The sequence below is a fragment of the Rhinopithecus roxellana genome, chromosome 1, assembly GCF_007565055.1.
Source record: "Rhinopithecus roxellana isolate Shanxi Qingling chromosome 1, ASM756505v1, whole genome shotgun sequence".
NCBI lineage: Eukaryota > Metazoa > Chordata > Mammalia > Primates > Cercopithecidae > Rhinopithecus > Rhinopithecus roxellana.
The window spans coordinates 125,689,005-125,757,919 of NC_044549.1; the positions used below are offsets into that span (position 1 = coordinate 125,689,005).

Below are 68,915 nucleotides of genomic sequence, written 5' to 3' on the forward strand. Positions count from 1 at the left end.
GAGAAAAAATGTTATTAAGAAAATCATAAAGAAGATAAAATATCTTTACTGTTCATTAAGTGGGTCATCATGTGAGCAGGCTGATGAGTAAGAAGAGGAGGGGTAGTCTTGCTGTCTCAGGGGTGGCGGGGAAGGAAGAAAATCTGTATGTAAGTGGCCCTATGCAGTTGAAGGCCGTGTTGTTCAAGAGTCACCAATTTAGCTTCACTTACCATCCCTCGGATCAGAATTACCCAGATTTCCCTGTCTTCAAAGAGACGCAAGGAAATTATGCCAAATGGTGAATATATAGGGTGGAAGTTAAATGAGAGAAGGTTGTATGTGTCATTGATCTCAGCTATGGCATTTGCTGCTGATATAGAACATGCTGTGTATATATCTATAAATACATACACGTGAACACATTGCATGTATATAAAAATTGTTCACACTTTTAGTGGTGCTTACTGGGTATTGGTAAAGGATTGAGTAGGCACACTGTGATGAAACTTCACAAAGCAGATGGAAAAGATGCATTAATAGCCACAGGGGGCAGGGTAAGGGAGCAATTCAGGAAAATGGAGAGGCTTAGCTAAAATTCGTCAGTCAGTAATTCTGGCATTTGAGACTTGTTTTCATACTATGTATATGTAATAGACAAACCATTTTGTAGTAACAGTGTTAGAACAGCCAGGTGCCTGAAGGCAAGCGACACAATTCACTGAAGTGCGTACTACAGATGTAGTATCTGGATATCAAGTTTCCCCACTTAAAAAATGAGTGCGATCAAAGGAAAAGCAAGTAATGGGAAGGAGAGAGCAAGTGTGAAAGGTGGCAAACTATTGACAACAATTACAAGGCTGAGACTAAGGCCAATTTAGGGAACAGGCTGTTAGACTCGGAACAGGGGCGAGTTCAGAGGGAGGGGCAGGGGCAGAATGTTGGCAGCACTTCTGTGACGTGAGACCCTCCTCCCGCAGAGTAAAACCCTGGCACTTCGCCACCTCTGAGGCTGAACCAAGATGGCGCGCAGCCTCAAAGCGGCGCTCTCGTCACGTGCCGGGACCGGAGGCGCTTGGGGGCGGGAGGCGTGGCCTCGGGCGCGGCAGCCCGGCCCCGCCTAGGGGGCGGAGCCCGGGGGGGGTTGTCCACGGAGGAAGGGGGCGGGGCTTCGCGGCCGGGCGCTTGGGCGGCGGAGGTTGCAGTTACCTCGGCGCCGGCTGGGTTCTAGGACGTGTGGGTCTGCACCGGTCGGGGGCGGCTCCCTGCTGCCTCCGAGCCTAGCTGCCTGGTCTTCGGCATTTGCAGGCAGGTGAGCGCCCAGAGCTTGGACTGGGGTAGGATGCGTCTTTTCCCCACCTCCAACTCCCTTCGACAGTTTGGGGAGGGGTCTCATCTATCGTGCCTCGGGAAACAGCCCTTTTTGACTCCCCATGTGCTGTCTCCGGCAGGCGTCGGTACGGCTCCCCCGGCCGCCCCTCGCCAGCCTTTGCGGTGCCCTGTGCCCTTGGGGGTGAGGATGGGGGCGATGCCCGATCTGCGGGGAGGGCGTGGGGTGCGCCCTCTGCTCCATCGGCTTCGGGGGAGGGGACCGAGTTGGCGAGTCTCCCGGTGGGAACGGAGCAGACTGCGCCCCCATTTCCCCTCCAGGAGAGTCAGAAAAAGCGCCTCTCGGCTCCGAGGCTAACCCCACTCCTTTGGGGACGCGCTTCTGAGGAGCTGAGGTCTTCACTCTTTGCGGGGGTCTTAATCCTTCCCGCGTTCCTCATAGCACCCCTGTTCCTGTTGCTAGCTCTCCATTCCTCGAACTGCCAGCCTCAGTCTGTGCCAGAGATGCCCCCATCTCCGCAGTGCCGGGGCGGTGGGGTGGAAGGAGTGGCCAACCCGAGGCCTGGTGGGGGTGGGGACAGGGGTGGGTGCAACAGGAAAAGAGGGCTGGAATAGAGGTGCCTGAACTGGGAGGGTGGGAGTGGGGTGCTGGCTTACGTCCACGCAGTAGGGATGTTTTCTAGCACAGATTTTGAGGTTTTGATGGTGGGAGGGAAGAGAGAGGTCGGGTTGGAGGACTTGGAGACATGGTGTAGGTGGTTTTCTTTGAGGAGGAGGAGGGATCCAGGACAAGGTGCCACTAGGCGCTGATGTCACCTTTGAGGAGAGGTGTGCTGGTAGTTTCCATCAGAGGAGCGGGAGAGTTGAGGCCGTTCTGTGTGGAGAGCAAGTGGTTAAGGAGCCTTTGCTTAGCAGGGAGATCCCCTCCTGGTGTGCGCTTAAGGGTCCTCTCCAGGAGCCAGGTTCCGGGGATTTCCCATAGTCCTTTCCAGAGTTGTTGGATCTGGTACCTAGTACTTTGTTCAACATCCAGCAAACATTTATTGGACACCTACTATCTGCCGGATACTGTGCTCGGTGCTAGGTCTTCTGAATTTACAGCCACGGAGCAGCTGAAACGTACATATAGTAGGCACACATAGTAGGTATTCTGTTAACACCTCCCTCACCCCCCACCCCCATTCTGTTACATTGCTGTTGGATTAGAAAAAGAAAGAACTGTGTCCACGTACTTTCAAGCAGCTGTCTGAACTAGACTGCAGCCTACACACCCCCTACCACTATTAACTGGCCAGGTAGTCCCAGGGAAGCTGCCTAAGCAAAAGGGCAGCTTGAATGATTTTCCTTGGTTATTTTCTCAGATTTTGTCCTGAGGTTTGAGGAGGCTTCCTGGGATAAATGGTAGCTCAAAGTAAGGAGATAATGAATGACAAAATGGTTATTGGGGGCCAAGAATGTCCTAGACACTCTGTGTCGTGGGAGACGCCATCTCTGGAAGATGGAAGAGTGTGGGGGAGGAGGGCGTGGAAGGGAATTCTCATCCAGTGGGGTTGGGGTTTGTGCTGCTGAGCATGTCATGATGTCAGAACTGTGCAGTGCATGAGGTCTGGCTGCTGGGCTGTAAAGGAGGGCTGGAGGGGCAGGGCATGGCAGGCAGCCAGGCTCCTGGGTCTCGTCTCTGAGTTGATTGCTGGAGTCTTAGAGTTGGAAAGAGTTGTCAGGGATGGCTTGTAATTCCTCATGGAACCTCCGAGGATGGCAGAGCTAGAGCTAGGCAAGAGAATGAGTAGTCAGGCTGTGGTGGTGATGAGGTGGGGATGAAGGCTCAGCAGGGCCGAGGAGCTGGGTGCTAAGGGGGCACCGTTTTAAGAGACGGGCAGTTAGCCGAGGCCTTCGAATGCCAAGGACATTCTCCCCTGGGCTTTAGGCCCTACTGTGTTGACTCCATAGGTGAGTTGCTGTAGAAACAAGGCATGGCAATTGAGTGGTATGGAGGGGTGTGTGTGCGTGTGTGTGCGCACGTGCATGTGTGTGCACACGCGTGAGTGTGCTTGTGCTTGTGTTGGAGAGGAGGAATGGTGAGGAGCAGGGAGGATTGAGGGAGTGAAAACTGCCTCAAAGTCTGGGTCCCACGTAGGGAATTGAGAGAAATGGAGGGGAGGGAGTGGGGTCAGAGGGAGGGACAAGTGTGTATTGCAGCCACATGAAGTCACCATCTGTCCCCCTCTGGCCTGGTAGCTCACTGACCTATAATTAGCTCTGGAGGGCATACGGTGCTGGCTCACAGGAATGTGGCACTTCGGGTGGCCAGCAGAGTGGAGGATTCAGAGGGACCATGGTCCTTGATGTACTGTGGAAGGGGCTGCTTCTAGGGGACCCTCTGCATTTGCTGTACTGGGAGGGGCCTGAGGCAACTGAGAATGTCACAGGGACAGGGTTGGTGGGGTAAACAGCAGTGGGGGAAGGAGCTCTAAGTGAGGATGGCAGGAGACTCCAGGGCTGGGCTGAGCCTGAGGCCTCCCCGCTTGTTGCCTGGCTGCTGGCATAAGAAGCACGATTGCTGCCCAGCTCATTGCTCTGCTTTCAGAGAGGCTCGGGTGCTGCAACCTCAGGGCCTCCTTCAGGTATCTCCGTCCCCCGAGGTGAAGTCAGCTCTAGCATGTAGTAGCCACCTGCCTTTCACTTGGTGATTGAGAGGCCTTGGCTAGGGCTGCTTTGTTTTGAGAGAGCTGGAGGAGAAGCTGCCACCAGTTAATTCAGTTGGTCAAACTCCAAGTGGTGTTCAGCACTGACCCCCTGACTGTGCCAGAGAGTGAGTGTTTGGTCACGTGCTTCTCTGTACTGCTGTCCAGTGATTACATGTGTATCTGTGTTCTCTCAAGTAGCCTGTGGACTTTCTGTCTTACATGTCTTTTGCTTTCGTAACAGTATCGGATGCATGGAAATCACTCAGTAAGTGATTGTTGGATTGAATTGAAGAGGTCTGTCTTCTGATCCCGAGTTCCATGAAGCAGGGCCTCCTTGCCACTGGAGATATTTAACCTGGAGCAGCGAAACCTCTGGGGACCCAGGACACTGGTGTTACATCCCTGTGGGGGCATTAGATGCTGTGGGCAGTAGATGAAGTGAAAACTCCCCAGTCTCTCATAAAGCATGGCATATGGGTTTATAACCCTGAACAGTAATATGAATGTATAGTATGGTATATATGTATTTTATATTATGTAAATATATACTGTATATACTACTGTACAGTGATTTTACAAAGAGTACATATGCACAATATGATTTTGTAGTAAAGTGTCAGATGACATAGCCGATTTGATTTTAGAGGCCTTTATTGCTTATTTCACCCAGCTGTTAGAGTTGAATGCTCATAAGTTAGATATCTACTTGATTTGCCTTCATGGCCACTGTCTTCAGATAGATAACTGTCATTTCAAAGAGAGATGGGTTTTCCATTCAATGGAAGAAAAAGCTTCCTTAGAACGATGAAGCCTTCCTCATTTGATAGTGAGCTCTTTGTTCCTGAAGGATAATCAGGTCAAGACTGGGCTGCCAGGGATGTTGTGAAAGGAACTCCCACACAGGGTAGGAGGTGGCCTTTGTGACCTCCAAGAGCCCTTCTGAGTCCAGCTGTGGGGTGAGGCTGGATGGGAGAGGGCCTCGGCAGCTTCTTCAGAAGATGGCTCTCCTTTGGCCTAGAGGAGCGCTGCTGGGACTAGAGCCCTGGGGAGTGGGGTCGGGCCTGGAGCTTTGTCTGAGCTGTTCCGTGAGGAGTGAGCATTTTAGGACATGCAGCGGGGCGACCCCAGCAATCTCATGGACATGGAGGCCTGGGCTTGGGAGATGGTGCAGTGCATCCCCGATGGGTGGGGGTAGGTAGAAAGTTGGGGTGGCCCCAGTTCCATGACTTCAGCTCAAACTAGGCTAGTGGTGGAGCGCCCCAAATTTTTGGTCCCACTTTGGTGCAGAGCACCTGGAGCTAGTGGAGCTTTCATTCTTTCAGTATCACCCCATCCCTCCCTCCTCTCTCGCTCATACCTTCTCACACAGGTTCAAGGCCACACATGGACTTACACTGTCTCATGACCACCAATACACTTTCATGATCACACACACATACTGGCACAAGCTCTCACAGCCCCCATGTGCTCCTGTGAGCATGTGTGATGTTATAAATCCCAGATGCTTGTGCATGTATGACCATACACATTTACTGTCATGGCTGTGTACCCACACATGTGTTCTCATGACCACAATTATATGCAGTCATGAGCCCTGATGTACTTATGACCACACATATCTACATATTGTCATGAGTCTATACACCTACTTGCTCTCATGCTTATGCTCTCAGGACACCGTACTTATGACCATAACTTTATACACAGACATACACACAACATACACACTCTCTCTCTCTGCCCCTTTCCCCTTCTCTCTCCCTATTGCCAACACTGGAGTGCAGTGGCATGATCATGGCTCACTGCAACCTCAGCCTCCTGTGTTCAAGTGATCCTCCCACCTCAGCCTCCCTATTAGCTGGGACTACAGGTGCATGCCACTATGCCCAGCTAGTTTTCGTATTTTCAGTAGAGATGGGGTTTTGCCATGTTGCCCAGGCTGGTTTCAAAGTCCTGAGCTTAAGCAATCTCCCTGCCTTGGCCTTCCAAAGTGCTACTGCGCCCGGGGCTTATGCCCGAGGTATGAACTACTACTGTGCTGGCTTCTCTTCCTTTTTCATGGCCATACATATATACCATGAGTTCTCACGATGACACACACATTCTGTTGCATGAAGACACATGACACCCCCCCCATTCTCTTTTCATACTGCCCTCCACTTCTGTGACTACGTACAAATGCACATTTTGTATGATGCCTGCGTTCCTCCCTGCAGTTCTGTACTCTGGACTTTTTACACCTGGTGCCTATTAGCACTCTGGACCGTCCTCTTCTCTGCTCTGCGATGGCTCCCTAATCTGATTGGTTGTTCTACGAATGCAGTGACTTTGAGGACCGTGTTTAATATTTGTCCCACATGGATCCCTAGTTTTGAAATATTTTTATTCTCCAAATTTGCTATGCTTATTACTTTGTTTCTTCTTCTGCAAACATTATTTGAGGACATTTGTGTTGATTAATGGCTCTGATTAGCAGAAGATGCCTAGAGTTTTCTCTGGGAATGTACTTAATGATGTAAGTTTAGCAAAGGCTGTGTCTGTGTTCGGTGGTGCAGACTCGTATTTTGGCTTGGTAACTATATGATCTCTATTAGACATTTGGAGTGTGGAAAATAGTTGGTTGGCTCCTGGTGTTACTTGTGTAGCATTCCCAGGGTTGTCATTGTTGCACTGATGTACAGCCTTTCTGAGAACGTTTTTTTTTTTTTTTTTATTTTAAGCAGGGGCCTTCTGTAGACAATATTTAAACTAGGGATTTTCTAACCTCTTCATGGACTTGGAATCCTTTTATACGATTGAAACCTTAATCAGATGTCCCATAAAACGGACAGATTTGGAGTTGATGGGATTAAAGTAAGAAAAGGGAATTTAGAGTCTTTTGAATTTGTCACACCTCTTCACCCTCCTTTTGGCCCTGGACTGCCCCTCAAGGTACTTTGTCATAAAGCTTAGCTTGCAAACCCCAGTCTTAAGTTAAAGAGGTAGGTGTGATGTCTATAATTTTGGGTATTTCAGAAGAGGAACTATTTGTGGGTGGGAGCTCAGAGGCTTGTAGTTCTCCCTTACCCGCTGTTTTTTTTTTTGTTGTTGTTGTTTTTGAAATAGGGTCTTACTCTGTCACCCAGGCTGGAGTAAGCAGTGTGATCTTGGCTTACTGCAGCCTCCATCTCCTAGGCTTAAGTGATCCTCCCACTTCAGCCTCCTGAGTAGCTGGGACTACAGATGCATGCCGCTGTGCCCAGCTAATTTTTTTTTTTTTTTGTAGAGAGGATGTCTCACCACGTTGCCTAGGCTGGTCTTGAACTCCTGGGCTCAAGCAATCTCTCACCTCATCCTCCCAAAGTGCTGGGATTAGAGGCATGAGCCACCATGCCCGGCCTTCCCCATTAATTTTGACATTAGTCCTCCTAGGGTGGCAATGGCAAGGGTGACCATATGGCCAGGTGAAGCCTGTGTTCTGGTGTGATTGTTAACAGTGGTTTACTGTCTAAACTATGACCCTCTAAACCAAGAGGGTCCTGGTTTAGACAGTAAGTTCTGTGCTCACTCAAGTGATAGGCCATGTCTTGGGAAGAAGTGGCCCATATCTAACTCCTGGGGAGCAGCTGGAGAGCTGGGCTTCACAGACTCGGGCCCAGGGGAGCCTGTCTGAACAGATGCTTCCTTCCATGTCCCCTGAATGAGCCTGGCATTAGGAGGCTGAGTGTATTCAGAAGCTGGTGCTAACCTGTGCTTGGGCGGCATTTTATACTTCTCAGAACTGTTTCATGTCTGTTACCTCTTTGACAACCTGTGAGAGCACTAGAGTGTATTGTGTGTTACAATGTTCATTTTCCAGACTTGGGAACGTGAAGCACAGGGGTAAAGTCTCACTACTAGTCGTGTCAGGGGCCCAGAGAACTGGATGCTTTTGAAGTGATCTGTGGCTAGCAGTGGAAACTCTTAAGTAGGGCTCTTCTGAGAGTTTTTTCGCTGGGAATGGTCAGTTCCATGTGTGTTAGGGCCCTGTGTTAGAGTACTCAGAGATGGGTCTACAGATGAGATGATGTAAAGTAAGAGAAGTCCCACGAACAGAGGTATAACTAGAGGGCAGCGCTGGCTCAACGGAAGGCAGATCTCACACATTGGAGGGATCAGAAGAGACTCCATGGAGGAAGTGGTGTTTGAGATGAGCTTAGCAGGGTGATCTAAGCTCACTAAACCAACATGGAAAGGGAGATGAGAGGCAGGCCAGTGAGGAGCTGGATGAACAGGAGCTATAGGTGGGCCCTGGGAACAGGCCTCAGTGAGCAGGGCTAGGGAAGGGCTAGGGAGCAGCAGGAGAGGAGGTGGGGCTGGATTTCTGGAGGAGAGGATGAATGAGGGCCAGACTTCTGGGGGTACAGAGCTGGACAGGGAAGAAGGAGAAGCTTCTGGGCAGCCTGAGGCATGGGCAGCTGGGCTGCAGGCCCACGGCGGGGAGAATGTCTGAGAGTCCCAAGGATGAGGGCTCCCCAGAGTGTCTGTTTCTGCAGTGCCTATGGGAGTGGGGGGCAGTGGGGGGGAACTCAGGGAAGCTGCCTACAACTTGGTGTGGAACCAGCTTGGGGCTGAGAGCAGAGATTTGGGTGCATGGAGGACGGGGCCTTCCAGGGGCGCCTTTCAGTCACCCATGGCCTCATGACCATCTTGGCCGCTCTGCGGAGGCCTTCCCCCAGGCTGGAGGAGGAGAGGGACAGGGAAGGCCAACGGGAGCTGTCCTCCAGCTGCCATCACCCTGATGAGGGTGGGGAAGGTTTGTTGGAGGAGACATGCAGTCTGAAGGGGTTGTCTTTACCCTCTCTCTTCCTCCTTCTTCTACCCTTCTTTGGCATGAGACAGACGAATTGAATCCTGGTTCTTCATTTCACTAGCTGCGTAGACTTGGTTACATGACATTGCATCTCAGTTCTCACTTCTGTGAAATGGGAAGAAAAATTACATCTTCCTTGCAAATAATTATGAGGATTAAAATAGTTCATACCACTTGGAAGCACAGTGCTGGGCACATGGTAAATGTGAGTGACTCATAGCAGCTCTGGCGACTGTTATTTTTCTGGAAGACCCCCGCCCTCCCCATTTCCTCAGATCCTCCCCCGACCTCCAGTCGGACAGGTGTCTGACCCTCCCCTTTTCCCTGGTAGCTGCCACCTGGAGGCTCCATTTTTGCCGAGCTGAATAGCCCCTCAGACACTCCTAGCAGCCTTGCCCCGGGCTGTGGTCTCCGCAGGGGCTGGCAGCCTTGCCCTTGTGCAGCTCTCTCCGTGGCCGGGCCTGCCATCTGGTAGGCAGGAGGGAGCCAGGCCTGTGTGTGGGGCCAGCCAGAGCAACAGACCCAAGTGCCCATCCCTCCTGTGTGTTAGAAAAAGGTGGGGGTGACTTTTGGGATGCCAAAGAGGCCCCCAAGTTGCCTCTTCTGTGTTTCTAAAGGCCCAAGGCCTACTTTTTGTCCAATCCCCCACTCCCCACACGGACACTCACACCCACTCACTCTTGAGCCCTCTTCTGCTGTTTCACAGCCTGCCCACACTCCTCCCCGGCGAAGCCCCTTGCAAATGCTTGCTTTGGGGACTGGCAGCTTTCGCCTCTGAATCAGGACCTGTGAGTGTTACTTAGAAATTGTGCGGGAGTTGAGGAGGCTTCTGTTAGGCCGAGATGATAATTGCGCTATTTAAAGATGGCCCTGGAGCCAGAAGGAGCCGGAAGGAGCCAGATGCCCCACGTGGCTGTCCTGGGGCCCCCTTCTGCTCACTGTGCCTGTGTAGCAGACAGGACAGGGGCAGGAGGTCTTGGACAGTTATCTCAGGGGCATCTGCCTGGCAGTCCTCTCTGGGCTATCTCCAGACCAGCTCTACATGATGCCGTTTGGCCAGGGGAGGTGGAGTTGCTCCCTGGCACCTGGTTTAGAGGGAGGCCAGGAAAGGGCTAGTGAGAAGAGAAGCAACCAAAGCCAGCCTCTCAGTTGCTAAAATGACCAGGAGGATTTGGGGAGGCCAGGTTGGACCAGATAGCCAGTACCTCACAGTGGGCAGCCTGAGGTTCTGTTCTGCCTTCCTGAGAACTTCTGCAGCCCCTTTCCTTTAAGAAGCTTTAAAAACCCCACCCACAGGTGGCCAGCACTAAGGTAATTCACACTTCCATGCAATCACAGGGTGCTTTCTACTCTTCATTTACTGCCCAGCCATGATCTCATCCCTCTAAGGTAGGCAAAACCAGGGTTGTGGGTTTTGTCTTATAGCCAAAGCCTCAGTAGGTGGTAACAAGCCTGAGGTCACCCAGCTGGTCTGTGGCAGGACTGTACCCTAGTCTCCTGAGTCCCTGCTCTGGGCTTCTTCCTTTATGCTACGCTGCAGGCTGCCTGGGGATCTGCTGGGCTGGGGTCATTCCTGGGGTACCTAAACTCCTTCCTGGCACACTACAGTCTTCTCCAAAGTTAGTCTTTGCCACAAGGAGCCACTTCCCCAGCCTAGTCTTCTCTTTTGGCCTCTCATGGCATCTTGGTGTGTGTGGAGAGGGGGGAGATGGGGGGGCAGTGTGCCTGGATGTGGATGAACTTGGGGAGGTAGGCTGGGGCCATATGGCCTTTCAGTCTCAGGGCTGGAGCATTCAGGGTGGAGGGGCCTGGGCATGGTGGGTGGGAGAATTGGGGGAACGGCTGTTATCAGCCTCAGGGAGACAGCAGCTCTGGACAGACTGGGGCAGCAGCCCCTCCTCTCCACTCAACAGCTGCTCTGAGGGGCAGGGAGGTGCAAGTAGGCTGCCCTGGGAGCAGCAGTATTGGGGAAAGGAGAGGGCAGACCAAGCTTCTACTTTTTACTTCTGTAGCCTTCTGGGACCCTGCCCTCCGCAGTGGCTGTCTGGCTTGGGGAAGGATCCCCTTGACCAGAGTTTGTGTCCAGTTTCTATGCATGGGAGTGTGTTTGTGGCCACGTGTGTATCTGTTCTAGGTCTCCGTGTTTCTGTCTCAGTGCATGTGTGTGTGCATGCCCACATACCTGCTTGCACTTCTGAGCCCCGCTGGGAAGGGCTGCGAGTGTGAGCTCTGAATTTTCAAGCTGGTGCACTAACTTTCCTTGGATCTAGACCCTGTGTTGCTCCCCAGTCTCCCTCTTCCTTTCCCCTATTTCTGCCTAGAGCATTAGTACTCTGGGGAGGGGGTCCAGGTAGGAGAGGCCAGCCATTCCCCTGCTGGGTTCAGTCCTGCCACAGGCCTGTGCAGTGTCTGACCTCTCACCTCACACTGGATCCTGATGCTTCCTGTCCATCCTGACCCTCCTAGTCTGCCTGTTATTCTCACCCTGAGGGTGGACAGAAGGCTTTCCTTGTGTCTCCCATAAGATAAAAGATAAGGAAAGGAGGGAAAATGTCATTTTTGGGCCACCTCCAGTGTGCCCATTGCTGTGCTGGGGGCTTCACACCCCTTCTCTCCTTCTACTGGGGCCTCTGAAGACAGTCCTCCCTGAAAAACGACTCAGGTAGTAGCTTTCTGATGTGGACAGGGAGGTTGGAATCTGATTGTAGGCAGAGAAATCCCCAGCTGCACGCGGCCTTTCTCGTTACTTTCGCGTTACTTCATCGCTGGCTTCTGTTGCTCTGACCATTGGGCCCCTGTGCCAGGCTCAGCGTATCAGCAGAGCCAGGCTGTGCACATGCTAGCTGACCTCGCTGGTGGCTTCTGCGGTGTCAGCAATGGGTAATGACACCAAGAGAGCAGAATCTCAGCCATGATAGGGGCCACACTGTAGCCCCACCCTAAGAGAGTGGCACCCCGCACCTCTACATCACCCCTGGGTTCCTTTCCATCATTCAGTCCCTGTTCCGATGCAGAGGTAGGAGGCTGTGAACTCAGAATCCAAGCCTGCTGTCTGCCAGGCCTGTGTGCTGTCCTTCTTGGCAGGTTTTGGAAGCGGGGAATAACTTGAGCCAGAGCCTCCTCCCTGAATTATGGGCAATGTAGCAGGTCAGGGCTGTCTGCCTGCCCCAGTACCCAGTCTGTGCCTCTCCAAACCCTTAGCCATGTTGTGCCAGTGTCCAGAGCAGGAACTACTCTGCCCCTGTTTCCTATGACCCCAAGAGGTCCAGCCTTTAGGACTCACAGCCACTCCCACCAAGAGTCCTTTCTACCCAATCTGCATTTGCTTGGTTGACTTAAGTGACAGGGAAAAGGTTGAGGGTGGCACAGAGACCCTATTTCCTCCCCTCCCACCCCCAGGTCTCAGGAGGACTCTGGGCATCCTGCCGGCTGCTCCCCTGCCACTGACTGAATCATTTCTATATTTGGCCAGTGAACCACGTGGGTAGGGGAACCACTGCCACTGCGGCTGCACTTCTGACAGCTGTGGAGAGCAGAGGGAGGCAGAGGCTGGGGGGGCATGTGCATTCCTTAGGAGAACTAAGGAGGTGCCATCAGAGTGAGTAAGCCTGGAGAAGGGGCATGCGCCAGCACCTCCCTCTCCTCCACTTTCTAGTTCAGGTCCTGTCTCCTCTGCTCCACCCCCTCCCCGATGCCCTTCTCCACCCAGTTGGTACTCACAGCAGTCTCTTTTCCCACAGACACACTGCCCTCCAGAAACGATGGGTGTCGCTAGATCCAGCTGGGACTCTGCCAGCCTCAGGCGCTCAGTCTAAGAGAAGGGCCATCTTCCAGCCCTGCTCTCCCTGCCTGTCATGGCCACATTCGGCTGCTGTCTGCATGTCTGGGGACACAGGGCACCCAGCCCCAGCCCTGAGAAGTTAAGCCAGGCCTTCTGGCTCAGTTCCACAGGGGCACTCCAGACCCCAGGCCCCTTTCAGAGCAAAAGCAACTGATGCTATGGGAGAAGCCCCTGCCCACCTGTCCACTCGCCTGGCACTGCCCACTCTGAGACCCATGCACTGGGTTCCCCTGGAGGTGCCAACCCTGTGAGTCCCTCCTTGTCCCCTGACGCTGAGAAGGCCCTGCCCTCCCCCACCATGTGTGAGGTGATGCCCACAATCAATGAGGGGGACCCCCTGGGGCCCCCTCATGGCGCCGATGCCGACGCCAACTTCGAGCAGCTGATGGTGAACATGCTGGACGAGCGGGAGAAGTTGCTGGAGTCTCTTCGGGAGAGTCAGGAGACCTTGGCGGCCACGCAGAGCCGGCTCCAGGATGCCCTACATGAGCGGGACCAGCTCCAGCGCCACCTTAACTCTGCCCTCCCCCAGGTAATGCCCTAAGGCCTGCGTCTCTCTTAACCCCTTTCCCTCCCCTAGCCCTGCTAGATCCACTGGGACCTCAGCTCATCTGCATCTATTTGCATATCAACAATTGGAATTAACCGAGCATTTACTCTGCTTCCTCTCTCTACTTGAATGCTTTCCCTGTCACTTCCAAGCTCCTCAGTCTGGAGTTGGTTTCCCCTGGAGAAATGGATGGAATTTGATGTGGGTAGAAAAAGCAACCATAGGAGCCAGCTGCAGTGAGCCCAGGCGGCCAGTAGGTGGCACCCTAGACTGGAAAGAAACCTCCTCCCTGCCTACTTCTCTCCAGGGCCCTGTTCTTGGAGGTGGCGGGTGGGGAATCACAGACAGTAGAGACAGGAGAAGCCTTAGAGATAATCTCATCCATCTCCGTTACTGCATAGATGAAAAAAGCAAGAGACATCACATGGAAGATGATGGGCAGAGCTGAGTCTAGCAGCCGGATGTCTTGACATCCTATCTCGCACTCCTCAACGGCACAGCCACTAGCTGTCCTGTAGTCCCATGTACTGTGTCCTTTCTGTGGACCAAGCACTTTGTAAGGATTCTCCCACTAAATTCTTACAACCCTGAAGTTGGTGCTATCATCGTCCTATTGTACAAATCACAGAACTAAAGCTCGGGGAGATGAGTAAGTTGTCCGTGGCCATCCAGGTAGTGTGTGGTGGAGGTGGGAACTGATCCTGGGGCTAAGTGCCTGGAGAGGCCAAGTTTCTCACCACCACACCTATTTCTCCCTCACTGCGTTGGCCTGGGAGCTCCCTTCTGATGCCTGCTTATCACCCACTTGGTAGATATTCTGGGCATGGCACATGCTCTGGGGATGCAGGAGGGAGTGGGAGCCTGGATGATTTGGTTCTTGGGCTGTTTAGCTGCTGCTTGTCAAAGAAGCTGTGAATTCTGCCTAATAACCAGGCCCAGAGAGGGCTGGGGGTTTTGTGTCTGTGAGACAGTGCCCACAGTGACTGTGGGAGCATCCGGCCCTCTCCACCCCTCGTATGAGCAGACAGATGGGTATTGAAAGCCGGCTCTGGACACATGGCGTAGCCTACCCTGACCCAGTGGGGATGCTGCTGGGGTCGGGGAGGCAGCCCTGAGGAGCTGAAGAGCTCAAGCCTCAGTGCTAGGCCCTTCCCGGTGTGTGGGAAGAGAACTAGGGCTGGGCCTGGGTGGGTGAGTTTCCTACGCAGAAGTGATGCTTAGTGGACAAGAATATGGAGCCCTGGTGAAGCAGCCAGGTGGGCAGGTGGGGCCCTCCTCTTTCACTGTGCACGAGGCTCTGAACCTGCCCTAGAGTGAATGAACTAGTTCCTGCCCCCAAGGAGCTCACAGACTAGGAAGGAGACATGTAACCCATGTGACCGGAGAGAATGCAGAGGAATATAAGAGAGGCCTAAGAGGGTTTTTAAGCACAGTATCAGTGATAAAAATAGCTGCCTTTGATGGGCTGGGGCTAAGTGCTTTCTATACATTGACTCATTTGACTCTTATACCAGCACCTGGAGGGAGGACTGTTACCTCTGTCTTACAGATCAGAGAATGTGGCCCAGAGAGGTTAGGTAACTTGTTCGAGGTCATACAGCTAACAGGGGTAGAGCTGAGATTTGATCCCAGGCCTACTCGACTTCCTGCACTGAAGCTTCATGAGGGCAGGGGTTGTGTCTTTCTTCTCACTATATCCCCAGTGACCCGCACAGGACCTGGTACATGATAGGTGCTCACAAATATCTGTGGTTGAATGATGGGCTCCCAAGTTGGTGTTCTTGACCACTCCTCCAAATGGCTTTCTGGAGAGGGAGAGAGCCTCCCCATGGGGAGTCTGGACAGTTCCCAGCAAGGCTTTATCCTTTGAGTTGGGCTTTTTAGGATGATTACAATTTCATCGGGTGGTGACAGAGGTTTTCTAGGGGGAGGGAGTCCACTGAGCCAAGGTATGATATTAGAAAGGCACACTGGTGTTTAGAAACAGCAGGTGAGGCTGGGTGTGGTGGCTCACACCTGGAATCCCAGCACTTTGGGAGGCCGAGGCGGGCACATCACGATGTCAGGAGATCCGAGACCATCCTGGCTAACACAGTGAAACTGCATCTCTACTAAGAAAAATACAAAAAAAAAAAAAAAAAAAAAAAAAAAAAAAAAAAAAAATTAGCCGGGCCTAGTGGCAGGTGCCTGTAGTCCCAGCTACTCAGGAGGCTGAGGCAAGAGAATGGCATGCACCTGGGAGGTGGAGCTTGCAGTGAGCCGAGATCGCGCCACTGCACTCCAGCCTGGGTGACAGAGCAAGGCTCTGTCTCAAAAAAAAAAAAAAAAAAAAAGAAAAGAAACAACAGGTGATCCAGGTTGACTGGGTCTTAGGGAATATGGAAATGACATGAGAGAGAAGTTTGAAAACCAGGATAAGAAGTTTGTATTTGTAGGCTGGGTGCACTTTGTAATCCCAGCACTTTGGGAGGCTGAGGTAGTTAGATTGCTTGAGGTCAGGAGTTCAAGACCAGCCTGGACAATGTGACAAAACCTCATCTCTACAAGAAAACCAAAAATTCGCTGGGCATGGTGGCAAATGCCTGTGGTCCCAGCTACTCATGAGGCTGAGGTGGGAGGATCACCTGAGCCCAGGCTGCAGTGAGTTGAAATTGAGCCACTGTACTCCAGCCTGGGTGACAGAGGAAACCCTGTCTCCTGTGTTTGTAGACAGCATTGTGCTTTGGGAGATTTGTAGATAGCAGTGTGTCAGATAGGTTAGATGTGGGAGGGAGGGTACAGATATCCTGTGGTGGGGGAGATAAGACAGCTGCTGAGCTTGAAGCCAGGAGAGGGGGTAGCACCAGCCTTTTGATGGTGGCGTCATGGTGTAGGGCTAGGTGGCAGGCTGTCAAGCCCTGTCTCTGGGTACAAGCATGTGTACTTGAGTGTGTGTGGCTGTGAAAGTGTGACTGTGTTTGTGCATAAGCTGAGGGATGAGGCAGCATCAGGCCTGGGCTTCTGGAGTATGAGATGCTTGACCTTGACCACCTTTGGCCATGGCCCTGATAGAAAGGCAGTAATTGAATAATAATGTCAGAGGCTCATGGTTTCTCATGCTCTGGCATCTCTTATCCCTTGTCCCCTCCCACAACCCTTCTAGCCCCCTTTGCCCTGTCTGGAGTGATGAGAGGGGATTGGGAGTTCTTCCTTTGGTCATGAATGCTTGGTGTGTGAGGGAGGCTTCAGGTTAGGACAGGGGTGAGGCCTGTTGCATTGCTCTTTGACCTCGGACATTCACAGAGTTTGGGCCACTCATTTGAAAGCCTCCCTGCAAGGAGGTGATGTTTAGCTAAACAGGATATGATGAGCCTGGAATGTGGGAGCAGTCTGTCACCCCAGTATGCTTGTCCTGATGTGGGAGGGTGGGCTGACAGTGTGGAAATGGATCCCTCTAGAAGTGATACTTGGTACATAGATATTTGGTAAAGTCAGGGCAAGTGCCTTGGCATTGGGAGCTGGGACACAGCCCTTGCTTGGCTGAGCAGGGCTCCTAGAAAGCCTGACTGGGCAGGTCTGCATGCTCTCTTGCTCCTATGTAGGTAGGTCCTTTGATCTGCTTATTTCACCCACTACTTGCAATTTGCAAAGCCCTGGGATAGGACTGGAAGAGCTCCCTGGGGCACTCATGCAGACATTATCTTCAAAACCTCTTTCTCTTCCCTCATTTATTTAATTATTTATTTATTTATTATTTATTTATTTGAGATGGAGGCTCACCCTGTCGCCCAGGCTGGAGTGCAGTGGTGCTCACTGCAACCTCTGCTTCCCGGGTTCAAGTGATTCTCCTGCCTCAGCCTCTGGAGTAGCTGGGATTATAGGTGTGCGGCACTACGCCTGGCCAATTTTTGTATTTTTAGCCGAGACAGGGTTTCACCATGTTGTCCAGGCTGGTCTCGAACTCCTGACCTCAGGTGATCTGCCTGGCTCAGCCTCCCAAAGTGTTGGGATTACAGGTATGAGCCACTGTGCCAGGCCTTCTCTTCCCTCTTTCATATCCATCAGTTTCTGTTTGGACTTTACTCCACCAAACCAGAAATGAAACTCCCCTCCATCAGTTTCTAAAAGAAATATCACTGAATTCCTGGAGAAATGGAAATGCCAAGTGGGAGGGAGGATGTGATCTGGTCATATTGGTAGCTAGATGGGGAAGGGTCTGCAGAGCAGACTCAGTGACTTTCTCACTCTTGTGTACAACTCTGTTCCCTTGGATTCTAACACATGGAATGAATGGAGGACCCAGAGATGTGGACCCCTATGGAGAAGCACATGCTAGCTACAGGTTTACTGACGTGCAGTGTGGATGGATTGGGATTTTGTGGGGGAGGTAGTGGAAGTAAGGGATGGGTGAGAGGATCCCATCGCTGACTTGCGCGTACAGGACACTGCTTTGGGGGTGAATCCCCAAGCACTGAGGGGCCTTGGGGGTTTTCAGGAATTTGCCACCTTAACCCGGGAGCTGAGCATGTGTCGGGAACAGCTTCTAGAGCGGGAGGAAGAGATATCAGAGTTGAAAGCAGAACGGAATAACACACGGGTAAGTGGGGATGACCTTGTTTTTGTGTGTGTGTGTGTGTGTGCGCGCGTGTGTGTGTGTGCATGTGTGCGGGTGTGTTGTGAACACCTTGACCAAGAGAGCAGGCAAGAGTGGGGCCAGGCACAGTCCTAGCTCAAGCCCCATCCTTCCCTCCTCCTGTCTCCCATCCTGAGGTGAGAATTACATCATTTAACCACCAGTGCTGGGCTCTTCACCTGTAGTTGCTGGTTCACAGAAAGCTCAGGGTGCTGGGGAGAGGCCAGGGCAGCCAGCTTGGGTAGTATCAGCTGGGGCAGCAGCTCTGTGCCCATTTGGAAGTATTTCAGTGTTTTCACAGTAGGATGGCTGTACTCATGTCTGCCTGAGGACCACGTGGACCCTGCTTGTAGCTCCTGGGGCACATGCTTACAGCCCTCCCTCTCACCCTCCCTTGCTCCCTGCCAGCTGCTTCTGGAACATCTGGAGTGCCTGGTGTCCCGCCATGAACGGTCACTGCGGATGACAGTGGTGAAGCGCCAGGCCCAGTCACCTTCAGGGGTCTCCAGTGAGGTGGAGGTGCTGAAGGCCCTCAAGTCACTGTTTGAGCACCACAAGGCCCTGGATGAGAAGGTGCCCACCTGCCTGCCAGCCCCCACATCCAGCCAGGCTGCCCTGGAGCCTCCCATGTATCCCTTCTCTGAGATTTCCACAGCTGGTATTTAGGGAATACTGGCTCCCTCCAAACATTGTCTTAACTTCAAGGTCCTCCTTTTAGGCTCCCTCCTGCAAATGTGCTTCTTAGTAGGCCCTTCACTGCCCTTGTGCTCAGTGATGGTAGACCAAGCCCAGGCTCTTCCAGCCCGACTCAAGTGGGGTCCCCCTTTCTTCCTCCATCTCCCCTTACCTCGAGCAGGTGCGAGAGCGGCTCCGGGCAGCGCTGGAGCGAGTCACCACCTTGGAGGAGCAGCTGGCAGGTGCCTACCAGCAGGTAAGCTGCCTGCTCACTCTCTGTCTGCAGCTCCTGGAAGTCCAGGCTGGTTCATCCCTGTGCCCTATTCTGTTTCTCATCGGATTTCTCCCTGCCATGGCTGGAAGCTGCTAGGCAAGGCTAGGCTCAGCACCTCTTTATAGGAGACACTTTTTAACTAAATCAGGGGCTTTGGAAGGGTCTGGAATGTATGGGAGGTTCTCTTCTCTTTGACGCATTGCCGTGGGACCTGTGCCCTACAGGTGTCTGCCCTGCAGCAGGGGGCAGGGGTGCTGGATGGAGCGGCAGAAGAGGAGGGGACTGTGGAGCTGGGGCCCAAACGCCTGTGGAAGGTAGGTCATGGGGAACTGTGTAGCCGGGATTATGTGTTCCCCAAGGTGGGAGGTTGGAGGCCCGGCCCTGCCTTAGTTCAGTAGACCAACTGCTTGAATTAAATTTGGGGCTTTCTCCAATATTTCCCCTTCTCCTTTCTTCTTCTCCCTACCCTGTTTGCAATGAAATCTGTAGATTTTTATTTTAGTGCTCAACACATGCTGGGTGTACGCTTGAATCTACTTGAGTTGTTAGTAGATTTGTGTGACTTGTGTTAGTATTTTTGTGTGACATCTGCCTTGTGTGGCAGCATCAGGCAAGATTCCTTCTCTCTCTGAGCCTTTGTTTCCCCAGTCATGCCCCTTTCTGGGTTACAAGAGGCTGGCATAACAGATAAAACTAGAAACTTGTTTTTCAAGAGAGACACAGGATAGCAAGGTGTTTGGTCATTGTCAGGAGTGACCTCCTGGGGCCCAGAGGGAGGCAGTTGTAGCCAGAGGAGTGCTGTGATGTTGGGGGCAGAGCTGTGACTTGCTCTGGGTGTGCTGTTCCTCCTCCCATCCCCTGGGATAGGGGAGTGGGGTGGGTGGGATGCTCCTGTGACTCACAGGGCTCTCTGTCCCTATCCCTGGAGGAGGATGCGGGCCGGGTGGAGGAGCTGCAGGAGCTCCTGGAGAAGCAGAACTTTGAGTTGAGCCAGGCCCGGGAGCGACTGGTCACCCTGACAGCAACCGTGACTGAACTCGAGGAGGACCTGGGCACAGCCCGCCGGGACCTCATCAAGTCGGAGGAGCTGAGCAGCAAGCATCAGCGGGACCTCCGGGAGGTGTGTGAGGGCACAAGCCGGCTCCATGACCTTATTGTGGAGGGTGTGGAGGGAGAGCCAGGCAAGGGCTCTGGGGCGTGAGACTGAACACCTGCCTACTTGCCTTGTTCCATTGTGGGGGGCAGTCATGGAAAGGGTAGGCCAAGGCCAGGAAACTGACAGGGGAGTGTAGCTCATGCCCCTTAATGGGTTCCAGTCAGCCAGGTGTGGGTGGGGAGACATAGACAGGGGCAAGGAAAGGCTGGTGACCATCCCTCTCTTCCCCTCTTCTCCCAGGCTCTGGCCCAGAAGGAGGACATGGAAGAGCGGATTACTACACTGGAGAAGCGCTACCTGGCTGCTCAGCGTGAGGCAACATCCATCCATGACCTCAATGACAAGCTGGAGAATGAGTTGGCCAACAAGGAGTCCCTGCACCGCCAGGTACCTCCTCGGGGTGTGGTGGGCATAGGCATTGTACTTAGCCCTGGAGGTGTCCTCGTGAACCTACTGGTGGTAGCTGAGGAGCCCCTGGGGTCCTGCAGGTCACCCTTTGAAAGGGGAAGTCAGGCATCTCGGGCAGCCAACAACCAAGATTGTCCCTTGCTGCTTCTGACCTGTCCTCTGCTCTCTGCTGAGGCTGGGGTGGGGGTGGGGGCTTCAGAGCTCCCTTTTGAATCACTTCACCGCCCCCACATTGCTAGTGTGAGGAGAAGGCCCGACACCTGCAGGAACTGCTGGAGGTGGCAGAGCAGAAGCTGCAGCAGACGATGCGCAAGGCAGAGACGCTGCCAGAGGTGGAGGCTGAGCTGGCCCAGAGAATTGCAGCCCTCACCAAGGCAAGTGGGCCAGGGGCCTGGGATCTGCCTCTGTCCTCCATGTTCTGAGCTCTCAGGGAGCCAGGCAGGGAAGGGAGTGCGCAGGAGGCGCACTGGGCCAGGAGCCAGAAAACTGCTTCCCACCATGTGATTCCAGGGAGCACACTGCCTTGTGCCTGTCAGTTGGAAGAGTAATCCCTGTCCTCATCACCCTGCAGGGATGTGACAATCTCATAAGAAGGGGTATAAAAGTACTTGAAGGAGAAGAAACTATGTTGATGCAAAGTGTTTTTTTTTTTTTAAATCCTCTACACTGTTGTGGTGAATACTTTCTTTCACTTGGGGCTGGAGTAGAAAGATTAGGAATTTCATCTCTGGAAGGATGAAACCCTAGAAGAGATATGGTATATATATCCCTGAAGGGGAAAGAGGTGAGAGTTAGGTTGAGTACATCTTTCATTGCCACATTGAAGCTTCTAGATCTAGGGACTGCCCCTGGTTATTTGAAGCCTGCAGTTTTAGGATGAAGAAAAGAGAATATAATTTTATTTAGTGGATACTTTATGAAGTAGTAATTCCTAAGAGGTGTGCTGACTGAAAACATAATAGGTTCCAGAAGAACCAGGTAAATGCATGGATGTAGACATGCAGGGGTTAATCAAAATAATTTAGTAGTGTTTTCAGCTGGTTAGCCTCATATGGGATCTTCGAACCTGTGGCGAGAAGGGCACTGGTGTTTAGGAAGCACCAGACACAGTGCTCAGAAGGGAGAGAGGCTGGCCAGCCAGTGTGCAGCTCAGCTGCTTCGAGGATGGAACCCGCAGCCTGGCTGTGTCCCAGCAGACCCAGGACCAAGACTGCTTCTGCCACTGACTGTCTCTGTGACCTGGGAAAAGTCATCCCCTCCCTTAACTGGGCCTCAGTGTCCTTATCACTATGGTGGAGTTAGACGGGATGGTCTCGGAGGTCTTTCCAGCCTCGATGAATGAAGGATTGGGTTGAAATCACAGCAGAGGATGTTACGTGTAGGCTGCTTAGCAGTCAGCTTTAGTATCTCCCAAAGCTGACATGAAGGCCTGGGCTGAAATGATTAATATAGTCAAGTGAGTCATCGCAGGAGGAGTTTAAAGAAGGATTTCCTGGCTGTAAGAGATGTGGCTCTCTAGAATATCTTGCCAGCAGAGACAGTAGGGTCTCCATCTCTGGACACCCATGACTGGAAAGGGAGACGACTACACCTGGGCTGGTTTAACAGCAGAGCTGTAACCATGCGAGGCTAACATTTGCTGAGTGCTTGCTATGTTCTCAGTGTTCGCCTTGGATTATTTCATTTAGTCTTTGTGATGGTCCAGTGCGCTTGGGTGCTGTTATTACCCACACTTTACAGTTGTGGAAACAAAGGCACATAGAGGTTTGGTAACTTGCCCAAGGTCACACGGATGGTAAGAGGGAGCCGGGATTTGAACCCAGGCAGTATGGCACGAGTCCATGCTCTTCAGTGTGGTTCTATCCATCTGGAGGCATAGAGGTTTATGGTAGCTCATGCTTTCAAGTGGAGCTTTTTCTGGAAGCATGGGGATTATTTACAGTCTCTTGAACTGCTAGCTCCAGGATGTTTTAGGGCTAGGCCTGAGCAAGGAGGAGGCAGGGGAGACCTGGCAGGTATTGAAGTACCTGGGAAGAAAGGCAATGGGGATGGTGGTCCTGCTCCAAGTTGATAAGTGGAGGCTGAACTTCATTGATACCGGGGGCCATGATCCCCAGGGCCACCCTGGCACCAGGGTGCAGGGGATATGGGGCCTGAGCAGGAGGAACAGAGATCTGCGGGCTGCACCAACCCATCCCTGCCCCTAGGCTGAAGAACGGCATGGCAACATTGAGGAGCACCTGCGGCAGCTGGAGGGACAGCTGGAAGAGAAGAACCAGGAGCTGGCACGGGTGAGGGCACCCGGCTGGGCCCTCAGGTCCCCTCCTTCCCCCAGGACAGGCTCCCAGGGCAGTCTGTGGAAGGGGCATGGAGGAAGGGCCTGGCCAGGGACACAGTCACAGAGAGTGGGAGGAGGCTGGCAGGTGAGGGGGAGGTGGTCAGGAGAGTGGAGAGAGGTGCTGCCAGAGGATGAGAAGAGGACAGGGGAGGGAGTTAAACCCCAGTGGGAGAGGGTGGTCCTCCCTAGGAGGGTGGCCTGGTGCGAGGCAGGTGGCTGTGCAGGTGCGCCAGCGGGAAAAGATGAACGAGGACCACAACAAGCGGCTGTCGGACACAGTGGACCGACTGCTCAGCGAGTCCAACGAGCGTCTACAGCTCCACCTGAAGGAGCGCATGGCAGCCCTGGAGGAGAAGGTGCCTGGAGGGGCGGGGTTGGGATGTGAGAAGTTAGTGCTGGGTGTGGCGGGGCGGGGGGAGGCGGGACTGCGATGGGCGCAGGTGGTATCTCACTGGGGTGGGTAGCCAGCCTGGAGAGGAGGGACTGAGACTGCACACCCGGAGGCTCAGGTCTGGATTGGGAGAGGAAGGCAGGGGCCTGGCTCACGGCTGCTCTCCCCCAGAACACGTTGATCCAGGAGTTGGAGAGCTCCCAGCGGCAGATTGAGGAGCAGCACCACCACAAGGTACCCGGCTGAGGCCAGCCCTGCCCAGCCTGGGAGGGCCGGGTTGTAGGGAGGAAAGGACACCCTGCTTTTAACGCTGCTGCTCTGATACCTGGCAGTGTTAGTGCATATGTTAGTGCACTACATGCGTTATTCCGTGATTTCTTATTAGAGCCCATCATAGTAGGTGCATCACTGCCCACAGGTAAAGAAGAAACTGAGGCCAGAAGCGTAGGGCAGAGGTGGACAGCAGAGAGGCAGGGCCCAGTGAGGGGCTCCACCCCAGGATTTGGAGGGAGCTTCAAACCCTGGTGCAGCCAGAGCCTGGTGATTCTGGGAGGATTTGCCTCCATCCTGGCCTTGGCAGTGTCTGTGAAGTCTGAGAGGGCGCTGGGGCCCTCTTGCTACCCAGCCTCATCTGCTGTGCGTTTGTGCATTAGTGAGGCGTCAGGAGGCCTAGACTAGCAGAGCCCTCCCCAGACAGACGCCCTCCTGGCCCTGCCCCTCTGCCCATCCTTCCACTCACTCTCTGGTTGGACCTCTTCTCTTTTGGTGTCGTCTGTGGGCCTGGCTTGGGGCCCCTGGCTTTGGACTTTGCAATACATTCTTCAGCATCTCCCCAACTCTGCTGTCCTCTTTGTCCCTCTCTGACTCCCACCCTCCCTCTCTGCCCCTCCCTGGCCCCCACCCCCACCCCGGGTCTGCTGGCACAGGGCCGCCTGTCTGAAGAGATTGAGAAGCTGCGCCAAGAGGTGGACCAGCTGAAGGGCCGAGGGGGGCCGTTTGTGGATGGCGTGCACTCCAGGTACTGCAGCGCTGGAGGCTGGGCATTCCAGGACGGGGTCCTAACGGACCCTACGGAAGGAGACTTCCTTCCAACAAAAGACTGCCCAGGACCTCAGGGTCCTCCTCCTGTTCAGGGTGGGACACTGAGGCTCAGAGAACTTGGTCAAAGTCACCCAGCTTACTTGGGCAGTTTGGGAGGGAACACCTGTCCTCTGAGGGCTGCTGAGAGGTGAGTCATCAGACAGTCAGTGCTCTGTCCCCGCTGTGGTAGGACATAGGCCATGGTTTCTGCTTCCTTGACAGAGGGCACACCCCTGAGAGAGGCCTGCACATCCCTTGCTTAGCCCTGTCCCACAGGCCCACTGGTAGGGAGAGCCACTCATTCCAGTTCTCTTGAGAGTCAAGGACCACCCAAGTTCAGGCAGCAGACAGAAAGGCAGCAGGAGAGATTGGAATGAAGCATCAGAAACTTCCTTACTGGAAGTTGAGATGCTATGGCGATCCTACGGTCTTGGCATCCCTTTTCTTGAAACCATTGTAAGAGATGGAGCTTACCTCCTAATGCTTGAATTAGGCCCATGTTTAGGGAACCTCTGGATTTTTCTCCACATTTTGTGGAGCAGTGGGTATTGAACTCAGACCTCGAGCCTGTCCTCAGTACCCAGGCCAGAGAGGTGGGGTGAAGACAGAGGAGACTGAAGTGGATGGTGCCACTCAAGGTTCATGGCTCTTGGCTGTTTTCTCTCCAAACCAAAGTCTCTTAGATCAGAACCCTTGCCGTTCCCTTTGATCATGTGCTTGCTCTATCAGGGAAATGGGATGAACTACCGTGAAGAAAGGTTAATGGAAATATGCATATGGATGTGTGTGGAGGGGCAGTGCTTGAAATAGAGAAGGGGATGTTGAGCTTGAAGAAGAGAAGCCCGCGGGTGTCTGGGGTGGGAGAGCCTTTAAGTACCATCTCCATGTTCACGAGGAATTATTGTATATGGGTATGAAGAGAAGCAAAGGATGGAGACAGGTAACAGTAGTTGGGATTTCTCCTACTTCTCCCATCCTGACCAGAAGAGACAACCCCTCAATTAGTAAAATATGCCCAACAGTACACCAAGCCATTTGCCACTGCTTGGCTTTTTTTTTAATGGTTGGGAATGCTTGGGTTCGACTAGAGAATCATTGGATACATCATGGAATTGGGGCTGAGTTGCAGGGAGAAAAGGGGAATATGCAGGAGCTTCCCTCTCTATCCAGCGACCTCATATGGTCTGTATAGACAATGTGTCCCTTCATTCTGGATTCCCTCAAGGGTTCCAAGTAGAAAGGCACAGGGAAGAAGTATCACTGGGGAGGCTTTCAGATATTCCAGGGGATTGTTGCTTGGGTTCTAAAATCTCAGGGTTGGAATAGACTCTTGGGGCAGTCAAAGTATTTTCTCTAGCTTGTGTTTCTGACAGTGTTAGGGCCTCCTAAAGCTTCCTAGGCATAAGGGTATGCCTGGCTTGAATTTTAACCAGGGACTCGGTCCAGATTATGGGGAGACCCAAGGAAAAGTGCTGGGTAGAAGACCAAAAAACAAACACCCTCAGAGTGAAAAGGACCTATAGACATCATCCATTCCAACCTCTCCCAGTGCCTGGAGCCCTCCTGCGCCATGTGTTTCAGATGGCCAGAGAGCCTCTGCTCGAATACCTCTTTGATGGAGAGCTCAACTTTTTAAAAGCCACCAGTTGCATCATAAGCCAACCCTTGCCATTAGAAGATCTTTCTCATGCCAGATGGAAAGCCACTCTCTGGAACTTTCTCCCCCGGCTCAGTCTGACCCCTGGAGCACCGGGGCATACGTCTGCTCTCTTGCTTACACAGCAGCCCTTCAGGCATTTATGACAGCTCCGTGTCCTGCTAAGACGTCTCTTCTCTGAGCTGAAGATCCCTTGACTCTTTGGGCCCACTGGGTGTGAGCTGGGGCTCTCAGTCTTCAGGGCCTGTCTTTTCTCTCCCCCATCACCGCTCAAGGTCGCACATGGGCAGTGCAGCAGACGTGCGGTTCTCCCTGGGCACAACCACACACGCACCCCCAGGCGTGCATCGCCGCTACTCGGCATTGAGGGAAGAGTCTGCCAAGGTGAGGGGGTGGAGGGATCTCCTCAGGGAGTTTGGGGTCAATTCGGCCGCGTGCCTGGCTCCAGTTACGCAGACGGCTGGTGTGTGGGGCAAATCCTTCCCCTTCCCTCCCCTGTGTCAACGACAGCTGCAGCCCTGGGGTTGAGGCCATCGTCAGCTGCAACAGCTGTGCCCCCCCCTTGCCTTGGCCTCCTGGTGGGCAAGAGGTGGGGGCTGGCAGGCAGCCAGCAGTCCCTGAGGCCCCACTGAAGTGTGTGTGCGTGTGCCTGGGCGTGCAGGCGTGTGTATCTGGTGGTTGGGCGTGGGGAGCGGGGGCGGTGCTTCATGGGTAAGATGGAATTGGCAAACTTTCTGGAACAAAAGCTGTGGTTCATGGGGGAGATGAGGGAGGGATGACAGGTTAACTGGCCCTTGGGATGGCACCTGGGGTTTTCCGAGAAGCAGCTGTGCGTTCATGCTGTCTGAGTCTGCCTAGGGAGATTAGGGGAGAATGAGGAAAGATATGGGGCAGAAAAATGCCGAGTTCGATCTTTTGGGAAAGTGCAATTATTCGTCATGTTCTGTCCTGAGTCCAGGTCCTCTAAATATCATTTAGAGCACTGGGGCATTAGAAGATATAGATGGAGAAAGAGGGAACTCCTAGTCTCAGGGGAAGATTCATTCTGCTCTTAAGAAACTCCTAGTCTGATGGGGGAGTCACAATCTGAAGGCGCCTCTTTTTCTTTCTCCCCTGACTTCTTTACTCTTTCTGTTTATAAGAACATAGCAGCTGTCCAGGAGCTGAGAGGCTGCAGGAGCCTTGAGGGGGAGTTAGGAGGCTTGGGTCATAGAGGATGGGTGTTAGAGTACCTTTCTGTCCCTGGCCCCCTTTCTTCCTTCTCTGCTCTTCTGGCTCTCCCAGCCCAGTTCTCTGCCTTCCCTTCTTCTGGGCCTTTGCCCGCTGGATAGGTTTGTAGGATGATTTCAGAGAAGCGGCCACCTCTCGGGGTTGGCCGAACTCTCCTGTGATGAGCTGAAACTCTGCAGAATGTCTAGTCAGGCCTGCTTGGCCTTTCTGGCTTCCTGGGTGTAGTCAGCCTTTGAGTGTGTGTGAATGGAAAGTGATAGTTTTTATATAGTGCTTGCTTTGTGCCAGGCACTGTGCTAAGGGCTTTACATGTATTTTCCTCATTTGATCCTCACAGCTATCTATGAGGTAAGTACCTTACCATCCCCATTTTACAAATGAAGAAACTGAGGTACAGAGAGGTTAAACAATTTTCCTGTGGTTGCACAACTAGTATTTCGTGGAGCTGAGATTCAAACCAAAGCAGTCTGTCTCTGGACTCTCTTCTTAACAGAGCAGTATTTCTTAGAATATAATGTGCAAACAAATCACCCAGGGGTCAGCCGGGCGTGGTGGCTCACGCCTGTAATCCCAGCACTTTGGGAGGCTGAGGTGGGCAGATTGCCTGAGCTCAGGAGTTCGTGACCAACTTCCGCAACATGGTGAAACCCCATCTCTACTAAAACACAAAAAATTAGCTGGGCGTGGTAGCATGGTGGCATGTGCCTATAATCCCAGCTACTCAGGAGTTTGAGGCAGGAGAATTGCTTGAACCCGGGAGGCGGAGGTTGCAGTGAGCCGAGATCGAGATCGCAAAACTGCACTCCAGCCTGGGTGACAGAGCAAGCCTCCATCTCAAGAAACAGACAAACAAAAACAGAAAACAAAAAACCACCCAGGGGTCTTGTTAAAATGCAGAAGTTGAATCGGTAGGTCTGGTGGTATGGCCGGAGATTCTGCATTTCCAACAAGCTCCCAGGAGATGCCAGTGCTGCTGGGTAGAGGTAGGGAGGGTCCTGCTCTGCAGTTATCTGGGTGTCTTATTACGACTCCTTTACCTTCCTCCTTTGCTAAGGACTGGGAGACTTCTCCATTGCCTGGGATGCTGGCCCCGGCAGCCACCCCTGCCTTTGACAGTGACCCTGAGATCTCCGACGCAGATGAGGATGAGCCAGGGGGTCTGGTGGGCTCTGCGGACGTTGTCTCCCCCAGCGGCCACTCAGATGCCCAGACCCTGGCCATGATGCTGCAGGAGCAGCTGGATGCCATCAATGAGGAAATCAGGTTAGGGCATGGCCGGAGGGCTTGGGGAGTACCTTGAAGGGCAGGGGGGCCCTTTGTGTTGGAAAAATCCTATATGGGTTTGCTCATCTCTTACACCTGCAACTTAGAATACCACAATTTAGGGACCCTCTGTGGGTCATCAGGCCTGCTGGCGCAGTGCCGGAGTGAGAGGAGCAGGGCCTCAGTGGACTTCTCAGGCTTCACCTCCCCTCTCAGGGCTTGCGATGTGGCTGGGCTCAGGAGGATGCACGCTGTGTTCCTGCAGCCCTGCAGCTGATCATAACCACTAAGAGTGTAGCTCCTGCTTACTGAGGCCAGCTCAGGGTGAGAGCTTTGTAAATGTCACTGTCCATCTTATCACAGTCCCTGAGGTAGGCAGCATGATCCCTGTTTTACAGACAAGGGAACAGAAACTCAGAGAGGTTAAGTGACTTGCCCAAAGTCACACAGAAGTGACACAGCCAGGATTCAAACTCAAGTCTGAACTTGGTCCACTGCACCATGCTTCCTGTCCCTAATGAGGCATCAAACGGAAACAGTGACAGGGAAAGTTGTGAAAACCTTCATTCTATCGTGCCTTTTTAATGAGTTTATTAATGTTGATGACAAACAGCAGGGCAATATCTGAGCTGGAGTGTATCAGAGCTTTATAAACTGTACAGGACATCCAGTTCAATGGTTCAGTGTATTGCACAGACCAGTTACAAAGAACACACACACACACACACACACACACACACACACACAGAGAGAGAAAGGTACAAACATAGGACCACCAGCTTTTTATTTTGCGAAGTAAAACATTAATTATAAGGACTATCTATTATCACAATCATTTTGCAAAAGAAAGGACATTTTAACATTCCTGAAGTAAGAAAGACATACTCAGAATAAAGGCAAGTCCTTCTTTGTGAAAGGGAGTGGGTATCTTTACTGGAGTGTGTGTGAGTGTGTGTGTGTGTGTGTGTGTGTATGTGCGTGCACTCCTTGCTCAGTGCCTCCCAGGCACACACGTGCACCATTTTCATTATTTCTCTCATTTTTCTGTGGAACAGGGAAAACCCCATCAGGGGTCAGCATCATTTAAAAGTCCTACACTTGGAAACTGCTGACTTATACCACTTCAGACATTGCATATGTTGGGAAACTGAGGCACAGAGAGCAAAATACCTGACTCAAGGCCACCCCTGTAGTTAGGGGTAGGTCAAGAATTCTGATTTTCAGGATGGTTTATGTTCCACTAACCAAACTGCCTCCTTCCCCAGCAGCTGCTTTTGTTAAACGGAGGGAGCAGGCAAGCTAACAAGAAGGAGACATATTTCTAAGCTCCAGTGGGACAGACAAAGCCTGCCTGCCAGGCCTTGTGTACAATGCATGTGGTCCTTGGTGGCGAGTGCAGGCATCGGCCCATGCTGCCCCGGTCCTGGCTGGGTCTCATGGTGAGATCTGGTTTTGCCTCCCTTCCAGGATGATTCAGGAAGAGAAGGAGTCCACGGAGCTCCGGGCGGAAGAGATTGAGACACGTGTGACCAGTGGCAGCATGGAGGCCCTAAACCTGAAGCAGCTGCGCAAGCGCGGTTCCATCCCCACCTCTCTGACAGCCCTGTCCCTGGCCAGCGCATCCCCACCACTCAGCGGCCGCTCCACACCTAAGCTCACCTCCCGCAGTGCTGCCCAGGACCTGGACCGAATGGGGGTCATGACCCTGGTGAGAGGCAGCTGAGGAGCAGGCCTGGCGTCACTGGGCCCTGCACTGGGGGAGGTTTTAAGGGATGGTAGGACTCATGTGCTCTCAGCTGGGCCTGCCGTCTTCTTCCCATGATGTGTGCAGACCCCGACATGTCAGGCCATCAACTTGTCCTGGGTTTGGGAAGGGCCTAGGTCATATCTTCTTTGCCCTCTCCCTTGGATGAGCCCAGACTGCTAAAGAAACTCACCCACTGCCCTCACCTCTTCCTTTCTTTCAGAAAAATAAGCCCTGGCTTGTTTTTCTAAGACAGCTTTTTTTTTTTTTTTTTCCTCCTCTGGTGTGATATTCTCTCTGGGCCTGTGTGAGGCATTGAATCCTATCTTCTCATCCTAAGACTACTGGGCTCCCCTGGGGTTGGCTCTAGGGCACGGAGAGGTTAAGTCCAAGCTTACCCATCCCTCTCTCTTGCAGCCCAGTGACTTAAGAAAGCATAGGAGGAAGCTGCTGGTGAGTGCTGCCTGATGGCCCAGGTACTAATGGGTTCACTGCTCCCATACCCTTTCCTTTCGGCTTCCTCCCCCAGGGCCCTTGAGTCTGAGTCTGAACTCAGAGAGGCACCCAGGGCCTCCCCACTGCATTTCTCCACGCTCCTCCACCTCTTCTGGGCTGGGTGGACAGGCCCGAGATCTCTCCCTCTATCCCCTGACGGCTCCACTGTCTGTTCAGTCGCCAGTGTCTCGGGAAGAGAACCGAGAGGATAAAGCCACCATAAAATGTGAGACTTCTCCTCCTTCCTCACCCAGGACCCTGCGGCTAGAGAAGCTTGGCCACCCAGCCCTGAGCCAGGAAGAAGGCAAGAGGTAAGTGGAGCAGACCCTACCTCCAGTCTCTCCATCCGCAGGGTCCTCTCCTCCCTTCCTCTGCCTCTGCAGGGACCACATCTCTCCTGTCCCAGTTTCCTGAATGTCTTACTTCTCTTTGAAACACCATCAGGGAAGGGAGTTCCTGTGTCTCCCTTGCCCCCATCCCAGTTCTGACACTTAATAGAAGTTCTTCCTGAGGTCTAACTTCCATCTTTCCTGCTGTCACTTAAGTATGTTTCTTCTTATTCTGTCTCCTTCTGGCTGTCACCCTATAGTGCCTTGGAGGATCAGGGCAGCAACCCCAGCAGCAGCAACAGCAGCAGCCAGGACTCCCTGCACAAGGGCGCCAAGCGCAAGGGCATCAAGTCTTCCATTGGCCGCCTGTTTGGGAAGAAGGAGAAGGGCAGGCTGATCCAGCTGAGTCGGGATGGAGCCACAGGCCATGGTCTCTGTCCCCTTCCTAACGGAGGTCTGGGCGGGCATTGGGGCATCAGAAGCAGGAAGGTGTACTTGGACTGGCCTTCTCTGCCTGCATCCGAGGGACCAGCTGGGGGAAGCCCCAGGCAGGTGACCTCAGATCTGCAGAAGCAGTTTTCGGTTAGAGCTATTCATGGTGGAATGGACTGCCTTATGAGGGGTAAGCTTCTGCCTCTACAAGTGTCAGGAAGTGGCTACATGGCTTTATTTGGCATGCTGTGGAAAGGTGTCCTGTATTGAGTGAAAGATTGGGCATCTGGGGTTTCTTTCAATTTGGAGATTTTCTGATGTACTGCGCTCAGGACCTTCAGGAGAAATCTCTTGGTTGTTTCTTTAGAAGAGTCAGTTCTTGATTAGAACTTATTTCTGGGTACATCTGGCCTCTGGGACTCAAAATGTGGTAACACCTAGTTATAGCTTTGTAGACATTAAATTCAAGGAAGCTCTTAGGCAAGTGTGGCATCGTTATCACCTCTATGATAGTATAAAGGTCTAGTACATGCTTGGCATGTGGTGAGTACACAATAAATGTTAGCTTTCATCTGCCCCCTCTCTTCTATTTCTTCTTTTCTCTCTTCTTTCCTGTTCCTCCACCTTTTCTTTCTGTTACCTATTCAGTCATTTGTTCCACAAACATTTATTGAGTAACTACTGTATGTCTTAGTAACAGATGCTGACCAATAGTTCATTCCTTCAAGGAGTTCAGTGTCTAATGAAAAGGAAGAAGTAAAGAGACAATTCCAGAACAATCTGTTGATAGAAATGTGCCCAGGGTGCTTGTGGGACTCAGAATTCGGCTATGGAATGGTGGGGACAACAGGGGTGGCCTCCTTTGGTAGCGACATCTGAGCTAAAGTGTGAAGGCCACATAGGAATTAGCTGAGCCAAGGAGAGGTCTGTGTGTGGAGGAGGGGATGGTCTGGGAAAGGCAAAGGTTTGTGGGTGTGAGAGGTTGGTATGTACTTATGCCTGTTCAGAGTTGAGAAGAAGGAGGGTGGGAGGATTGGGGAGATGGGACTGGACAGCTAGGCTGGGGCCAGCTGTAAGGGCCTTGCAGCATCTGTTTTTGTTTAAAAGTTCCCCTGAGGCAGTGGGAGCATTGATGATTTTGTGCAGGGGAGGAACTCATCAACTAGAATAAAGGAACCTTTGGACCCCAATGCATAATTAGACCTTTCTGCACCTCAGGAAGATGTGAATCAGAAGATAGCTAGCTGGCTGAGGAGGAGGAGGGAGAGCATGAGAGGAGGAGGTCAGAGAAAGAGGAAGGAGAAAGAGGAATTCGCTGAGACGGGGAGAGGTCTGTGTGTGAAGGAAAGGAGTGATCTGGGAACAGGGAGGAGGAACATGGCCACTTCCGCTCACAATATGGGAGTGTCAGCCCAGAGAATGAAGTCCAGCTCCTTCCCCCAGTCCCCAGGGGTGAAGGGAGTTGTGGAGCTGGCCACAGACAGGGGAAGCTGAAAGGTTTGATCAGGGGAAGAAGCATTTTGGGTGAAACCTTATGATTTCCGATGCTCTCCACACCATGCTGGCACCTAAAACTGAGACAGCACCTCAGATTCGTTTCTGGGTTACCCACACTTGTTGCGTACTGTGTACTATGTGGGGGTGACCAGGGCTTAAAAGAATTCTAAGATTCTGCCTCTGGCCATGAATTCTGTAGGGTTCTAGCATCAATTCAAGGAAATATTTAATAGAAGACAGAACTCTGCATGATCTCCTTTATGGTTTTGTGCAAGTGAATGCACCCAGAGAAGGAGGCCCAGAGATGCAGCTCTCAGGGTGTGGATTTCCCCACCCCTGACCCAAGCCAGGGTCATTCTTCTCTCTGAGTCTTGTAGCCCACTTGTGTTCGGGGCTCTGGGTTTCCTTTGCACCTTGGCTTGGAGGAAGGACAGGTTCTGTCTAGGATTCCAGGGTGGGATAATTTGGGTCCATCTGGCTGGAAAACACCCCAGGCTGAGGCTCCCAGGGAGACTCTCTGAACTGGGGATGACCTGCTTGATGCCATTATCTGAGACTGCCTGGATGCAGGACACTGAGCAGAAGCTCCAGAAATAATGGTCCCGTCAGGCCATGGGTTGTCCTCTGCTAAGGAGCCTCCTGCTGCTTCTGTTCCCCACCCCTGATCCAGGCAAGGGAGGAGAGGCAGAGGGGTTGGCTGATACACGCATCTCTTTCCTTGTAGTTCTGCTAACAGACTCCGAGTTCAGTATGCAGGAGCCTATGGTGCCTGCCAAGCTGGGGACCCAGGCAGAGAAGGACCGGCGGCTAAAGAAGAAGTAAGAGCCACAGGCCAGATTCTGCCAGGATGGGGCCCAGCCCCCTACGCACTTCCCTTCCCCTGGGCTGCTGTGAAACTGAGCTCAGGGACCCAGACCCCAGCAAGGCCCTTCCTGAACTGAGTTGGCCTGGTCCATATGGGCACAGCAGGGCTGGGAGGAGGTTCTTAGGATAAGCCTAGGGAGAAGGAGGCAAGGGAGTTATGGGAGAGTGACCTGGGTCCTGTGGGTCTCTGGCAGGGCAGATGGAAATCTAAGTCAATGTCAGGTCACATGCAAACAGAGAACTCCTTGCCCTCTGGGGGTGGAGAGGTGTTCCTGCCCCATTTCTTGTCATACTTCTTCTTCAGAAGAAGGAAGAGCAGAGCAGAGGAAGTCCAGGGTGGGGAGCAAGGGTTGTGGGTGTCCAGCTCTTGCACGGCCCAGTGGTCCCTGGAGCAAGAACAGTTAAGAGAGAAGGAAGAACTAGTGAGTCTGTTGTTCCTCTTCTTATAAGACACCAGCTGCTTGAAGATGCCCGCAGGAAAGGAATGCCCTTTGCCCAGTGGGATGGTCCTACTGTGGTCTCCTGGTTGGAGGTAAGCCTAAGCAAAGGGAGTCCACTCAGGGGTCTGGAGGGAAGGATGTTTGGGGTGGGCAGAGGGCTGATGTCCTAGAACTTTTACAGTGTGTTTCTTCCCTGCCAAGTGCACATGTGCCATACCTAGCATTTAGCCCCCCTCCCCCTCCCCAACACACACACATACCAGTCAGAGGACAGAGTTGATGCTGCTTTTAATCTGTAAAATGGGAGAGTGAGGATTTGATGACCTCCACATTCCTATGGTCTGCATTTGCTATTTGAGTCGGTGGATGAGGCCTGCCCCTTGCCCCTTGCTATTGCCAAACTCTTGGTGGTAGGGCCCAGGCCTTGAATTACCTCCCTATGCCTGGTGTCTGCAGCTCTGGGTGGGGATGCCTGCCTGGTACGTGGCAGCCTGCCGAGCCAACGTCAAGAGTGGTGCCATCATGTCCGCTCTGTCGGACACAGAGATCCAGCGGGAGATCGGCATCAGCAATGCCCTGCACCGGCTCAAGCTCCGCCTGGCCATTCAGGAGATGGTGTCACTGACCAGCCCCTCTGCCCCGCCCACCTCCAGGACTGTGAGTGGCCCTTCCCTTGCCCAGGACATTTTCAGAGGTCCTGCAACAGAGTTTGCAAAGTCTCCTGCTGGGCTTTAGGAAGATGGCAGCATTGAGCCCTGCCCCTTCCTTCCCATCCTCCCAAAGGGCTCTCCCTGCTCTTCAGGAGGATATGACGTTGATTCTAGGAGGATCCCAGCAGCCTTGGTTCCCTGCCTCTCACATACCACCCATGGGGCTCCATCTCCCCATCCCTACTCTGCCAAAATTTCCAGGTCTCTGGGCAGTTTCCAGGATGGGCTTTCTGGGGTTTTATATGGTTGCCAGGTTGGGGGAAACAAAGGGAAGAGGGCATTTGTGAATATTGTCTTGGTCCTCTAACCTCAATCAACACAAGAATGCAGACTGTTTCGCGGGCCCCTGGGGTGGAATCTTTCATTATTGGCCATCTTCATGATTGGGTCAGCCCCATTCCAGGTCAGCACCGTGCATTCTTAATCATCCGGGGAACATTTATCGCACGCTTCCTATGTGCCAGGCACTGTGCTAAGCATCGTGGATATGATGATAACAGAGATGTGGCTTCTGCTGTCCACTTGCTCAGAGCTAGACAGTGTGCAAGCTGTGGGCTGGGCCCATTGGAGGACTCGGGGAGGGAGCTTTGTCCTTGTCCTTTGGGCTCCCAGCCTGATGGGGATCCTGGGAACCCACACCCAGGACCAGCTGGGTTTCCTCTCTGCCTACAGTCTTCTGGGAATGTCTGGGTCACCCATGAAGAGATGGAAACTCTGGAAACATCTACTAAAACAGTGAGTCTGGCCCTTGGTCTTTGGCCCTGGGCCTGGGGTTGGGACTGATGACTCCCACAAGGATGAGGGAAAGGCTGAGGGCAGTCAGAGTGCGCTGCCATCGATCTCATGTGAGGTTGGTATCCCTGAGGTGTGATCTGCTCTTAGGGTGGAGGGTTGTCGGGAGAGGGTTGAGGCTGGGAGCAGTTTGTATATGTGTGGTCCTTCCCAGGAGGTCACAAGCTTGCCCTGGGCCACTGGTGTGCTGCAGTGGAGGAGAGTTGGGCTGGGGAGGGCTTTGCCCTGCTATGGACTTGAACCACAGGGTCTCTGCCCTTGTGCTTCCTCCCTGGTGGAGGAATGGGGAGTGCTGGGAGAGCTGGGCATCTTGCCTGGCTCCCAGTCAAGCCTGGGAGGTGTGTGTTTTTGCCACACACACATTTGCCCTGCCTCACTGCAAACATGGGTGCACACACCAACCTTGTGTTATCTCTTAACCATCCCGACAGGCTTTCCCCAGTCACCCAGCCAGATACTGGGACATCTTTTTCCTCTCCTTGATGGGGCCTAGGGTAGAGCTGATAGGTTTCTTGACTTTGCCTGTTTCCCCTAACACGCTGCACTTGTTCCTGCTAGGACAGTGAGGAGGGCAGCTGGGCTCAGGTAAGACTCCCTCCCCTGTCTAGAACCAGCTCCCAAAACTTCAGGACAATGTTCTTCCAGTAGGTTCTCTCCCCAGCAGGAATCTCTGAGTCCTTCTTCACATGAAAAGCCCTGGATACGGGTTCTCTGCTCCCATCAGAGCGCCCCCCGCCCCCACCCAGTACCCTCTATCTGCTTGTTCTGGTTTCTCAGGGTGGCAGGTGAGGAGCCCTGGAGGGCTGTGGCCCCTGCATCCCTGGCCCTTCTCCTCAGTCTCACCCTTTTCCTGGGAATAATGAGACCTAGATTAGTGTGAGTATTTTTCCTCTCGCTGTCCCTCTCAGAGGCACTCTGGTGAACTGAGCGAAGGTCTTTCATCCATTTCATGAGCAAACATTTATTGAGCAAATATAGGGATTAGGCCTTTCCTGACTCTCTGGATATAGAAGTGAAGAAAGCAAGCCCTCATGGAGGCGGTAAACAAATAAAGGAATAATATCAGTAAACAAACCATGTCAATAGGGATAAAAAAGACAGTCTCAATAAGTAAACAAATAAAGGGACACTATTGGATAGTGATGCGAGCTGTGAAGAAGAATGAAACAGGGAGCAGCACTGTGTGTATCTGCTCAGGGAAAACCTCACGAGCAGGAGACTGGCTGAATCATTCACGCCATAAAACACCCTTGGCGGCCAGGCGCGGTGGCTCAAGCCTGTAATCCCAGCACTTTGGGAGGCCGAGACGGGCGGATCACAAGGTCAGGAGATCGAGACCATCCTGGCTAACACGGTGAAACCCCGTCTCTACTAAAAATACAAAAAACTAGCCAGGCGAGGTGGCGGGCGCCTGTAGTCCCAGCCACTCGGGTGGCTGAGGCAGGAGAATGGCGTGAACCCGGGAGGCGGAGCTTGCAGTGAGCTGAGATCTGGCCACTGCACTCCAGCCTGGGGGACACAGCGAGACTCCGTCTCAAAAAAAAAAAAAAACACCCTTGGCAGAGGTGATTGGGGGGATCTGAGACATGGAATGTTAAATGAAGAATGCAGATCCTAAAAGATGCATGGAATTTGATACCAAAACTCAAAACCAAACAAAATTAATCATATATTGTTTAGGGAAATATACATGGATGATTGTAAAAAGTGTAAAACAGTTTTTTACAGCCAAAGGAATAGTCAGAAAACTCAGCATAGTGGTTCCCTTTTAGAGGGGCAGTAGGAGACGTGTGGTGACAGTGAGCATCAGTGTGCAAACAGTACAGTGTGGGTAATGCTCTGCTGCTTAGCTTGGTTGGTGTCCACTGTTGCTAACTTCATTTATATGCTTCATAATGAGCATGTTACATATAGTCTTGTGTGTATCAGCTATTACATTGTTAAAAGAGAACAAAATAGACTTTTTCCATCTAAAAACATCAAGTAAGGATAAGGGAAGAGTCGGGTAGGGTCGCTGTGAAAACTGAAGCTTTCTCAAGATGGGTGGTTAGGGAACACCCTGCCCAGGTCAGGAGGCGACGTCCACATGGCACAGGCCCTGCAGGACCACACGGCAGGGTGTGTGTGGGAAAGCAACAAAGGACCTGGAGCATTCTTGGAGCAGAGGCTCAGGCCTTAGAGAATGGGCGCTGCTGGCTATTCAGGCACAGGCCACCATCCTTTATTTTTTTCAATCTTCTGCCAACATTTAACTTCCTTGTTTCCTGCATAAAACCAGCCTTGTCCTGGAGTGAGACAGGCTTCCTTTGCCACACTGCAGGTCCTCTGTAACACAGCATCTCCCTTGGGCTTAGCGGGCTTGAGGCTCACTGAGAGTCAGGAAGGCACGTCTGCTGCACAATACCGCAAATGCAATCCAGAGTCAACAGGAAGGATTTCATATTAGCTGCTGCCGGGATAGCTACTTCTGTTCATTAGTGTAGATAATTGATATGTGAGTGGAACTGTATCATTTCGAGATCTTAAAAAGTTCCATTTAAAATCCCCACCTCCCGCCACTACCAGCCCCCTTATTGAAGATAAAACTGAAATTGTATTGGAATGCCCTTCCTCCCTCATGGGTGGAGGATGGATTCATGCATCTCCTAACCAGCTATACCAGCCTCAGCCTGCCGGCTCTACCTTCCTCCCCCATAATAGCCTTTTGCATCTTGTTTCCCTAGACCCTGGCCTATGGGGACATGAACCATGAGTGGATTGGGAATGAATGGCTACCCAGCCTGGGGCTCCCGCAGTACCGCAGCTACTTCATGGAGTGCCTGGTGGACGCCCGCATGCTGGACCACCTCACCAAGAAGGACCTGCGGGTCCACCTGAAGATGGTGGACAGCTTCCATCGGTGAGCGCGGCTGGGGCCCAGGGCCACCTCCCTCGTGGGGGCCTCCCCTAGCTCTGAGGGTCTGCCTCCAGGAACAGAGGTGCCTTCATCTCTTTCTGTGGCCTGTTCTGAATGGCAACAGGTCTCCCCCTTGGGAAAGTCTCCCTTGTCAAATCCTTGTCACATCCTGTAATTTGAGGATGTGATCCTCAAATTGACCAGGTTTCTGTCCTTATAATGACTAGGTCATTATGTCTAGTCCTAAAGACACAAAAAGTCATTTTTCTTTACCTTCACCTCTTTTGAGATTTTCCCCCAGGTCTGAATTTTATTGCTTGTCTTTGCACTTGCTGAATTTGCTGTGTTAACTCTGACAAGACTCAAACTGAACCTAGTGTTCAATTAGGTGTCTCATTCCAAGTTGAGGGGGAAGATCTTCCTGGGCCATTGCCCTGCTGACATCCCAGATCGGAACCTCTCCGCTTTGGGCTCACATCCTTTTTTATAGGATGTCATCCAGTCCTCTCCTCCTCTTTGCTGAAAAGATCTTCTGTTCAAAAGTATCTGCGGCACAGGTCCCAAACTGGCAGCCCGTGGGCAGAATTTGGCCCACAGACTTGTTTTTGTTTGGCCCACATATATCTTAACAACTCATATTGAGCTGCCAGTATTTAAACAGTAGATTTTATATACAATTCTGGATTTCTGGCTTCTCTTGAAAACTTGAAAGCTTTGTCAACACATTCTAGCATGGAAGCAACCAGCTGGAGCTAAAGAGTGGAGTCCACTCAGGATGGATGGGCCTGCTCAAGGGCCTCCCACCCCCCCAGCCTCTTCTCTCACGTGTGTTACCTGCCTGGTCCCAGCAGGCATTGTGTTGGAGAATGCAGTTGGTGGCCATGGTGCTAGGAGTTGGCAGTTTTTAGGAAGTCCTTCTTAACATCCAGCTTCAAGTCGTGTGGGTGGCTCTTTGAGCCAAGACTTGTCTTGGCTGGATAGTAAGACCAGGAATAGGGCTCTTCAAGGTTCTCTCAGGGCTCTGTGGATGTCCTGTGGTCTCTCCAACTCAGAAATCTTACAGAAAGTTAAATCTGGAAGGGATCTTGTTAGCGTGCCTGTTTTGTGGATGAGAACATTAAGGCATGGGGAGGAGCAGTAACCCAGGTCACTCAGGGATGATAGCAGAGTACAGGGGAACCCAGGTATGCTGACTCAAGTCCAGTGCTCTTGGCACCACTCTGCACAGAGCCTCCTGGCTTGGAACCCTTGGCCCATCTGACCCCAGCATGAGGGCTGACTTGTGAGGGAAGACTGCATGCTCTCCTCTGCACCCGCCCCCACCCCAATCAGCTAGGGCTGAAAGGGAATCGTTTGTCTCTGCCTGGAGGCTGCCAGGCCCAGTTGCACCTGTCCCCTTCTCAGTGATTGATAGGGCTGGGGAGAGATGAGCTGTTCCCCTGCCAAGCCGGGATGTGCCTGGGCTGCTAGAGGATCTGTCAGCCCGGCCCCAGCCAGGACTATGGAAATCCTCCCCCCAACCCCTCTGCCCCATCCCCAGGAGAGAACTGTGGCCTGAACGTGGGCTTCTAGGTTCAGCTCTGAATCTTGAGTACTTCAGAGTTTCTAAAGCATTTTCACATCTCACCACCAAACTATGTGTCTACCTGCTTTTATTCCATGTAACATTTCACAAGCATGTTCTTACGTCTTTAAAATTTCTTTTAAATCATAATTATTATGATAAGAAAGTGATATTTTAAAACCTTATTTTACAGATAAGGAAAACAAGTTCAATAGAGGTTGATTTCCATCGGGTCACCCAGCCAGGTGATTACAGAATGGGGCTCAAATCCTTGTCTCTTGACACCCCACTCAGAGCTCTTTTCCTTGGGACATGGTGCTCTATCGAGCAGGTCTTCTAGAAGAGCTCCTGTTTTGGTAGGACAAGCATGCACGATAGTCATAAATGTCACCCTAATAGTGCTGCCACTACCAAGTGCCTGTAATGTTCCCAAAGGCTGGGCTAAGCCCTTGCATTTATTGTCACCTGCAAGACAGGTGTGACCCCATCTCACATTTGCTGGGTGCCTCTCAGCTAGGAAGGGGCAGAGCTGGCATCTAAACCCAGGTTGACTTAACTTTAATGGCTTTATAGTTTTGCCATGGTATGCAGCAGCTTTGAAAGGAACTGGACTGGAAATTATAGTGAGTGAGATTGAAATTAGACAGAAGGCATTTCCAGTCATGAGCTGTGTGTGCGCATGCCCCTTCACAGCGGACCAAGGCTTAAACCAGCGGCTTGAGCAACACATGGGCAGCTTGGGCCAGAAAAGTGTTCCTGGAAGTGGCGTCTCTGAGCTCTGTTCTAGGCAGAAGAGCCTCCTGCTGAGAAGTGAGGGGAGAAAAGGAGGGAGCAGGCTGCACAATTTAATCTCACAAAGTAGTGCCCTCAATAAGAGTCAAAAGCAGGTAGAGTTGGGAGGGACCTTCCATTCTAATTCTGTAAAGATGGAAAAAATCAGAGAAGCTGAATGACAAAGTAGTGTTCACGGAAGGAAGAACACTATAGCTCTTCTAAGAGGGAATGAGCTGCCTTGAGAAGTAATGAGTTCGCTGCCCCTGGAGGCGCTCAGATACAGGCTCAGTGACTACTCTGAAGGAAGCTGCAGGGGTGACTCCTGCCTTAGGTGGGAGCGTGGACCAATGGCCTCCAGGGTTCCTTCTGACCCATAGAATCTGTGGTTCTGTGCCTGGCTTAGTTACTGAATGCTTGCTCTGCACCTGATACTGTTTAAGTGCTTTTAGTAATTTGTGTGAATTAATTATTATTATTATTATTTTTTTTTTTTTTGAGACGGAGTCTCGCTCTGCCGCCCAGGCTGGAGTGCAGTGGCCAGATCTCAGCTCACTGCAAGCTCCGCTTCCCGGGTTCACGCCATTCTCCTGCCTCAGCCTCCGGAGTAGCTGGGACTACAGGCGCCTGCCACCTCGCCCGGCTAGTTTTTTGTATTTTTTTAGTAGAGACGGGGTTTCACCGTATTAGCCAGGATAGTCTCGATCTCCTGACCTCATGAGCCGCCCGTCTCGGCCTCCCAAAGTGCTGGGATTACAGGCTTGAGCCACCGCGCCCGGCCTTAATTATTTCATTTAATTAATCAAGCATTTGTAGAGTCCCTGCTCTGTGCTAGGGGTTTAGGATCAGTGAACAAACAAAGACCCCTGCCCTCACAGAGCTTATATTCTAACTGGAAGAGACAGTCAAGGAATAATAAATACATGGTATGTTAATAGACAAAACATGCTAGGAAAAAATTAGACCAGGGTGAGAGGGATTGGGAGTATGGGCTAGGGGTGGTGATGGTAATACTGCAATTCTAAATCTGATGAACACTGTGACTAGTGAATTGGACTGAGAAGGTGACATTTAAGCAAAGACTTAATAGAGACAAAAGGAGTAAGCTACACAGCCGACTGGGGGAGGAGTGTTCCAGGCAGAGGCAGCCACCAGTGCAAAGGCCCTGAGGCCTGCAGGCCCAGTAAGCCTGCTGTGTTTGAGGAGCAGCAGGGGTGTCAGTGTGGCTGCAGCAGAGAGAGCAAGAGGGAGAGTGGCTGAAGCGGCTGTTAGACAGGTGGCGGAGCAGATCATGGAGTATCTTATAGGCCGTTGTAAGGACTCTGAGTGAAGTAGGGATACAGAGGGGTATCTTGTTTTTGCTTTTTCTTTCACTTGCAGGTGGTAGGGGTCTTTGTCATTCCAGTGCCCGGAGAGAGGGACATGTTGGTTTCATTCAAAGAACTTTTTTCCCATCAATCCAGGCCTGCTTCCTGACTGAGAGGGAGGATATGGGTTAGACAGAGAAAGGGAGTAACCCTGGGATGGTTCTCAGGCAAGCCCCTGGGGAAGGAGGAGCATGGGGAGGCTGGGGTGCTCTTTATGCTGGAGGCAGTAGGTCTGGACATGCTGTGGCTGGTGCTGGATGTGAGACAGGTAGTGTGGGAGTGTGGCCCCACTGAGGCTCTGGCTCGGGGGCTGTGTGCCTGCAGAACCAGTCTTCAGTATGGCATCATGTGTCTGAAGAGGCTGAATTATGACCGGAAGGAGCTGGAGAAGAGGCGAGAGGAGAGCCAGCACGAGATCAAGGGTAAGCTTGTCAGGCTTGGAGAGGGTGCAGGAGTAGCCTGCTTGGCTGGTCCCTGCCTTGGGCCAAGTGGAGGGGAGGCATTCTGTCTCTCAGTGAATCTTCCAGTCTGACAAGGAAGATGCAGCCTCACCTTAGGGAGCTCCCAGTCTGATGGAGGAGACATGGTCCATGCCAAGTTGGCTATAATCCCCTCCCTTCACCCCACATGCCAGACTGCAGCCACTAACTGGACAAATGCAGTGAATCCTCTGGGACAGTGTTATAGACTGGTGTGCTTGTGGAACTTGGTGATCTGGATGGGGTTGGATGGGAGATGCAAATCTTAGAGAAGACCTTGAAGGTGGAAAGAATATGAAGACTATTCCAGCTTGTGGCAGGGGGATGACCCGTGCAAGGGCTCTGGGGAGAAAGCTCAGAGCCTGTTGGCCTGACCCCAGGTCCTGTAAACTGGCAGGGATGAAATGAGTGGGGGGTTGGTTCCCCAGGAGCCCAGGTTCCAGGGAGGACAGAAAGAAGATACGGAAAGTTGGGAATGGGGTGGGGGCCAGAGAGCAGGGTGGACTGGGGCTCTGGGTTTAGGGAGTTCTGCTTCTGTCCTTGGAGGGCCCTTGATGAAATGTAGTATCTTCTTCCATCCCTTTTCTTTCCCCACACTCCAGATGTGCTAGTCTGGACCAACGATCAGGTGGTTCATTGGGTTCAGTCTATTGGGCTCCGGGATTATGCCGGAAACCTGCATGAGAGTGGTGTGCATGGAGCCTTGCTGGCCCTGGACGAGAACTTCGACCACAACACACTGGCCCTGATCCTCCAGATCCCCACACAGAACACCCAGGTGGGTAGCCTTTTAATCAGTCAACCTCAGTCTCTCCCTGTCTCCCTTACTTGCACTCTTTCTTTCCCTCATACACAGAGGCTTAGGTATCTTGGGGTTGGGGAGCTTTTCTAGGGCTTATGCCAGAGGGGATCGCAATGTCCTCAATCCTCCTCTAAGTGGTCCCCTGTGCATAAGCAAGCCCTCATGGGAACACATGGTCTTCACATGCAGAGCACACCTAGCATGGGCCTGGCACACAGTGTGCTCTTACAATGCATATCCCCATCCTGCTCTGGGTACCTCCATCTCCTCCTAACCCCACTTCATAGCTGAGACGCTGAGCCTTCCTTTTCATCCTGCTTCTCTGATCTGACTTTTCTTAGAGGGGAAGGAGCCCCACGGCCCGTAGGGACCAGAGAGCCCATATCTCCTTTGTCTACCACCCTAGGGATCTGCTCCTGGGCCCCCAGGCTTAAAAAAGCAAAATATACCAAATTACACAGCCCAGAGCCTCTCCATGCCTGGGCTTTGGCTCTCTGTCAACAGCTCAAATGATTAAACATCTCGTGAAATTACGTTTCATCATTTTTATGGAGCTGTCATCTAAGAATATATCTAAATTTTCTTGAACCTATTTATATTTTTGGCCTTTCTAACTTCCTGTGGATAATAGATTCTAGAAATGCTGCTTGTTGTGTAGAGTACTTCCTGATTTTATTTGTCCTAAGAATGCCCCTGTCAGGCCCCTGGGGAAGGAACTACCTCCTCCTAATAGTTTAGGTTTGGTAAGGCTATTTGTATTTAACCAGTTCTCACCTTTTATGATTTCATAAACTCTGATTGTATTGCCTCTGGGCCCAAGCCTTTGTCTCTCCAGACAGAGTGTTCTTAATTCTTTTAGGCTTTCCTCATATAGACTTGCCTCTGTCCCCTGATTGTTTTAGCTGCCCTTGTCTGGACTGTTTGCAGCTGTCAGATCTCTTTTGAAATTCAGCCACCAGAGCTGTAGAGGCTATTCTGGGAGCAGACACGTTTTGGCTCGAGTGAGGGTAGGGCTGTGTTGTCTCGTAATTCTGGGCAGTGTGTTGGCCTTTTAGGGGTGGTGGCAGTGTACAGGGCCAGTGTGTCCTGTAGGCATTCTGCAGTGACCCCCCACCCCCACCCCGGCCAGTCAAAACGGATAGGACAGATCCCTTCATTCTCCAACAGAAGCCTGAATTTCTCCCCCAAGTGCAGTTTTCTCCACTTGCCCACTTTGGACAAGCCTCATCTGCCACTTTCCTACCCACTCACATTGCTTTGTGAGATGCTTCTGAAATGTACACCTGTCCTCCTCACCTTTCACTGCCCAGAGGAGCAGTGTCGTTTGGATACTTGAAATTTACTATGCTTCTCCTTTCAGATCATTTCTAAAAATGTTATGTTCCCAATACTGGCCCAGACTGTCCTTATGGAACTCTATGTGTAATATTTTCTACCCAGAAATGGACTTTTCTCTTTCTTTCATTTCCTATCTCTAATGCATTCAATTTTGGAGGAAAGCAATAATTCTGTAAATAGCAGCAGGGACACCTCTCCATGGCTTTCTAATCTTTCTTAATTTCCCAACCCAGTCATTGAGCTGTTGGAAGAAGTAGTGTCTGACCCAATATGGAATCCCTCATTTAAAATTGTTAAAAATGGCTTGATGTGGTAGCTTAGGCCTGTATGCTCAGTATTTTGGGAGGTCAAGATGGGAGGACTGCTTGAGGTCAGGAGTTCAAGACCAGCCTGGGCAACATAGTGAGACCCAGTCTCTACAAAAAGTTTAAAAAATTAACTGAGTTTGGTAATGCATGACTGTAGTCCCAATTACTGGGGAGGCTGAGGTGGGAATTTTGCTTGAGCCCAGGAGTTTAAGGCTACAGTGAGCCATGATTGTGCCACTGCACTCCAGCCTGGGCAACAGAATGAGACCCTGTCTCACTCAAAAAAAAAAAAAAAAAAAAAAAAGGACTAAAAATATCTGGTAGCAGTTTTGAAAACTTTTCTGTTTCTGGCATTTCTGGAAACTGTGAATGAATTAATCTCCTGGGAGGCCTAGAGAAAGTGTGTATGCACACAGCCCAGGGACAACCAATATCCATAGCTGAGCAGGCTTCCTAATTTTAAGTTTTTGATGTGAAAACTTATCAGATATATTTATTTAACCCAAATCAGTCACATTCTGGTTATCCATGGTTTACATGCTTACTTACCCCTCCAGAAAGACAGGCACGATTTTACCCTTTCAGACAATTTTTTTTTTTTTTTTTTGAGGCGGAGTCTCGCTCTGTCGCCCAGACTGGAGTGCAGTGGCCGGATCTCAGCTCACTGCAAGCTCCGCCTCCCGGGTTTACGCCATTCTCCTGCCTCAGCCTCCGAGTAGCTGGGACTACAGGCGCCCGCCACCTCGCCCGGCTAGTTTTTTGTATTTTTAGTAGAGACGGGGTTTCACTGTGTTAGCCAGGATGGTCTCGATCTCCTGACCTCGTGATCCGCCCGTCTCGGCCTCCCAAAGTGCTGGGATTACAGGCTTGAGCCACCGCGCCCGGCCTTCAGACAATTTTTTTTTCCAACTAGGTGAAGTCTCTTTATCTATGTGTTCTATGATCCTACTTATTTGTTTTTTTCTTAGAGACAGGGTCCTGTTCTATCGCCCAATCTGGAGTGCAGATGTGATCATAGTTCCCTGCAGCCTCAGACTCGTGGGCTCAAGCTATCCTCCTGCCCAACCGGTATCTGGGACTGTAGGTGTTCACAACCACGCCCATTTAATGAATTTTTTTTTTTTTTTGAAACAGGGTCTCACTATGTTGCCAAGGCTGCTACTTTTTAAAAAAATTACGTTTTTCTAATTTGCTGTATATGAAAGAATCCTAGGCTTACAGCTTTACTTATGAGTTTGCTTGAAGGAGCAGCTTCAGAAAGGTGTGTAAAGGCCTCTAACAGGCTAAATGCACTGAAGCCTTGTATCTCTGCCCTTGGACCCTAGGGAAATGGTGAAAGATGGCATAAAGGTAGTTAACTATAGCCCTTCCCACCTTTCCCTCTCCTGCTCTATGGACTCCAGGCACGCCAAGTGATGGAAAGAGAGTTCAATAACCTGTTGGCCTTGGGCACAGACCGGAAGCTGGATGATGTGAGTACCTGGCCATGAATTAGGAACCTTGGGGATTTGGTCATCTTAATTGGATTGAAGTTCATGAGTTCTGCCTTCCTTGGGCTAATTGTTGGAAGGCTAGTCTAAGGGAGGAGAGCCAGAGGGGATGGGGATAATGAATGTCAGGGGGTTGAGGAAGTGGACCAGCCCTAGAAGAACTTGTCTGGGGTAGTAATAGGCTGTGGAGAAGTCTCTGTGAGACTCCTGTGCAAAAGCTGAAGGCCCATGTGTTGTACTTCTAGCATCTTCCAATTCTATGCCCTGCCTTCCTATCCACATAGGATCAAAGATTTTCCCCAAGGGCCGTATCTTTGGGATCACACCTTTTTCTTGATGTCTCAGACCGTATTTCTTCAGTGCAGAGCTCAGCACACCTCCAGCCTGCTCAGTAAGATTCCAGCCCATCCTTTAGGAGTGTGGGTGTGTGGAGGCAGATGCCCTGCTGAGGTTGTTAAATGACAGGTTTGCTCTCCTGCTCACCAGTGCAGTCTGCACAGCTAAACACACGCTCGGGCTTTTACCATCCCAGGTTTCTCTAGTTTCACCCTCGGGTCTACCTTCACACCAAGTTAAAGTTTTCCTCTCTCCACCCTCCTGGTCACTGAAGGAACTCCCTTGCACTTGATTTCATCAGGCCTTTCCCTTGAGTTGAGGGCATTCTGAGCCGTATGGTCCCCTTTGAGATGCCAACCTAAGCATCCTGCTGTTTTGTTTTGTTTTGCACTGGTTTGCTGAGGTCATATCCCCTCCTTGGCCCCCGCCTCCTCTGCCTCCCTTCCTCCTCCCTCCTCACTTTCCTATCACTGCCCTTGCCTGTCAGGTCTGCCCTGGTTGATTTGGTTCCAAACAAGTTAAAAGAAAGCCCAGAGTGTTTGTTTTTCGCTGCTCCGTCTTCAGTCAGATCACCGTTTCTTAGTAGGGTTTAAAACAGGGTTAAAATCCACCTTTGTAGAAGGATTGCTCTGCCTCAGGGAGACACAGGACACTCTCAGGAATTTTTGTGGAAGTGTTTTCTTCACAGAGGTACCTTGAAGTTTGGGAGAAAAAAATATTTATATAAGTATTTGTTTTGGTCATTTAGATACCTTAAATGGGATAAACTGGCAGCGCCCCCACCCCAACCCAGAGCTGTCGCAACTCTGAGAGATCTCTGTTTTCCTAATGCCCCTGTGGTATTGACCCTCCCACTAATTCCACATGCACTTAGGATCTCTGCTTTCTTTGTTGCTGTCTGGAGAAATGACTCCCATATATTTGTTAGTGTGGTGCTGTCTAATTTAGAAGCTATGTAGTCCTTCAATCCTTACAAAAATATTCTTTGAATGCCTGCCCTATGCCAGGCATGGTGCCGGGCATGGTGGTTAGTGATGACGATGTCTCACTTTATGGTAATGATCACCACATGAGATAGGTTATGATGCCCATCTTACAGATGAGGAAATTGAAGCTCAAAGAGGGAACTTATCTGCTGTGGCAGAGCAGGACCGGAACAGATGCGAGTCTGATTTCTGAGCTCTTCCCCCTTGTTCCACTTTCTCTGGGAAGCTTGTGGAGCTGTCTGACCTATCAGGCCCCAGACACTTGGGTGGAGTTATTGATTAGACATTGGGGTGTACATAGAGCTGTGCAGTGGAGTTTTTGGGATGCAACTAGGTGTTGGCTAGAGAGGATGGTTTTTGTGGGAAGCGTAGAGTAGAAGCCAGGCCCTGGGAATAAGGTAAGATTTGGGCGTGAGGGGAGGGTCTGGGGTCCAAGGAGACTGCTTCCTGTCCAGCTGTCTAGCATATCATCAGCAACCTTGAGCTGTCTCGTGCAACCACACCCTCTGCCGATTTTGGTTCTTAGTGTCCCTTCTGAAGCTTCAAGGCTCTTAAGGGTGGTATCCAGTTCTCCCTGTACATGGAGATGAGGACTCAAGGGAAATAAGGAAGAGGGGAGCGGGAAGGAATAACATCTGACTATTAGGGGACAGGGGAGGAATGCAGAAACAGGTACTTAGGGTTGGCTGAAGGTGGAAATGGAGACAAGGGGAAGGCGGGAGAGAGAAAAGAGGCTCTGGGCTAGGGTAAGAGCAGGATCATGGGGAGGACAGCAGTGACAAGGCAAGTTCCTGACAAACTCAGGAATGGGACTCCTGCATAAAGAGCCAGCTGCCACCTATTCATTTAATGAATATTTATTGAGTGCCTAATGTGATCCCAGGCACTGCTCAGAGGTTGAAGATACATTGGTTGGAACAAAAAAGATTATGTTTTCTGCCCCATGGAGCACAGAATTTGAGAGGGAGAAAGAGTGAGTGAGAAAGTGAAAGACATGGAGGTAGGGAGAAAGGAGGGAGGTGGGAAAAGGAGGAGGAAAGAGATGCAGTCATACATGGCTTAATGATGCTTAGCCATGGGGATAAGTTCTGAGAAATGCATCATTAGGCAATTTGATCACTGTGTGAACATCATAGAATGTACTTACACAAACCTAGGTGGTATAGCCTATTGCACACCTCGGCTGTATGGTATAGCCTGTTGCTCCTAGGCTACAAACCTATGCAGCTTGTTACTGTATTGAATACTGCTGGCATTTGTAAGTATTTGTATATCTAAACATAGAAAAGGGACAGTAAAAGTATTATAACCTTATGGGACCACCATTGTCTATGCCGTCCGTCACTGACTGAAACATTATGTGGTGCATGACTGTATTAATGAAATAATCTCATAAATACATATAAAAGTACTACTAGGATGAGTGCTATGACAGAGAGGTACATGGTGCTGAGAGTTTATCAGAGCATTTGACCCACTCAGGGCACACACAACAAACCCTAGGGGGCCATGGCTGGGAGGGGTTGTTGAGGCAAGAATAGGTGGGTGAATGTCCATTGTTCCTGCTAGTCCCACTTTGCCTGCATCAGCTCCGAGAACATGGGGTGGAGGGAGATTGGGCATGACTTCCAAGCAGGGTGATGGAGGCTCTAAGTGTGGGGTGCGGAGGCCTGTGCAGAGGGGGATCCTGTAGGGTTGGGGTCCTGGGTGCCCTGTGGTAGAGATAGTTATTTTGGAGACATGGTTGGCATGGGTGAGGGGGGGCAGATGACAGGGGGGCTGCCTGCCATGTCCTTTGGAGGAGCCTGCGTCTGCTTGGTGGTCTGCCTGACCCATCCCTGTTACAGGGTGATTTCATCTAATCCCATTAGTGATAGGCAACCTGAGAAACAGGTCGGGCAGATGTTACTATTATCATTTTACCCATGAGGAAACAGACTCAGAGGGGTCACTCACCTGGTACAGGGTCACATAGCCAGTAAAATGGCAGAGCTGGGTGTCTGACTCCCGCCCAACACAGTACTCTTCCGGCATACTGGGCTACAGCCATTCGGAGTCCCCAGAAGGACAGGACGGTGTATACAGGGACTGGCTGTCACCTCCCATGGGCTGAGGCTGAGGAATGCCTTGAAAGGCGAATGGTCATGCCAAGCCCACTTTGAGAAGATTGTGGTGGGCTGGGAAACAGTTCAACTGCAGGATGGCAGACCCAACAAGATTCTCCCTCACACACTCCCTCCATCCGCCACCCGGAGACAGGGAATTTCAGAGTCGCAGGGTTTCCCCATTCACTGTACAGATGCAAAGACTCAAGGCTAGAAAGGGGAAGTGACCTCGCTCCCTCTTTCCAAAGGGGTGGGAGTGGTGCCCCTAGAACCAGCTGCGACTGGCCCCCTCCAGGCAGGGCTTGAGGATGGCAATTCCAACAGGCCCTCGGGCCTCTGGTGTCCACTATGGTGCAGGGGGATGACAAGGTGTTCCGCCGCGCGCCCTCCTGGAGGAAGCGCTTCCGGCCGCGGGAGCACCACGGTGGCGGCGGCATGCTCAGCGCCTCGGCGGAGACCCTCCCGGTGGGCTTCCGTGTGTCCACCCTGGGGCCCCTGCAGCCCCCACCGGCCCCGCCAAAGAAGATCATGCCTGAAGGTGAGTAACAGGCGGGCTGGGCATGGCCGAGGCCCAGCCGAGCGCGGGCTCCTTCCTGGCACCCTGGGGCCGGGCCGGGTGGAGAGGGGCGAGGCCGAGGCTGGTGCCCCGCGCTCTCGGGCTGCTGCTGCACTAACGCCCCGCGGGGAGTGTGTGCGCGCACTAACCCGCCGCTCTGTGTGTTCTCCCGCGGCTGCCGACTTCTCCCAGCCGGGACGGCGGGGGCGCAGAGACTGGAGACCTCCACAGTTCGGACCTACTCCTGCTGACCCCCCACCCTCCCGCCCCGGGTCTGACGGGGGGTGTGCCCGTGGCTCGGGGTAAGTGGGCCAGGCCTGGGGACGCAGGCACCTTGCTGCTGGCCCTCTGCCCCACACACCTGCCTTTGGCTGCCGGCCTGGCCCTGCCGCTCCAGCCCCGCTTACCAGCACTTCCCTGCTTGCCCCTTCCTGCTTCGTCTGGCCCGGGGCGCTTTGTGCTTGGAGCACGCTGCATTGCCGCTGCCGCACACATTCTGCAACCTGTCTCACAGTGTGATGCCTGTCTCTCTCTCTCCCGCAGCTCACTCCCACTATCTCTACGGACACATGCTCTCCGCCTTCCGGGACTAGCCACGGCCCCCAGGGCTGGCTTCCTCCTTCTGGGTTTCACAGGCTCCACTGGCCCTGACCCCTCCTGCTCGTTCCCCTTCCTTCCGCGGCTCCTAGTCTCGTGACTTTACGGTTGCCCTGGATCTCAGAATATATTCGTCCACTCCCTCGGCACCCCACTACCCCGAGTCCCACCGTGTGTCCATTGTAAGTCTGGTGGATGTGGCTGGGGTCTCCTGGTATTGTGGAGGCACCCAGGTTGTCCACACTTGGGATTCTGGGGGAAGGAGAGAAGGGCCTCCCAGGGTGGATGTGAAGCCACCCTTCTTCTTCTGGACCGAGCCTGGTCTGCACCGCAGCCTCCACCAAGACCAGGATCCTGGGCCACGGGCTGGGATGATCCTTCTAAGAAAGGGTCATTTCAGACGCAGCCCTGTTTGGGCTATTCAACCTTAGGGTCTCTGTCCACGTCTGGCTGTGCCAAATGGTTTGGCAGCTGGTTTTGGCATCCGCAGCATCACCACTCTCCCAACCCATCACCATGACTGCGATTCCTGCCCCCATTCTCTTGGGGACAGGAAGGGACTGGGAAGGGCTATTGAAGACCCCATTCTCCTGCAGGATGGTGAGGCTGGGAGGAGGAAGACTGAGGTAGAGATTCCAGGCCCTGGCATAAGCTGAATCCCAAATGTGGGTTTGGGAAGAACCAGAGAGAAATGGATCCCTGAGCTCTGAGCCAAGGGTGAGGATGGGGAAACTCTAAGCCCCTGCCCAATAAGAGGTGCAGGCAGACCAGCCAGAGGGAGAGCCGATGGCCTCTGGGTAGCCTTAAGCCCAAAGGGCAGGGGGAATGTCCCCTGCCCCAACCATCAGGTGGAGCTTCTGCTGGGCTGTGGGGAAGGGAGGTTGTATGGATCTTGACTCTGGGGCAGAACAGATCTAACCATGCATTGCTAGCTCTGCTCCCAGCATCCCTTTCCCTTCTCTCCTCCTCTGCCTCACTTTAGTAATCCCAGCCCTATAAAAATGAACATGATGGGAGGATTGAATATACATTGACCCTAAAGTCAAGTTTAGGGAAAAGGCAGACTGAGGCCTCCTTTCTCTGACCTCCCAGGAAGAAAATAGCTTCTCCTACAGTGATTCATGTCCCAGATTCAGGAAAACCAATGTTAGTGAAGTCAGCCACTCTCCTGCTTGTCCCCAAATCACCTAACCCTCATCCAGGGCTCTTTTGGTGTACAGGGACTGCCTCCTCCTGGAATTCCTAAGATCCACCCAGCTTCCACCATTTTCATTGCTTTCCCCAGCAGCATGGTGGGAACCTGAGCTGAGGGATACAGGTCCTGTTTTGGTAGGAATATTATTCCCAAGAAACACCCCCTCCTCATCTACTCTCTCATCCTACCTAGGTGCCTGAAAATGTTCAAGACTTATGTTCAGGGTGGGATGATGGAACCTAGGGCTTCATCAAAGTGAGAGGAAAGGAAAAGCATCTGGCACATGTTTCTTGGAGAGGGGCCAGTGCAGTGCCATCCTACAGGTGGCTGGAGCAGCTGCTTTGCAACCTGATCACCTTGAGTTCTGAGCAGGGGCTAGGCTTGCAGGTGAGATAATGGGCCAGGGCACCCAGTCCAGAAGGAGCAATGGCACCTGGGCAGTGCCAGGGCTTAGAGCCTGCTGCTCCTTTTCAGTAGAGGAGAGGCTTATCAGTGGTGTGGTGGGGTGGGCTCTCCCCTAGGCTTGGGCAAGGCAGCCACTTGCCCTTGCTCTCCCTTAGTGTTCCCTGGCCTCCCTGCCATCAGGTTGCTGGGAGTGGAGATGGAGGGATTATTGTGCAGAAAATGAGTTGGATGGAGATAAAGGGCTTCCATCCCTGCATAATGGGTGTTAAGATGATGGAGATTCCTAAGATTGGTGGAGTTGGGCAATGCAAAGCCGTCTGACTTCTTCAGGGTGCTCTTGATGGGCTGGCTGTATGGGCGACTCAGTCCCAGCCTCTCTCCCCTACAACTCCTGCCACTGTTGGCCATGTCATAAGGCAGTGGCTGTGCCAGGATAGCTGGGTCCATTCAGAGCACCCTGAGAAGTATTGCAGGGAGGTGTTAAGAAGAGAAATCTGGAGAAATCTGTGCAAACAGTGATGGAAGGCTATTGTCTTGGTGTATCCCTTGCCTCATAGTCAATATATTTTTTTCTTTGGCGAGTCACCAGTGACCCGAGCCCTCCACACCAGCCTCCTGTATCTCATCAGGTCCCTTCTCAGTACTGTACTTGCTCAGTGCATCAGGAATGGGTGTATGGGTGTGTGTGGGTGTGAGTGTGGGTGTGTACGTACTAATAAACAACCTGGTTTTAAGATAATGTACAAATGGCCTCCAGTCTTTTTTTTTTTTTTTTTTTTTTTTTTAAACTCTGAACTCACCTGAGATTTCCAGCTTCTTTCACAGTCGTAAAGGCTGCTGTACTCTGGGAAGGAAATATACAATTTTCAGAACTTATAGTCAATAACTGCCTGTTTATTTATATAAGCACAGGATTGATAGATTAATGTTTGGGTTACGTGTGCCCAGTGGGTAGAGGACCAGATAAGGAGAGAGGAGCCTGATGTCTTCTTTCATCTCTCTCACCTGGTCAGGCTGTCACCCTTTCCCGCTGCTCCTGGAGTTCCTTCTCCTGAATGCCGCTTGGTCACATCACTCCACTGTTCCCACTTTCAGCAGCTCCAAGCACCTCTAGATCAGAGTTGCAGTTCCTCCTCAGTGTGGCCTAAGAAGCCATTCATGACTTGGCTCCTTCACCTCTCCTCCTCCTACCAGTCCCCAGTTCACCTAACTCAGAAACATGGTGTCCACCCAACCCCGTCACCAGAAGGCAGCACGACTGCTTCTGTCCTTACCTTTGTAGTTTTGAGCTGACAAGACCACTTCAGGCATCACTGGGGAGGCATCACCTGCCTCTCTCCAGTAGAACTAGTTAACCAGCAACCTCTGCTCTCCGGACACTCTGCACACTGCACAGGCTGGGCAGTGATTGCCTCCCACGCTGGACTGCGAGTTCCCTCCTTTGGGGCAGCCTCGTTGATCTCTGCACCCCTAGGTGTATATCCTCGAATGAATAAATGCACCCGCCTTCTCTCAGAGGGTTGTATAAGGATTAATGTTAGTAAAAGCTAAAAATTACTGAGTACTATTGTTTGCCAGACACTGTTCTAAGCATTGTAAATATATTAACTCATGAATCCTCACAACTCTGATATATTCTTAGCATTTTATAGAACATGACATTTTAAGACTAAGATAATACAGCTGGTAAGAGACAGATGTGGATCTCAAACCTAGGCCTTCCTGACTCCGGTGCCTCGTCCTTAACTATGATATGTGTGTTCAAACTCCTGACCTAGAGTCAGGAGTTTTTATCTTTTTTTTTTTCATTAGGAGTAGCATGATGAAAAGGAATGCTTATCAAATGTTGCTATCTTCTCTTTTAAGTGAACTCAAGCCCCTGCCCCTCAACAAGCCTTCCCAAACTACCCAGCTCCCTTTCGCTGACTCCTTTGTGTATACAATTCATGTGGTCTTTGGCTGCTATGAATCTTCGGGGGGCCGTGTTTCCTCTCTTTCCATGAGTGGTGAACTCCCCTTTGTGTAGCACAGTGCACCCTGCATCCTTGTGTCCTCTTTAAGGCTGATGGTGCCCCAAACATGGATGGAACAAGGACAGCAGAGTCCATGGGCATAAGTGACAGGAGGGAGTGGGACAAGGCACCCTGGACACAGCCCAGGGAGGGAAAACAGAGGTGAGGGAAGATACTGGCCCTGTGCCTACAGGCCTCTGGGAGTCCCTTGCTACCCTCTCCAGGATCAAAGGTAAAATTGATGAGTCTTGGTGACTGGCTAGCTGTGGGAATGAGATCTTCACTGGAGGGATCCAGGAAAACTATGACTTCCTTGTGCTGCTTTCCACTGGGACAGGGGATATAGACGGAGCCGACTTATGTGAAAATGGGAGTTTGATTTTGGACATGCTGGGCTTAAGGTGAGAACTGGACATCATGGTTCCATCTGCACTTGTATGGAAGAAGAATCTAGGTGTCTTTCTCTGAACCCTTTCCTTTGCTCCCTCTAGGAATGTTCCAAGCATTGAGGGGCAGGGAGCCCGGATCTGAGTGGGGACCTGTGGCTGAGGGGGACAGGGATGAGGCACAGCCAGAATCGTGGAGGGGCTATGATTGGAGTTCCCACTCAGGACTGGGTTGAGCTTCCTTAGCCAAGATCCTGGCTCAACCTGAAGTCTTCCAGGCCCACCCTCAGGCTTTTCTGCCCCAGCCTGGGGTCCAGAAGCCTGAGGAAGCCCAAGGAACCTAACGTGTTGGGGTGGCGTTTTACCCAGGAAACAGATACCTGAGCTGAGGGGTATCTTTTCCTCTCACCCTCTGCCATCCCTCCGCCGCCTCGCTCTCCAGTTGATCCACCCCGTCTACACCTGCAGCACTTAAGAAGGTTTTCCAGTCTACCAGATAAATTACTCTGAGAGGTGAGATCCCTAGGAATGCTTATCGGAGTGCCACAAGTAGCACTGTAAGCATTCAGTTCACACCAATTATCTCAGCACTCTAAGAAGTTCCTATTTACACACCAACAATTGGCATGCCAATTTTAAGTAATATTTATCTTTTCATTGTAGTGGATTCCCTAAAGTCCATTATTAGGCAACATTTGATTAACCCGGTTTGATTTATTGTAGGTGCTTCCAACTAAAGAACACATTTGAGCTAATCTCCCTAAAGAACTCCAACTCATTATTCATTAATTGGAGTCTTCTCTGTAATTCTGTTGTGAAGATTAAGCATTTGCTAGTTTAAGGAAGTCCCCATGTGGCCGGGCGCGGTGGCTCACGCCTGTAATCCCAGCACTTTGGGAGGCCGAGGTGGGTGGATCACGAGATCAGGAGATCGAGACCATCCTGGCTAACACGGTGAAACCCCGTTTCCACTAATAATACAAAAAAATTAGCCAGGCGTGGTGGCGGGCGCCTGTGGTCCCAGCTACTCGACATGAGGCAGGAGAATGGCGTGAACCCGGGAGGCGGAGCTTGAAGTGAGCCCAGATCACGCCACTGCACTCCAGCCTGGGCAACAGAGCGAGACTCCGTCTCAAAAAAAAAATCCTCCTGCTTTGATAACAATTGTTTATTCTGTGAAAATAACGAGTGAGGCTGGGCTCCTGCTTAGCAGAGTTTGCCATTCACACCTGTGGAATTCTAGCAAATTGTTTTTCCCTTAAGGACTTAAAGACATGAAAAAGTAAGTAGATAGTGACTACACTGCACCATGGTAGGGATCTGTTGCATCCAGTGTCATTGCTGAGGACTGTTCATTCTTTCCAGAGTCTGAACGAGACCCCACTGTCTAATTGTCAGAATAACTGAAGAGGAGTAGACTTAAAAAAATAGATCCAGCAGCCCCAGAACCTGTCCTTCAGCAGAGCTGAGCGCCTTCCTTGGCCAGCCCTTCTTATCCCAGTAAGAAGGAGGGTGAGGGAGGGATGGGCAGGTCACAGCTGCAGGTGACAGGGTTGTTTCTACTCTAGGAGCGTGGGAGGTGCCAGAGGCAGAGGAAATGAACTTGACGGGAGAAGATCCTCCATGAATGTGTTCTGAGAATTTTTTTGGGGTAATAAGGGAGTGAATGTAGATTCCAGAGCCAAGGCATTGCAGCCAGCCCGGTTGCCCTCCTCATTCTCCAGGGCAGTGAATCAGGGCTAAGAGTCATGGAGATGACCTTGGTCTTCCTCTCCAGCCCCTCCAAGGGGGAAAAGACTAAACTCAGTGACACCAAGTTGAAAAGAAGAAAATCCCACCAATGGGAGCAGAGTAGGCCAATTTGGAATTCCCAATAAGCCCTGCCTGACTGGCTTGGGACAAACAGGCAGTGGGGGAGACCCTCCTTCTGTACCCTCACCTGAGTTCTGTGAGTCTCCAGAGGCTTCTTCTGATTGTTTTCCTTAGGCAGAGTTTCTGAAGAAACTCGGGGGCACAGTGTTAACTCTCCTCTCCGGCAGTAAGGTCAGGAGGGTGGGCGTGGGAGAGGTGGCCCAGCTGAGCTCAGAGCGGGTGCAGGGGGGTCGCTAGAGCCTCAGGCAACACTGGGTTAAGTCCATTGTCGAGGGTCCCAAAGAATTAAGTAGGGCTGGAATGTACCATGCTCCGAATCCCTGCTTTGGTAATGATTCTGAAACTTATAACTTGCAGTAAATCAGATGAACTTAGCCCCAAGCTGTTGGAATTAATAACGTTTTCAGTAGATGTCCATGTTCCGTTTGAATTCTAGCTCCTGTTAACTCCCCAGTTAATCCTTGTGTAATGTCTAACCAAAAATCTCTGTTCTCAATTTCCCACCCACCTTCTACCCTCAGGAAGCTAATATTTGAAAAATAGCACCCGAAATGAAGAGAACCCAGCTTCTCTTCGATTGTTCTTTGTGGACCCCTTTACCCTCCCCGAGCTAAACCTGAATCTCCTTTATGCTGGGAGCTGCAAGCAGGAACCACAATCCCCTTCTGCCTGGAGGGAATGGAGGAGAATGGGGAGGGGCCATGCTATTTGGCCAGCAAGGAAATGACAGTGTCTGACCCCACTGCCTTCCTCACCTCCCACTTCTCTACAGGGCTCCTGGTCTTGTGACACCAGGGCAGAGGTGGGGACTAGGGAAGGGAAACCACAACTTCTAGCTCTGCACCCTGGCTGTGGGCTGAGCACTGGGCTTACGAGTTGCTTAGTTAACTGAAACCGGAGGACCTGTTGGGACATGACGCAGAGCACAGCCGCCTGTGAGCAATGGCTGTGAAGTATAGTCATAGCCAGTTGTCCTCCGTGTCCCACAAGGATGTCTGTGGAATCCGGTCTCCACCTAGACTGAGGTCTAGACATGCTCGACTTCCTTCGTCATGGTGAAAAGAGCAGGGGTCCCCAGTGCCTAGTGACCACCAGCAAGATGAGGCCCTCAGCGCTGTGGAGCCCCGCCCACTAGGGTGTGTCTGGACTGCTCAGTGGGAGGGGGCAGGGCTGTCACTCATTTCCCTCCCTCTGCATCATCACCGACACTCTTCTGGCAACCAGTCTTTATTCATTTTTTAAAAAAGGAAATCCAAATAAGTTAGCAAAAAAAAAAAAAAAAAAAAAAAAAATACAAAACAATGGCAAAACCACACAATGCTTAGTTAACAAAAGAAATCACCCCCAAGAGCCCTCAACCCCCTTTCCCTGCCTGTCCCCGGCAACTTCAGCACAGGAGACCTTGGTCAGATGGCAGCTTTACAAACAACACACAAAACAAAACAAAACATAAAACCACTGGAAGGTTCCCAATATTCACTGCAAAAGTTTGGCCCCCCAGGGACTTGGGAACAGAGGATTGTTTCTCTCCCCTTCTTTTCTCTCAATTCAGGGCAGGCCCAGCCCAGCCACTGGCATCGGGAAGAGACCAGAACAGGAGACGTGCACAGCTTGTCCAGGTCAGGACACTGTCTGTGTCTCTCAAACCGTTTCACTTAGGGGGTGGAATTAGAGGCCATGTTATGATAAAAAGGAAACTCCTGAGTTTGCCCCCTGAACTGGGGCATACACGAGGGGGCACTCTGGTCCCCTGCTTTACCTTCCTGGAAAAGGGATGCCCTCTCCTCTAAGGAGGCAGCTGAATGAGGGCATCCAGTACCTTGCTGGGGGGTGGGTTAACCTTAAACGGATGAGGAAGGGGATAGTCTGGCCTATGGCACCCCAGAGCTGGCTTCCTAGCATCAGGGCAGCCTGGCTTAGGAGGCCTCTGCTACAGAAGCAGTGGCATCTGTGGTCAGCTTGGGGGGCTCGCAAGGATGCCTGGCTTGGCAGACAATCTCAGTTGGGCATGGTTTCATCTGGGAAGGCCACAGACACATCTTCCACTGTGATGCTGTCCACGATGGAGGTGAGGGAGTGCAGGTTGTGGGCATCTGTAGGGTCAGCCGTGAGCAGATGATCTGTAAGGGGAGGTGGGAAGGTGGTACCTGGGTGAGGAGTGGGGGTTCTTGAGGCCCAGAATAGAGGATGGGACCCTTGGGGTGACACAGGTTTTCCAGGACAGATGGGGGATAAATCTCCGGAGTTCTACTCCCTAGTCCCTACCTTTCCCCATGCTGTGTGTGTGTGTGTGTGTGTGTGTGTGTGTGTGTGTGTGTGTATGTGTGTATGCGTGTGTATGCGCCTCTTCTCTGAACTCCCCTAGTGAGGTAGGGTTTGGAAGCAGTCACTCAAATTGGAGCAGGATGGAGCTCCCCAGAGACTGGACCTGCCCTTTGCTCGGCCCGGTTTTGCAGCACTGACTCAGCACTTCGCAGGGACCACTGGGGCAGGGACATTGTCCTCTCTGTGGAGAAGGTCAACCACCAGGCATCAGCTGGGGAGCTGCAGGAGCCACTATCACTCCTTTGCTGGTCAAGACTGCAGGGCTACACAGAACTTCCCAGCCCACCCTTTAGGTCCTGGAGTCAGCAGGTCCCTGGAGAGACCCAAGGGAAGAGGACTGGAGCAAGGAATAAGGTAAGAGGGAAGAACCTCGCCCAGGGAGGGACTGAGGGATTGGAGTCAAGGTTACCAGGGTCAGGCCTCACTTACCCCCGGGGTTGGCGCCGAACTCCAGTGTGCTGCCCCACTCTGGACTGCAGGAGGCACTGTGAGAGCTGCATTCGCTGGGCACCTGCAAGACAGGGCGAAGGCCCAAGGTTGGGGCACAGCCATTCTTTGATGTGTCTCTCTGCCTAGTCCCAGTGGGCAGAAGCACCTGTGGTGGGGTTGGAGGGTGGGCCACAGGCTGTGGCCTTCCAGCCCAAGCCATCCTCAACCCCAGAATCTTAGTAACTAGCTCCTCTCACGCCTCAGAGCCCCTGCTTCCAGGCCTTCTTGCTTCCAGGCCTTCTTGGCTTCCATCCTGAGTGGTGGTTCTGCCCTCACAGGACCCCAGGTTAAAGGTCCCTGGTTCTCCTGACTCTGGCAATAAGGGTGATGGAGACAGATTTTCTGGCCCAGTGAAGGTCACTCTGTGCAGGCCTGCTGGAGTTCCAATGAGACTGAGTGGGTTTTCTCTCTGCTCAGCCACACCCAGAATGGGGGTGGGGCAGGGGGCAAAGCAGCCTTCTCTGGTGAACTTGGCCTGGCCTTTTAGGCTCTGACTCAGGCGCTGGGATTAATCCTCACCCTCACTTGGGCTGACTGTGGCCTTGCTCCTGATCCTTTCTTCAGTCCTGTTCCCCACCCCCACCCGTTCTGTACTTCCTCCCCACTGCCTCTATCTCGTCTGGAAAGAACACAGGACACAGGGGGTCAGCTGGATAGCCCAGCTCTGACCAGGGAAGGGCTCCTGAAGCTCCTCGATCCTGTCTGGCACCTGCTCCAACCCTCTGAGCCCCTCTTGGGGTCTTGAGGCTGTCCAGGTGCCTCCCTCTGGCCCCCTCCCCCTGGGGCAGGGGGATGGGATGGCCACTTACCCCTGGCTGGGGCCCGCCCCCGCCCCGGTAGCGGAGGTCACGCTCCTCCTGGTTGAGGGAGCTGAGCAGGGCCTGGAGGCGCTCGATGTATTGGATGGCGCTGCGCAGGATCTCCACCTTGGGCAGCCGCTGGTTGGGGTTGAGCAGGGTGCTCCTCTTCAGGGCCTCGAAGGCCTCATTCACCTTCTTGAGCCTGCGCTTCTCCCTCAGTGTGGCTGCCCGCCGCCGGTCCACGGACACCGACTTCCTCTTACACACCTTACACGCCCACGGCAGGCACTGGCCTGGACAGTGCTCGGGGGTGCCCAGCCCCTTGTCTTCGAGGGGCCCTGGGGCCTCGGGGCTCAGGGTGAGCTCCGTCCGCTCATAGCCTGGTGGCTCAAAGCCCTGGAGGTGGACAGGCAGGTAGTTTTCCCCGTCATAGAAGCGGGGTTCCTGGTAGAAGTAGGGGGATGTCTCATACAGCTCCATGGGGTCGGAAAAGGCTTGTTCCTGCCACCAGACCCCAAGCTCCTGCAGCCCCTCACGCCAACTGCTGGGTGCCATTTAAACCCTCCCCGCTGGCATGGAACCAGAGATAAATATAGCCAACGCCACAGAAACCTGAGCCCCCTCTAAGCTGTTGCTGCACATCAAGACGTTTACAGTGGATTAGATGTGATTCCCCTTCTCTCTCCCCCATGGCCCCCACCCCACCCAGCCAGCCTGTCCCTGGCCCAGGCGGGCTCCTGTGCACGGGTCGGGAGGCCGTCGGGTGTAATTTGATTAGTTTTCATTTCTCAGCAGCCCCTGTGGGGCAGGGGCATTGGGGGAGGACACATTCCCCTCTCATCTGCTCCTTTCAATTACTCCTAGCTGGGCGGCCTGCCTGCTCTCTCCTTGCTAGTCCCCAAGAAGCTGGTGGGTGTAGGGGGAGGAGGGAACAAGGAAGGGTAGGCTTAGGCTGGAAGAGGCCTTAAGAGCCAACTTATCCATCTCCCTGCTTCCTGACAGCACCTTAACCACACTACATCAGTCAATGAGACTCTTAAAGACCTCCCTCCTGAAAGAATGGGACTGCTTCAGATTCTGGGCATTCATGGGCACTCAGTATCCGGGGATAAAAGGGATCAAGACTCAGAGCAGCTAATAGATTCCACTTTTGGGGTTCCCAAGCAGCTCTGACCTGTATGTTCTCTTAGGTCTCATGTGACGGGGGGTAAATTGAGGCAAGAGAAATTATTTGGGTTTTGGTTTTCTTGGCAGGGGTCAAGAGAAATTTTCTCTTTAATACAGTGGCCGTAGTCAGAGCAGAGATTAGAATTTACAGCTTACACGTGCCACCTTCCCCAGAGCCACAAGGTCAAGATGTACTAAGCTCCCTGTCTCCTCCCTGTCTCACTCCGGACCATTGATCTGTCCTTCTATGTTACCTCCTCAACTCTTTTTCCAACACCAGAATTTTCCTGACTCATTACTGTGGATGGGGGTGAAAAAGGAGAAAAAACAGAGTCCTTCAAACTCAGTTTAAATCTCCTCTTTCCTTGGCCATCAGGCTTGGTTGTTCTGCCTCTTCGTCTGAGCCATCAATTTTACATGTATCATGCAGGTCTGAAATGTCAGGTGGAGCAGGGACTGTATAATCTTCAGGCCTCTCAGGCCATGGTCACCTCTCAGTAGGTATCTCAGGGTCTGAGAGGACAAATTCCTTCCAATGCAGTGGGCAGACCTCAGACACCAGCAGTGAACAAGGCTCAGTCTTAGGGCTAGGGATTATAGGGACACCCCAGACAGGGTGCCTGCCCTCGACCTTACCATCTGGTAGACAATGGTGGTCACCTCTTTCTACTTAGCCCCTGATGACCGAATCTTCTCCCAGGCAACCACTGTTCAGCTTCTGCTCACATCAGGAGACAGCCTGTTCATTGACGTGCAGCTTTGAGCTGCAGTCTTCTCCCTCTATCTTTTACCCTTTGTTCCCAGTTTTTTCCCTTAGGCCCCATAGACCAAGTTTGATCTGTCCTGCTCCTCATCCTATGACAGATCAAAATGACAAGTTCAAGCCAGTGGCAAGGACAATGAAAGGAAGGGGAACCCTGCTGGGGACTCAAGGGAGATTACAGGGGAGGTGAGATCTGCGCAGCATGTGAAGAACCAGTGTTCCTCCCTCTCATTATTCACAGCAGGGAACCAGGAGAATTCTGATGTCCTTTTGGGATAGGAAACGGGGGAAGGAGGGAACATAGCTGAACAATAAAAGAGCCCTAAGTATGTTGAGGGAGAACAGTGAGGTCTTAATTCTGTTCTTGGCCTTACCGGCATGATAGAAAGTAGCAGCATAGGCTGGGTGTGGTGGCTCATACCTGTAATCCCAGTAGTATGGGAGGCCGAGGCTGGTGGATCACGAGGTCAGGAGTTCAAGACCAGCCTGGCCAAAATGGTGAAACCTCGTCTCTACTAAAAATACAAAAATTAGCCGGACATGGTGGTGAGCACCTGTAATCCCAGCTACTCGGGAGGCTGAGGCAGGGAATTGCTTGAACTCAGAAGGCGGAGGTTGAAGTGAGCCGAGATCGCGCCACTGCACTCCAGTCTGGGCGACAGAGCGAGACCCTGCCTCAAAAAAAAAAAAAAGAAATTAGCAACATAGGTACTGTGTGGGTTCTAAACTTTGCTTTCCACTGACAAGCTGGGCTGAAGAAGAGTCTCTATTTCCAACACATCCCCTGCCAAACAAATAAAAAAGAGAAAAAATGCCTCAGTTTACACTCCAATCCTATGAGCCCTGAGAAAAGAAGTCATGTTGAAGTCACTATAGGAACCCCCATATTTGCATCTTTTGTTATTCCGGGATCCATTGTGACTTACCTCTAAATAATGTGTCTTCTTCCTCTAAAATGGAGGCAGAGCTGGCTTGCTCTATGGTGATTTCCAGACCTTACTTTCTAGTTGGTGAACATGGGCTGACATGTTGAAAGCTGGATTAGAAGACAAGGGGGAGCTATGATGATTCCACAGCAAACATGGGGGCTCTGATCAATTGCAAACCAGTAGATTCTTCAAAAGCGTTTCGGGAATTTTTGGGACGGCAAAATCGCTGAAGGCTGGGGCTCTGCAAAAGGCTTGGGGAGAATGCTGGGCCAGCTCTTGGAGAACTGGTAGGATTCGGATGAGGAGAGAGGAGCAGGGGAAGGGGTCTTTGGGTAGACTGGTTTGTATGGAGCTTGGGGTTCAGGTAAGGGGGTGATTGGAGACAAACTTGCACAGAGGGGAGGAGGCCCAACTGGGCAGGGAAGGACTTGAGAGCTGAGGCAAGGAGACCACACAGAACAGCGTGATGGTCATCCAGGAATGAGATGATGAAGGTCTGAACAACCCCCTCAGAGGCAGGAGGATGAATTCGACTGGGAGAGAGCGCATGTTTCAGACTAGCCAAGGATGGTGAGTATGCAGGCAATAGGGGAATGGTTGTATTAAATGATAATGTACTTGGCACATGGATACTCCTGGTAAATGTTATTCCCCTTTCTTGCTTTGTCTTCTCTTCTACTTCTGAGTGCCTTGCAGGGAACCACAGCAGCAGGAATGGAGGAGGGAAAACCTGGCTCCACCCTGGGTGTGTTTATTCATTCATCCATTTTTTTTTTGCGATCAAGTACCGTGCATTCAGCACTTTGTGCCAGGTGCTTGGGTTACTAAGATATGCCCTCTCTGCCTTCAGTGTGTTCACTGATGCGTAAGGAGAATGAGTTCACAAAGTCATCTAACCAAGGTAGAAAGAGCAGGCTAGAGAAAGTGCTGATGTAATCCAGAGAAGGAATTTATTCATTCATTCCATCTGCTCAACACACATTTACTGAGAACCCACTCTGTGTCAGTTCCCCGGCTGGGACCTGACCTGGGGCAAGAGCAGTGCCTGGACTCTACGCTTGCCTGCAGAAGCTCTGTCGGGCATGCTTTTGGCCTTCTGTCTGCATGATATTTGCCTCTGACCAAACATGAGGGCAGAGCCGGGAGGTTAGGGTGACCTTGTGTGCCTGGTTTCTGTGAATCCCTGTCTGTGCATGTGTTTGTGTATGTCTGACTACAGCAGCATGGGGACCATGTCAAAGGCCAGCTATGGGACACAGACCCTCCTAGGACTGAGCTGATAGAGTGACACAGGTGTCTTTGACCTCTCCATACCCTGATGGGGGGGGGGATTGGCCCTTTACCTATCTTGTTCTTCTCTCAGAGCCAAGCTGTGGAGACGCCTCATCTAGAGGCTTGGTCCTCCTCCCCCCGCACCCCCACAAGCTGCCCTCTGATGGATGGGAACACATTGGTGCCAAGCACAGAACGGCCTTTGTGCTTCGCCACCAGTGGCAATCCATCAGCTCCAACCTGACAGCAGGGCGTCCGGCCCTAATCCCCATCCCTGCTGGCTTGGGCACACAGGGCCCCCTGCCCTGACTGTAGCCTCCTCCTCCAGCAGTCCTGCGCCCTCCAGAGGAAGCCCTTATCCCCTACTGGGGCTCCAGGGCCACACTGTTGGCTCCCCCTCCCTGACTGTCTCAACTTGATTCTGTCTGTTTGCATGCTGGGCTGATGTCATTTGCATGGTAGCAGCTGGATTTCAAAATGCTCAGAAATCCCCTTCACCTGCTCCTTGCTCCTTACTACCCCTTCTGCTGCACACCCAGTCACAGCTCTCTGGCCTTCAGCATCTTCTAGTCCCTGCTGATGTTGCAGGTGGGCTGACCTGGGCTGCATAGTACTTGGCTAAAATCAAAGCAAATTTTCCATTCTGGGGTCTCATGTGCTTGGGAATAGAGGAGCAAGAAGGAGAAGAGTCTGGAAGGGTGGGGGCCTCTGGCTACTCCAAACAGGTCCCACCATATATTTTCCTAGGCCGGATAGGATGAGGTGGGGGGGGGGTGGGGGGATGGCAAATGCATATGCATTTCAGTAGGACATAGATGCATAAAAATTACATGCAAATCAGCACTGATAATTTGTGGGGCAGTAGCTTTGCAGCAGAATGAGAACAGATCACAGAATCACAGAATGTCAGAGCTGCAAAGCAGTCTAGAATCCACTAGTCCACCTTCTTCCTCCACACATGGGGAAATGGAGGCCAGAGAAGGGAAGTGACTTGTCCAAGGGTACAGAGGATGAATGTCAGAAGTGTGAAGAGTGCCTGTTCTGAATCCCGGAGCCTCCTCCTTCCCTGTGGCTGGGAGGTGAGGAAGTGTAAGTAGTAAGCAGCAAGTGAGTAGATATTTCCCAGTGGGTCTGGGGTCACAAGTAGGCAGACAGTGAGGGGTTGGAGAGTTTGAATGGAGGGTTTAGAGAGGCATCAGGAGCGGTACTGCTGGAGAGAGGAAAAGAAGATACAGGAGAGGTGTGAGAGAGAGAGTAGGCTGGAGGTGCTGGGCAGAGGCCTGAGGGATTGAGACAGGGGAGCTTTGGAGGCAGATGCCAGGATTGAGATGTGAAGAGGAGGGGAGGGTCCCCCCTCCACCAGGCCTCTGCAGCCACACATTGTTTCCATGGAGGACTGAGCATCGGGTGACCACTGGGAAATCCCGTCCCTGCCTGGAATCTGATGCTCAGAGCCAGGATCATTCTTCAAGAATTTCTGGCTTTAGGGTATGGGAAGGTGCAGACCTGGAGGTGGAAGGGGTTGGGTTGGAGGGGAGTGGGTGAGGGTCAAGGGGAGGTGTTTGGTGGAGACAAAGCAGAGAGCTGGTTTTAAAAATAACCAACGCTGGGCTCAGCAGTGTGAACTGGGGACCTGGCTCTGGTGGGGCCTTTGGAAATGCGGGCGGGGATTTCTTACAAGAATTCTACGTTCCTATGGGAACAGGGCCTTCCGGTCTTCAGCTCCTGGTTAGGACAAATACTATCAGGATGCGGAGGGAAAGTAGAAGAAGGAGCCCTGGATAAGGCAGTTCGTGTTGCTGTCCTGTCTCCTCTCTGGTTCTCAATTTCCCCATCTGTAAACCAAGATGCCGGACTGACTGGTTAGGATGCCTTTTTTTTTTTTTTTCCTGACTTAGCATGTGCATCTGGAGGAAGTGCTCATGGAATCAGGGTAGGAGGACTGTTTTGTCTGAACCAGGTTTAGCCCTGAAGAGTAGACTCACAGGATCAGAGACAGTAGATTTCCTAGAGCTACTTTGTCCTTTTCCCATCTCCACTTCGGCTATCAGGTTTAACCTCACTGAAAGGTAACCAGATGGTTCTCTGGACCCATTTCCACCTACTTAGAACTGCTTGGCATATATTTGTCATACTCACCTCTGGATTTGCCCCCCTGGCTGTCCCCTTCCCTGCTACTCCCTCTCACCCCCCCAAATCTGCCCTCTCTGTGGGTTCAGAAGCCCTAGCATGCCGCTACCCCCTCCATTCCCTGGACTGCATCTATTTCTGCCCCTTTGACAAGTTGTAACATATTTGCAAGCAGCTGCTGCCTGGGTGGAGATGCCTTTGCTCTCCTCCCAGCTCTGTCCTCTCCTCCCCAGTCCCTCTCCGGACAGCCACCCCTTCCCAGAATGTGCCCTATGACCCTCCCTACATTCTCCTCTCTGGGACTCAGACATCCAACATTTCCTAGGTTTCTGCAGGGGTGGCCAAGGCTCTACACTGACACAGAGGGAGTCTTCTGGGATAGAAAGTCATGGGGCCAGGGGTGGGGTCAGATCTCTTCTATGAAGTCCCAGGCTGTATAGTTTGAGGCAATTCTCTTCCCACTGTGGGCTTCATTTTTCTATCTTTAAAGTGTGGTGATGAATCATGTCTTCCCTACCAATCATAAGTAACTTTGCCACCTATTAACTGTAGAGACGGGGAATTCTGCCAGTGCTATTGATCCCATTGCTTTTATCTCTTCTGAGGACTTCATTCCATTGTTTCTGTCTGCTGGGCTTTCCTGAGAGCCCATAAACATGCTGAAGTCTCTCCCATTAAAAAAAAAAAAAATTCCTTCTCTTTTCCATGGAGCCTCCTCAGCTATGGCTTGAAAACTAACCTTCCCTTATTCACCAAATTTCTAGAAAGAGGAGTCTACACTTACTCTTTCCACTTCCTCACTTCCCATTCACTTGTCTGCTTATTGGCTTCTACCTTCCCAAGTTACTAAAATGGGTCCTCCCAAAATCAAAGAGACCCTCGCCGGGCACCATCCCATGGATATTTCTCAGTTTTAATTTTACTTGATTGGTCTGTGTCATTTGACAATGTTGACCATGCTTCTCTTAAAACTCTCTGCTCGCTTAGCTTCCATGACCCCTTCATCTCCTGGCTCTTCTCTAACTTTTCTCACCATTTCTCCTCCTCTCTTTGCTTCCTGTCTCCTCTCCTCTTTGTTCTTTCCATGCACTTCACCCCTGCCCACCCCTTAAGAAGGATTTTTAATTTTTAGTCTGCTTTTTTACAGTCTCCCTTTGTAGTCTCATTCTTTCACCTAGTTTTAACTACCATGTGTATAAATGCTTGGTAAATGTTAATGTCTCTTAACTTTATGTACTAAATTATGTATTTATGTTATGTATTAATTACTCCCAAGTCTATATTCTAGCCTCTGCCTCTTCCCTGAGCTGGATCACATATCCAAGGTGCTAGTAGACTTCTCCACTTCCATGTCATGCAGACTCCTAAACTGAAATCTATCTGATATAGAATTCACTCACTATGTCCTCCATTCCAATATCCCTCTGATTGGTGACTGATGCCACCACCCACCCAGTAATTGCTCTTCATTTCTTATCCTTCCGCATCTAATTGTTCAACAGGTCCAACAGTCCTGCTCTCTTCTTCATCTCAACAATTCCTAGGCCAGGCATGGTGGTTCATGTTTGTAATCTCAACACTTTGGGAGGCCACGGTGGGGAGGATCACTTGAGTCCAGGAGTTAGAGACCAGCCCGGGCAACATGATGAGATTCTGTCTCTACAAAAAATAATTTTTAAAAATTAGGTGAGCATGATGGAGTGTGCCTGTAGTCCTAGCTACTCTGGAGGCTGAGGTAGGAGGGCTGCTTGAGCCCAAGAGGTCTGAGGCTGCAGTGAGCTGTGATCACACCACTGCACCCCCAGCCTGGGTGGCAGAGTGAGACCCGATCTCAAACAAACAAACAAAAAAAAAAAAACAACACAAAACAAAAAAGCCCCAAACAATTCCTAGATTCACATAGGGCCAGGATTTTTTTCAATTCCACCAGCCAAAGTGAGAGGGCTCATTGAAGACATGGGGCATTTAACT

The 68,915-nt window shown here is 51.8% G+C and overlaps 2 protein-coding genes and 1 long non-coding RNA gene across 6 annotated transcripts; 2 read left to right on the forward strand and 1 right to left on the reverse strand.

The window, feature by feature from the left end:
• The first annotated feature begins 1,152 nt into the window (after positions 1–1,152).
• PPFIA4 (PTPRF interacting protein alpha 4) lies at positions 1,153–53,542 on the forward strand. 4 transcript variants are annotated; one of them, XR_004057287.1, is made up of 30 exons: positions 1,162–1,291; positions 12,567–13,199; positions 17,692–17,793; positions 18,238–18,402; positions 18,686–18,760; positions 19,003–19,092; positions 19,707–19,898; positions 20,175–20,321; positions 20,582–20,716; positions 22,550–22,633; positions 22,905–23,036; positions 23,243–23,305; positions 23,998–24,089; positions 26,084–26,192; positions 28,093–28,301; positions 29,769–30,009; positions 30,463–30,498; positions 30,718–30,851; positions 31,130–31,299; positions 33,523–33,616; positions 34,113–34,194; positions 34,559–34,759; positions 35,485–35,547; positions 38,328–38,503; positions 42,527–42,624; positions 43,284–43,459; positions 46,533–46,601; positions 50,404–50,584; positions 50,795–50,904; positions 51,146–53,542. XR_004057287.1 is itself a non-coding variant. In XM_030930451.1 (30 exons), the coding sequence occupies exons 2-30, from the start codon at positions 12,966–12,968 to the stop codon at positions 51,193–51,195; spliced, it is 3,627 nt and encodes a 1,208-aa protein (XP_030786311.1). In that variant the 5' UTR covers positions 1,162–1,291; positions 12,567–12,965; the 3' UTR covers positions 51,196–53,542. The 4 variants fall into 4 exon arrangements, 2 of the variants coding, with proteins under 2 accessions (XP_010377123.1, XP_030786311.1); XM_030930451.1 differs by lacking the exon at positions 50,795–50,904 and adding an exon at positions 36,163–36,189; XM_010378821.2 differs by lacking the exon at positions 50,795–50,904 and having other exon boundaries at positions 1,153–1,291.
• A 4,738-nt stretch (positions 53,543–58,280) lies between these two features.
• On the reverse strand, positions 58,281–61,234 carry MYOG (myogenin). Its single transcript, XM_010378820.2, has 3 exons — positions 60,693–61,234; positions 59,824–59,905; positions 58,281–59,189 (listed from the first exon to the last, which is right to left on the reverse strand). Exons 1-3 carry the CDS (start codon positions 61,161–61,163, stop codon positions 59,068–59,070), a joined length of 675 nt encoding a protein of 224 aa, XP_010377122.1. The 5' UTR covers positions 61,164–61,234; the 3' UTR covers positions 58,281–59,067.
• LOC115897494 lies at positions 58,953–63,603 on the forward strand. The gene is made up of 3 exons (XR_004057291.1): positions 58,953–59,137; positions 59,547–59,748; positions 61,686–63,603. It is a non-coding gene; the product is annotated as an uncharacterized LOC115897494 (long non-coding RNA).
• Positions 63,604–68,915: the final 5,312 nt, after the last annotated feature.

Bases quoted from the DNA above. Each gene is read 5' to 3' on its own strand.
- PPFIA4 (XM_030930451.1), top strand. From the start codon at position 12,966: ATGTGTGAGGTGATGCCCACAATCAATGAGGGGGACCCCCTGGGGCCC. The intron at 31,300-33,522 runs GTCTCTGTCCCC...CTTTCCTTGTAG, and splicing joins GGATGGAGCCACAGGCCATG to TTCTGCTAACAGACTCCGAG. The intron at 34,760-35,484 runs GTGAGTGGCCCT...CTCTGCCTACAG, and splicing joins CCCCGCCCACCTCCAGGACT to TCTTCTGGGAATGTCTGGGT.
- MYOG (XM_010378820.2), bottom strand. From the start codon at position 61,163: ATGGAGCTGTATGAGACATCCCCCTACTTCTACCAGGAACCCCGCTTC. The intron at 59,906-60,692 runs GTAAGTGGCCAT...CCTGTCTTGCAG, and splicing joins GGGGCGGGCCCCAGCCAGGG to GTGCCCAGCGAATGCAGCTC. The intron at 59,190-59,823 runs GTAAGTGAGGCC...CTCCCCTTACAG, and splicing joins GTTCGGCGCCAACCCCGGGG to ATCATCTGCTCACGGCTGAC.